Raw genomic sequence first — 57,489 nt, 5'->3', positions numbered from 1 at the left:
CAAATGATGGCTGGTCTAATGACCTTCACAAGTCAATGGTCATTAAATCCAACACAGCAACCAACCACTCAGGATGACCAGGAGGGAGCCACCTGGTGCAGACCAAGTGTACCAGCCTGGTGGAGAGGATCAACTGATCCACCTCAGGATAAGAGCTGCTCAAGTTCTGTAGTGAGGGACACTCCAAGTGGCATGTGAAACTACCAGTCTTAGTTATAAACTACCGCCCGGCTGGCCGGTGGGTGGCTGTGGCCAACATGAACCCAGGGGCTACACACACACACACACACACACACACCGCCCACTGACCTGACCACCGGCCGGTGGGTGGCTGTGGCCAACATGAACCCAGGGGCTACACACACACACACACACACACACACCGCCCACTGACCTGACCACCGGCCGGTGGGTGGCTGTGGCCAACATGAACCCAGGGGCTACACACACACACACACACACACACACACACACCGCCCACTGACCTGACCACCGGCCGGTGGGTGGCTGTGGCCAACATGAACCCAGGGGCTACACACACACACACACACACACACACACAGAGCGGCGCCAGGCTGGAGGCGGGGCATCGTGACGTCACAGGCAAGTCCCTCCCCCCGCCAGATCCAAACATGTGTTGTGTCTGGTGATGGCGGTTCAAGATTTCCCACATTAATATTGATCTTTATATTATCATCCACTCCCAAAGTCACCTGGCATTCTTGTGTTTCAACAACAGACGTGATATATGCAACACCAGGCAAACATTGTACCATTATCTGATAGGTTAATTGGTGCACAATCAAGAACCAGTGAATTTCATCGCCGCCATAAGTAAGTAAGGAAGGTGACTTTAATGATGATAAATACGACCTGGTATGGCTGTGTCTACACACTACCGCCATCTGGTCAACATTGTACATACCAACATTTAAACTGTGACATTCAACCACAAGGTTTAAAGTCGCTCATGAAAACGCGAACTTAAAATCTATCCATTTAAATCTACCATTCATCAATAAACATTTAAACACCATCATTTGAACGTAAACCTTCCAGCTGCGTTATTTTACCAGAGTCCTTTAAGATACGTTATATAAACACGAAACTTAAATGTTCGTTAAGCTTGTGCAAACCATCATTGAAACTCAAACTTTTGAATTAGAATTGTAATGAAAATGCGAACTTTTAACTCTGTCAAATTACAGCTATTGTACAAAATGCTTAACTTAACTGACAAATTTTAATGTCAGTTAATTTAACGATATCCTTTGTGGCTCATCTCTGAAACACAAACCTTTAAAATTTTGTCTCTAGAACTAACCACAACCATCAAGTTCTATATGTGGAAAGGAAATTTGTATAATCTGTCAAAATTCGTCGTATAACGCGAACTTTTTAACCCTTCTATTTACCTGGGACACTCTTCCCTGGCTGCGATTCATATTTTGTCCTTTTAAACTGTGACTTTATTACACTTTCATTCATTCATCATGACTTTATTACACTTTCATTCATTCATCACGACTTTATTACACTTTCATTCATTCATCATGACTTTATTACACTTTCATTCATTCATCATGACTTTATTACACTTTCATTCATTCATCATGACTTTATTACACTTTCATTCATTCATCATGACTTTATTACACTTTCATTCATTCATCATGACTTTATTACACTTTCATTCATTCATCATGACTTTATTACACTTTCATTCATTCATCATGACTTTATTACACTTTCATTCATTCATCATGACTTTATTACACTTTCATTCATCATTCATCAACTAGTTCGTCTCACTGATATTCCATTCATAAACTTCATTCTTGCAGCTTATCATTTCACCGCCATGTTGCTTTTTTAAGGTTTGTAATTCTTTGTACATTTAATGATAGAAGATTCAATGATATTTCTCGTAGTACTGGAGTTAGAGTTGATAATGCCATCTCAGTTATACATTTAATAATAGAAGATTCAATGATATTTCTCGTAGTACTGGAGTTAGAGTTGATAATGCCATCTCAGTTATACATTTAATGATAGAAGATTCAATGATATTTCTCGTAGTACTGGAGTTAGAGTTAATAATGCCATCTCAGTTATACATTTAATGATAGAAGATTCAATGATATTTCTCGTAGTACTGGAGTTAGAGTTGATAATGCCATCTCAGTTATACATTTAATGATAGAAGATTCAATGATATTTCTCGTGGTACTGGAGTTAGAGTTGATAATGCCATCTCAGTTATTAACTCTATATCCAGTACCACGAGAAATATCATTGAATCTTCTATTACTGAATACACAAAGAATTATAATCTTAATATTAGTGATGGTCTATACAAATTGGATAACTTTAATGTTGATAAAATTTGTAAACAATTCACCTTCTTGTCCACATAATAAGTTTATGATGCGCTTGTTGTCTGTCTTGGACAATTACATGTTTACCATATCGCGTCCTAGCTATGTCTCTTCGTTGTATATCAACTGACTGTTATATTTCTCTCTTGTGTCTCCCATGATGATGTGATTATTACACGAAAGTGCACTTGGGACTGATGGGAATATACTTGATCACGCCCAAAATTGTGTTCCTTTCCAATATATATATATATATATATATATATATATATATATATATATATATATATATATATATATATATATATATATATATATATCCTTCAGTATGTTTACTTTCGATAATGAGGAACAAAAGAATAAGCCAAGCAAGTAAATTTCGTCAAAGACATCTCTCTTTTCTAAACGCTGCCTCGCAAAGATTTTCATTAATTCAAATTGAAGAAACAGACGTATTTTTATATTGTCTGGTTAGCTCAGTGGTAGAGCGTGAGTCTCACACACTCAAGGTCGTGGGTTCGAGACCCACACCAGACATAGTTTTTGCCTTTTTCTTGTTTCATTTTGTCCGCATCACATGTGTGCAACATTCAGTATGTTCATCCAACGTTATAGTGAAGATCTTCACAGTAAATTGTAGTTTTCGACCTTATTTGAAAGGGTCAGGTCCACCAAGACGTCCTTGAAATCTTCCAGAAGCTTCTGGCGATCCTCCTCCAACTGCTGGGCACATCAGAGTTAACATGGGCCGGACATCGGTTGTGGAACGACTTAATCTGCTTCCGGTAGTTAGCAGGGATGATAATGAGGGCTCTGACCTCATACCAGGTTAGCTTAGTTCCAGTCTATTGTTTAGTTCCAGTCTATTGCTTAGTTCCAGTCTATTGCAACGACAATAAAAAAGTAAAACTCATTTCTTCGTGGAAAATTGAGAGGAAAACACGACAGCAACATGGAGATTTACCCTGTGGTTATTTTGCCGGCTAGTCGGCAACGGTCGGTCAAACACTATTTTGCCGTGGTAATCTCAGTGCTTCATATAATACTATGTCACAAAATATGTTCTTGGGGGCGTAGCTCAGTGGTAGAGCACTCGCTTGGCATGCGAGAGGTCCCGGGTTCAAACCCCGGCGCTTCCATTTTTTATTTGGGAAATTCATTGTTTTCAGTCTTGTATATATATATATATATATATATATATATATATATATATATATATATATATATATATATATCGTCCGATCAGGGAAGTTAAGCAACGTTGGGTCTGGTTAATACTTGGATGGGTGACCGTCTGGGAACACCAGATGCTGTTATCCCTGGGGATAGGGAAGAAAGTATACTTGCCTCGTATTCCCTGCGTGTCGTACAAGGCGACTTAAAGAGGAGGGAGCAGAAGGCCGGAAATCCTTTACTCTCATTTTCAATTTTCCAAAAGACGGAACAGAGAAGATATAAAGATATTGTAAAGATGTAACTAATATAAGATATAAGAATGAATGGAAGATACGGATGTAGCTGAAACAAGGAGTAATGAAGATTAAGATGCAATGAAAATTATTCTGTAGTGAAGATAAATATATATGTTGAGATTTTGTATTGAACATCAAGAAGTTATGATAATGATGAGAGTGTAGTGAAGATGAGGGTTTAGTTAGGTAATGGTGACAATTGCCTTTACATTGATAATAAGGAGGTAACACAATGAGGAACACAAACTTTACAAAGTTACGTTCAAGTCAGACTTTGAACTAAGTTCGGTAAGCAGAAGGATGATGTTAAGATGAGAGTGTAGTGAGGAAGAGTATAGTGATGATAAGGATATTGTCAAGATATGTTGTAATGAAGGAAAGAATGTAGTGAAGGTATGAATGTAGTAGAGGTAAGGGTTATCAAGGGGTATGGTTTAATCAAAATGATTATGAAGTAAAGATAAGAATTATTTTTAGTGAACATTAAAGAGCGCAATGATGATGGTATGGTAGAAATAACGGTGTAGTGAAGAAGAGAGTGTAGGGAAGATATGATTCAGTGAATATACGCTAGTAGTGAAGATACACGTTAGTGAATATGAGGTTGTAGTGAACTTAACCTTATTGACCTGATCCCCCAAATCCTCCAAACTACGTTCAAGGCCGGATCCAAAGCCGACCGAAAAGGTTATTTCTCTGTGTATTATTAGTGGTGGTGGTGGTGTGTAGGTGTGTGTAATCATCTATTTGCCCTCGTGGGGCCCCGTGTAAGTACGTTGTTTGTGTGAGCAGGTAAAATCTAAAGCCTTCCTTGAAAGCAGCTTAGTCAAGATAAGGTCATATGAAGATGAGGTTGTAGTGAAGATTATGATAATCCTTGCATAGTGAAGATAAAGGGATTAAGGAGAGGAGATGTAGTAAAGAAGAGTATAGTGAACACAAAAGGATTCAAGCTAGGTGCAGGGTCGGCCTAAGGGCTTGAACTTACATTTTAGGTCAAAGACATCACCAGTACACCCTAGCCATTCCTTAAAAATATCCGCACACACACACACACACACACATACATATATATATATATATATATATATATATATATATATATATATATATATATATATATATATATATATATATATATATATATATATATATATATATATTTATGTATGTATATATATATATATATATATATATATATATATATATATATATATATATATATATATATATATATATATATATATATATATATATATATATATATCACAAACTTCCAACAGCCAGGATCGAACCCGGGACCCCTGTGGAACAGGCGGAGAAAGACCGGTGTAGCCACCGTTGCTCACCAACGTGAGACGAAGGGTATTCGAGTACATAGTATTCGAATAGTTATTTCTCTATTAGGGGCGATCATAGCCTAGCGGTAGCGTTCCCGCCTGTTGCACAGGGGTTCCGGGTTCGATCCTGGCTGTTGGAGGTTTGTATGTTTCATGAAAGTGCGCCTTCGTATGCACTTAGTTTGTATATATATATTTGCATATATGTATATATTCCTATGAGTCCACGAGGAAAATGAAAGACGATAAGTTCCCAAGAGGACTTTCGTGTAATAATGGCATGCAAGTATGAAAGATAGAGTATGAAAGACAAAGACAGTGGCCAAGTGTTATGTGTTCTGTGTCCTTGATAACCATTTGATGTGACTCATTCAGATAAGGTGCAAAACGCCAGTAGTGAAGATGTACAAAGCATAATAGAACAGTGTACGTACGTACGTAGTGTAAGTATCTTGACTGATAGAAAGTATTGAAAGCGGAAGGAAGTAGTGAGATATTGTATTGTGCTTCGTACAAGACTGGCGGGCGACTCCGTCCTTCGTGCTGTGCCACACACAGTCTGGTGATTGTCGGGATGTGTAGCCATAATGTTTGATCTTATGACCATTAGTGATACATCATGTGATGTTTACTATCACAACATCGGCTTCTTCCTCCTCCTCCAGGAGAGTGGCGATCAGGTGGCGGTTATTGTGGTAGCCCGGCATGTGCAATTGTAAGATTTCAAGCAACATTGTGAAAATGGGACACATTATAAAGAGTTCCATAATTTCTCTAATTCTTCCCCAAATTCATGTGGACCTGCAACGCTGAAAATGTTTAAATACCGCTGGTGTAGAGGGAGGGAGAGGGAGGCCTGGGATGAGAGTGAGGCTTTGTAGGAGAGAAAGGCTCGGGATGAGAGAGGCTGAACACAAGATGTTTGGCCGGAGAGTGAGGCTTTGAAGGAGAGAGAGGCCTAGGATGAGAGAGGCTGGGCATGAAAGAGGCTTGGCAGGAGAGTGAGGTTTCGAAGTTGAGAGAAGCTCGGGATGAGAGAAAGCTAAACATGAGAGAGACTTGTGGTGGGAGATGCTGGACACGAGAGACCTTTGATAGAGAGTAAGGCTGTGGAAGAGGAATAAACTTTGTATAAGAGAGGATGAAAAGGAAAGGAAGGCTTGGGATGAAGGTTAGGTTGAACACGAGAGAGAGGCCTGGGATGAGAGAGGCGGGAAAAGAGAGAACCTTCAAGGGAGAGGGAGGCAGTGAACGAGAGAGAGGCTTGGAATGGGAGATGCTGGAAACGAGATGGGTTGAGAGAGAGAGAGAGAGAGAGAGAGAGAGAGAGAGAGAGAGAGAGAGAGAGAGAGAGAGAGAGAGAGAGAAGGGAGACTGTGTGAGAGAGGCTGGACACGAGAGAGAGAGGCTTGGGACGAGAGTCAGGCAGGACAGGAGAGAGAGGTTTGGGACGAGAGTCAGGCTGGACAGGAGAGAGAGACTTGAGATGAGAATTAGTGTGGACACGGGAGAGAGGCGTGGGATGAGGGAGAGGATGTGAAAGAGGCTGGAGACGGGAGCAAGATTTGGGCTGAAAGTGAAAGTTTACAAGAATGAAAGAGGCTGGTGATGAGAGCGAGGATGGACGTGAGAAAAGCTTGGAATGAGAGCGATATTGTTAAGATGAGAGAGAGGCTGGTCTTGAGAAAGAAGCTTGGGTTGAGGGTTAAGTTGGATACGAGAGAGAGAGAGAGAGAGAGAGAGAGAGAGAGAGAGAGAGAGAGAGAGAGAGAGAGAGAGAGAGAGAGAGAGAGAGAGAGAGAGAGAGAGAGTGGGTGGGTCATGGGTGAGAGTTAGGCTGGACACGAGAGAAAGGCTTGGGATAAGCTTAGCTGGTGAAGCTTAGATGTGAATCCAGTAATGAGTCACTTGACCACATTGTGTTGACCTTGCCATAATGGACCATTGGATTGACCTGGACATTACAAGCACAACTCACTCCTAGTTTTCTGCAGGTATTATCAACATAAGCTCACTCAAATGATTGAAAACCTGCAATCCACCATGAATGGTCTTAAGTTGAAGATGTCATTAAACTCTAAAATGAAACATGTATCATTTTCTTGTCCCATTAGACGAGGGAACATTTTCCTATCACAGTAAGAATCTACGGGATTTATGAAACTTGTTTCGTGTCTCACAAAAAATAGGAAATGCAAATCATTCTTCATAACTCCAGTTGTTTAATGTTGTTGTTGACACGTAAGGTCAACATACAGATATATCAGGCCAATGATGGTGAGCTGCAGCCTTATATGATGATGATGATGATGATGATGATATTGTGATGTGTAACGGGCGGCTGTACCAGCCTGGTCTATAAGACACTAGACTCGGTTTATTGAGGTGTGTCGTTAACAATAAACCACAACTGATATCTCGCACTGCCATGTGTCCGAACTCCGCTCTGGCAACACAATGCACAAATCATGCACAAACTACATGATTGATCACGTCTGATATTCAGTTATAAAACTAAAAATGTCTAATTGTGAAAATAACGAAGAAAATATAATACTAAGAAAAATAAAACATGATTATGAACATTAAACTGTTAAGTAATGCCATCGTAATATTTTCGGACGGTACGCTGCGTCCCGCTGCCGGGCCCCATACTGAGCGTAGCCATCAACTGTCACCTCTCGGTCATATGTCACTTGACATCACCAGATAACTTTTCCCGTAAGTAAACATCTGTTTTCGCTTACCTTTGCTTTGTGGCTATGGCCTTGATTTCACAAATAACTGTTCAACATTTACAAACATATACGTTCACTATTTCTTTGAAAAATAATGAAAAACAAGTGAATTGTGAATGTACAAGTGTGGTATATTTTGTGACGCTGTTCCCTTACACGATACGCTATTTTCTCACGCTTAATAAGCATGTTTACTGTGTAATGTCTACATTTGTTTTCTTGTCAGTGATAATGATTTTGGCTCATGAGGATTACCCCCCCCCCGGCCCCTCCTTCCCAATAAATCATAACAATAATAGAGAGTTGACACCAGTTCATGAGCAGTGGGCGCCATGCCCAGTGCCCCGTATTGAGCGTAGAGCAAACAAGGAGTAAACGATATTGGTTGTCGATATTTAACGGTCGGCCCGAATTAGCAGAGTGTACATAGTGTGCGTGTGAACGATGGTGTGATCAGCAGGCAGGTTGGAGTTTCCCAGCACAAGGTAGCGCCATGATACAGTGGCCCAGGACACCTGGCATCAGTGTGGGCGGCACAAGGTAGCACCATGATACAGTGGCCCAGGACACCTGGCATCAGTGTGGGGTGGGCGGCACAAGGTAGCACCATGATACAGTGGCCCAGGACACCTGGCATCAGTGTGGGGTGGGCCTGCCTGCGCGGGACACAGCCATCATCATCCACAATAACCCCTTGACCAGTGCCGCCAGCAGCCGTCCGTCCACGACTTGTGCACATCATGATGATGACACACGATCAACACCACCACACCAGTGGTCTGTATGGCCCTACACCAGCAGTGGTCTGTATGGCCCTACACCAGCAGTGGTCTGTATGGCCCTACACCAGCAGAGATGTCACAGCTCACGGAGGCCAACATGGAGAGCAGTAATGGAGTATGTATCACAGTATACAGACAAGCCTGCTACATACATGTTGGGAAAACCTGGTCTACTGTGAGAGTTTGACGCCGAACCAACCATCTCTCTCTCTCTCTCTCTCTCTCTCTCTCTCTCTCTCTCTCTCTCTCTCTCTCTGTATTAGACATTTCCACCGCACTGGTGTAGGCGTAGGTGATCAATTAAAGATATGATAAATTCTTTCTCACTACCAGATTCTTGCCCCTGTATCTTAGGTCAGGTTGGTGTAGTCATTATGTAGACAATTGATGGTAATGTAAGACATCTTGTGCCACACATCCCGGGATAACTCATCCCATCATACCAGGATGATAACGCTTATCTAAGGTATTTCATCAATCATCATCATGTATTATCCCAGATATGAAGCCGCACGTACGTGTGGCTGGAACCCAGGCAGGTGGCACAGTTGGTGTCGGGTTATAAGGATGGCTTGAGGCAGGTGGTGTTGCTGGCAGGTGTTGGTCCAGGACAGTTCACGGGGAGTATTAAGTATATAGAGGTGTTGGAGGAGGTCCTGCTTACTGCTGAGGAAGGCTCATTCTCCCATGACAACACCACATACCTCCTCGTGCAAGACAACTCGTACATACACACGAGCAACGTTGTATACAGTTGGTTCCAGACTCGTCCACACATTATGTTGGTGCCACATCCTGGCATATCATGGCTGGAGCTACAGTGAGGGTGTGGACTGCTCTTGTCAGGGAAGGTGGGCGCCAGGAGCCGTAGCCGGGCACGGGTACTGCTCACGTGAGCCAAGATGGCCAGATATGAGGGGCCACCTTGGACACGCTGGAGTCCGGAATGTGTGATCGTCCATGACTGACAGGTTAGGTGGTGTCATAACAACAACGGCGGCTGCTTACACCAAGTACTGATGGTAATACAAGTCAGTTCCTGGCTGGCTAAACGTGTTCACCTTCTCTAACATACAATGAACCATTACACATGAACCCATACTATATAATGACAACCTTGTAATATGGATCTAAGAATCAGTGATTGCAAGTCGTGTGTTTACTTCAATACTGTTAACATATCTCCTCCTCCATCTATCATGAAGGTCAACCTTGTATTGTACTCCAACACTTGCTGACCATATCATACCACCATAACAGCCACTACCCTGCTATCACACATTATCTTTTTTAACACGTGACTTGGTGCTGACGTCAGCTACACTGCTATAATGATACACATTATCTTGTTGTAAACACCGCTGGGCTATGTCTGATGCTTCATTTCTTATGTTCATGTAATCCTATGGTTTATACTGCTTTAATTGTGTCGTTAAGTGCATTGTGCACATTACAGATACACTGAAATATGTTCCAGTCATCACAAGTGACAGTGTATGTGGCAGGTCAGGAGGCCAGGCTCGGCTGTGTCTGTATAACATGGTCAAGATTCACAATGATCTTTTAGTAACTGTACATATCTTGTGGTATCCATTAGTATGTGGTCCAGACGGATGGCTTAATAAACTTTAGATTCAGAGAAATAATTAAAAACATGTACATATACACTTGTAGATATATCTATATGCATGTAAATGAGGCAGATGAACGTGTTATGTACTTAAAATGTTACTGAAATCTTAAAGGCTCCGGTAAGAAATAGAACTACTGTTGTGATAAATGATATTTTTTTTTTTGTAAAAATGTGTATTTTGCTGCATTTTGTGGTTGTTACAAAGCCAAGATCTTTAAGCCAAAATCCGTCAAGGTCTGGAAGAAGTGATGAAAGGCGTTGAGAATATATATATTTATGATTACAAAACACACTAAGTTCTCTTAGTTCTAAAAGATGGCCCAACACAAGACGACTACTTTAAGATCAAAATTTTTAGACATTTAACAAATTATTCACTATTACGTCCCTTTTATCTCAGCATCATTTTTCTGGTTTACTTCTAACAAATGCGACATACATAATATGATCATTCAGTATAGATATTTCATGAATGATCTTCAACAACGTGTTGTATAACTCTGTTGTTGACATTCATTTCGAGAAATGGATCAAACATTACAAAGTTGTGTCCATCCTCACAGGTGTTACATGTCCTAAGCAGAGATGTTTCCTACATATGTTATCTATAAATATTTGTACAAAGCTCTCCTGCTGGATGATACCTAAGACTTACGTTTTAAAGTTGATCACTTGTGAGTGATCAAGCATTACAAAGGTGTGTCCATTGCCACAGGTGCTACTGATCCCGGGTCAAGGTATTTCAACATCTTTGTTTCCTTAAACATCATAGTTATGTATGTTTCATCCCTGATTCCAGCCTTACAATCGAAATTTATGTTTCTTTTATCCTCCTTATCCTTATCATATGATTAGTCAGTTGAAGTGCAGAACACGCTTTTGAGCCCAGCCACTTTACTGTGTTTGTCAAATGATACCATTGAAATGGTGTTACCGGACTCCAACTGTAAGTGACCTAGAGTGACAAGTCACCCTCGGCAAGGCAAGTAATCCATGAGTAACTGAATTTGTCTTGGCTGTGACTTGCCCTTCCATTATTTACATATATTAAAATGTGACAGTAAGAATCAAAAGCCAGAGGAGGAGGAGCAGTACACATTGTTCATGATGTTTATGTATTGGCTTTACATCTTGACTAATAATTACACCTACGTCTTTCTCCTTCCTTGATAGTTCTATTTCTAAATCTTATGATGATCCTCTAATTTGCCTGCTATGTGCACACAGTATATCATTTTGTGTATGCCTACAGTAACTATCACTGACCATTGTACACTGTACAACGATACACAGTTAACCTTCCTGCAGTTTTCTTGGGTCATCATACCAGTTTATAATGCCTCCTGATTTTGCCATCGTGAAATTGTTTAAGTCACCATTAACTCTTATAGATATCAAGTATTAGGAAAATCTATCAAACTCGTAGACACAATTTGACTTCACGTGCGAAAAATTGGATATGTTTCAAAGATTTCCCCAAAGAGAAGCACAGAACAAGACAGATTACATTTATCATATCACATATCAGTTCACCAGCTAGATATACCATTATAACATATTGTGAAACTAATATATAGCATGATTCATGTACAAGGACCATCTTCTACACATGACCAATATTTCACAACCATCACAAAATGATTCACTGATAAAGCCAGTGTATGTAATGTCCTTCCTTTTCCTCAGCTCATTAGACATTTTCCGTGACCCAACCTATATGTTATTTGTCCCCTCATTTGTGACCTTGTAGTTGTTGTACGGTGGAGTAATGCTTGACTTGCTATACCGAGGTACAGACACACTGACACAAGCCATGTTGTAGTTGTTGTACGGTGGAGTAATTCTTGACTTGCTATACTGAGGGACAGACACACTGACACAAGCCATGTTGTAGTTGTTGTACGGTGGAGTAATGCTTGACTTGCTATACTGAGGGACAGACACACTGACACAAGCCACTGTTGGCTAAATTAAGAAAAAATGAAGAGAATTGTTTCTTGAAAGATTTATCAAATCTAAGTCATTCATCCTTTTCTTTTTTTAGGAGTCAATTACAAATTAAGACAACTAGTTTTCCATTACAAGAATTATAGAGCTCACAAAATCAATTCAAAATTTACATAGTAGGTATACATTCTATCAAAATGTGTTTAGATGAAATTCTGATTCTTTAATGTTCTTATCAGTTCAGACTATGAAAAAACTTTATAAGACAAATGAACCCAGATAACAGTGTGTCATAAGACAAGACCCCCTGCCAAGCTGGGACTTGGCCAAACATAAACAACCACTTTCTTATAGACGATTAGTCAAGGTTCTGGGTCGAGCACCAGGATCTATTGACTTCCGTCCGACATAATATATTTTCTCTGATCCTTCATCATCATCACCACACTCCCGGCACCCATCAATAAACCCTTCCCAAATTCCTCACTTCCTTATAAACTCGTCCCTGTAGTCAACAATTAAGAAACCTAAACCGACCAAAAAGCATTACGTTGTTCAACAATGTAAACCCCAGCTAGGGTGAGCCTTAGACACTCTTACGGTATATTGTGATGGACGAAGGATTTACTCACCGAGAAATGAATTACACATTTACTTGTTCTAAGAACCTATCACTGATAACCATAGAATACAGATGGTAAAAGTGTATTTTCCTTGAGGATTTCTATTGAAAATATACGAAATATTTTATTTAAACTAATTATCTCATACGATAATGAATAAACTCATAACTTTTCTGGAGCACAGGGTACAGTAATGTATGTAAGGTGAAACCGGTAGAATTAACATATCTAACATAAATATTTCTATTTTGCAGATAACATAAATGTTTTACATGTAGAAATCATTAATATCTTCAACAACGTAAACATAATACCATCAAATTTTGTATTACAAGTTTTTTATCCGGGTTTTACGCATCAAAACGATTTTCCCTACAGAAAAGTAATGTAGTTATTATCAGCACAAGGTTTAGAAGGTCTTAAACAAGTTATGAGTTTATATTCTTCTAAACTTTAGTACGATCCAATAATTATACTTTGAAAAGTATTTTGCTGTGATGAACATTAATGAAAAAATGTTCGACGTTTTCCTTAAAAATTTTCAATATGAATTGATATAAATACGTTTTAGAGGAAATGTATATCAATGTCAACAAGACACAAATAATCAAAATTGACGAACTTAATTCAATCAAGTGACAAGTAAAGAGTATAATATGTGAATTTTAACAACCTTATTAATATCACAAAACCAAATATGTTGCCCAAATTTTTCAAAGCATCAAAAGTAATAAAAGAAGCTGTCCAGAGGTGACTTGTTACTCCCGGCGTAAATACTTAAAGGCAGAATCCGGTAACACCTCTTGAATAGCATGTGGAAGACAGAGTAGAGTGGGTGGGCTCAGAAGCATGTTCTTCACTTCATCTGACTAATGGTATGTTAAGACAACACAAACCACATACATCCATTGTGAGGATGGAATCAGGGATGAAACATCTATAACTAGAAAGGTTAAAGATACAAAGATGGTGAAATACCTTTACCCAGGATGAGTAATGGACACACCTTTGTAATGCTTGATCACTTACAAATGATCAACTTTATTACCAAAGTCTTTAGGTATTGTCCCTCAGGAGACCATTTTATAAATATCTATAAAACACATATATATGTTAGATATACACTATCTCTAGAATATATCTTTACCTGGGACGTGTAACACTTGTGTGGATAGACACAACTTTGTAATGCATGATCCATTACACGAAATGAACTTCACTAACGAAGAGTTATACAACGCATCGTTGGAGAACATTAATCAAATACCTATACAGAATTTTTATGTTAGATAAGAGGCATTTATTAGAAGTGAATATAAAGAAATTATGATGAAAGAAAAGGGACATAGATGTAAATATTTTGTTAAAAGATGAAATACTAGCTCCTTGTTCTTTTTTTCAGATACCCAGAAGAAAATATATTCTGTAGTTTACTTATGTATATGTTTATGTTTTCCACAACTATCCTACTCTTTAATGTTTTAGGATTCTGGCTTAAAGAACTTGGTCCTGATCATCTATCATAATGCAACACAATACGCATTTATCATAAACAAATTATTTATCACAGTAACTATTATGTTTGTACTTGATTCTTTACGTCCTCATGTAAGACTCACGCACACTACCATTAATTTTTCATTAGCTATTTGTCATTATCATTTTACTGTGAGTTACATAGATTTAGATGCATGTTGCCACGGGCTCACTGTTCCCACGGGCTACTGTTAATCAGGATGTTTGAACACGTAAGAGCTGATCTGTTATTTGAACACGTTGTTGAATGGGTGTTGACGGACTCCCATATAACCCCTGCCAGTGTGACCTGAGGGGACACACACTGGCCAGCATCGTCACACTGTTCACTAGAGTGTGTCGTAGTGTGTCATAAGACTATAGCCCAGAGTACTACAGATGGACGTACACGTTTTGTTGTAATAAATCTACAAAGGCCGCCTGATCTTCATTGAGTACCACAGACGAAGAAGACCTGATTTCCTTCCTCTCAACTCAACCTTACAAATGGTGGCAGTGACGTAAGAACCCACGTGACCACACACGACCGTCACATCTACTTCATATTTCTACGTCTGGTGTTGCCAGCAGTCATACAAGCCTACCTGACACAGTCCTGGTGCTCCCTCCTGTGGACGTTAAGGGCGGAACCCACGGCCGGATACGTGCTCCATCACCCGTACCTCAATGCATTGAATATACGCCTTTATTGCATTGCTGACACTGTGTCGCTTGCAAGGGCATCAAGACAGCGCCACCGCCGTGGAGTGTTGTCATCACATCCAGACGTGTGAAGCAAGGTCAGCCATCCTGCCAACACCAACGTGGTCATCTTGTCAACCGCTCCAGAGACGCGTCATCATCAGCCGTGGCGACATCCCAGACGTCAGCATCGCGTGGTCCAGCCCTTGTCGCTCACTCAACTTTCCTGCTAGCGAGTCGCTACTCTGCACACGTCTTCACCTCGCTACGCCTAGCGAGCCGCTACTCTGCACACATCTTCACCTCGCTACACCCAGCGAGCCGCTACTCTGCACACGTCTCCACCTCGCTACACCCAAGACGCCTTCGTAAGCGAATCTCCCATTCAGATAAGAACTGTGTCAAAATGATTCACTCTGTGAGGTATGATCCTTTTGTGTGTTACTAGTTCCTAATCTATAAATATAGACATATATATACTTTTGGGTAATATGATTATTCATCTATGTAGTTTAGCAAATTAATCTAAGTTTTCAGTTATTCTTGCATATATTCTTTCTTATGTTTTCATACATTGGTACTATTGTTTTTAGTGATGGTTACTTTCATATATAGAGTCCATTACTGATATGTTATACTATTATGTGCACCTCTCATATACAGAGTCTTGTATTGATATGTTATACTGTTATGCCAGCATTTTTATTGCCTTTATTTCATTACAATATTTTTAAATAATATTCATGTTATGCATTTTGGATTAGGACAATAGTGTTAATTGTATTTTAAATTTTTGTGGGGATTATTACTTAAACACTTTAAGTAAGATTGTATTACATTTCCAAAGATATTCCAAGCGGTAATCGTAAAGGTTCATATGTACTCAGGAATTTACCTAGAATCCCTTATTATAAACGGAACCAGCCTTCTAAAATGGCGACGTCACACAAAGTTGTTTTGACAGATTCTGGTGACACAGATGACCCACAGAAACCTTCTCACACGTTGCCACACCCACACCCACCTCCCCCTCCACATCACAAAAACTCGGGACAATCAATTCCTTCACAAAAACTGTTTTCACACTAAAACAAGCTAGGGAACCACACGAGTTATTTGATGGTAAACTGTCAAATTTTAATCGTTGGATTAGAAATGCAGAGGACATTGTTGAACATAATGGTGATTCAGGAGACAGACCGCTTATATCGGCTGCTAAAAATCTCATTGATGTCCACCAGCCTAACAATTAAGCTAGGGTTGTCTATGACTCAGATGACATTGGAAACTGTACATCTTGGGAGGAATTTAAAACGTTGTTTACATCAGGTTGTGAGGAATCATTCTCAGATAGTTTACTACACGTCCTTTTACGTGCTCTTAACACAACATACTTGGATGATACGTCAGTCCCTGATCACTGGAGTACCTTACATGGAAGAATGAGATTAGTTAGGCAGGCTTATGAATCCTTACCCTGGATATCGGCCATGATGAATCCTGAAACTCATGTACAAACATTCATGCGTTTATTACACATAACCTTCATTCTCAAGGACCTGACCTCCAGACGTAAGACGACGGTTACTTAATGAGAACATCGACCCATCATTGTGGGTCGGTAACAAAAGTGTTGAATTACACTCAAAAGAAAGGTGGATATTCCAACACCAAGACACTGGGGAGAGTGTCGGCTTCCCAAAGTGTGACGTAACATTCTAGTGGTCAACACAATCATTCTTCTCATGGTCAAATACAGCGATTCAGTGATGACAAACACTCACATAAAGTGACGTGCTTCCGGTGTGGCCAACCAGGACATAAAGCGAATGTGTGTCCTTACACATGGGACTCATTCTCACGTGAGCCTCGACCAGAACAACAAACGCAGTCAACGACCCATGTCATCACAGCCTCGGTCGTCACAATTCTGCCGACCTAGTCATGATTTCCTCCAGTCAGACATCAGGCTGACCTTCACCCGCTCGCGCCCAACACCACCAAGCAGGTGTTCATATCATAGCAACGCTAGACACACTTCAGCGGAATGTCGAGCATTAGCTAGACAGACGTCACCTAACACAGGTTCATCATGTCATTATCAACAATGACAATCTCTCGCTCATGACAAGACTCCATCACATAAGGAACTCTTAAGACGTTTTCGTTCTTCGCCATTTTCTCACATTACAAGTTTCGATTTAGTGGGTTCTTTCCAGGATAAGCCAATCACAATATTTCTAGACAGCGGCGCGGAAGCAGATGTCATTCATTATGATTTTATTCAACCATTAATGGGGCGCACTCAACTTGTTCAATGCTCGGACTTTTACCCATCCCTTCAAAGTATCTCAAATGAAAATCTCGACGTAAGGGGCACTATTAAAATGAACATTCGCATATGCGACTTGGTCATGACTGTCACCCCTTACATTGTTCGTGGTGTAACCTTTCCTGCTAACTTGTTACTAGGACGCCACTCTATGTGTGGCACAACATAAGATCTGTCCTATTTATCATGTGGTTTGTGTTGATAATACGTTCCTGCCATTGTCAAAGAAGAGTTCTCACTCAGTCAGAGTCATTAATACATCGGCTCCCACGTCCTGCTTCACGGTAGACAATACGCATCCTTTTTACTTTTCTACTCATCATTGTCCTGGTAAACTGAGAACCAACATGACTCTGCATAGTGACACATTAACGAAGGTTCCACTCTCACTTTCTCGAACATGGATGAATGATCATGGACTTAGACATAGTCAGGGTGATCTCGCACTAAGAGTAGTTGCTGAACCTTCCTCACTAACTGTCACACGACTATCCATGATGGACGCCTCTATTCATGAGACCGCAGATGGAGAGGTCACCATATACATTGCCAATACGGGACCCACAACTGTACGCCTCCGTAGAGGGGCCAATCTTGAGCAATTCTCCGTTTTGAAGTCGGGAATTCAAGACGAGGAGTTGCATGAGTTTAATATCCGTCTAGTCTCACATTCCATTAACCCACCACCACCTACTCCTCCTACCCCAGACTCAGCAGTGCACGGCTTGAGTCAGCTCCCCACCATCACCCCTGACATGATATCCAAGGTAGGATTAACCAAACATGTTGACCAGTTAACAGACTTACTTAACCAGTCTAGGTCTACTATTGCCTTATCAGGAGAACCACTCGGTAGAACTCATTTGGATGTTCACATTATTAACTTAGAGAAAAACACACGTCCTGTTGACGTCCCAGCCTATCGATTGCCACACACACGCGCACAGAGACATAGCAAACAAACTTGTTTAGGACATGTTGAAAGATAAGGTTATAGAGGAATCACGATCACCATGGAATTTACCACTTCTGATCGTTCCGAAAAAGGACGGAACTTTTAGACCAGTCATAGATTTTAGAAAACTCAACAAGGTCACTTTGAAAGATGGTTTCCCATTACCAGTGGTATCAGAGCTTCTTCATAGCCTTGGTAACAATAAGGTATTTTCAACTTTGGATTTATTGAGTGGATTTTGGCAGATTTCCTTGTCAGAGGAAAGCCGCCCCCTGACTGTGTTCAGTACGCCAGATGGTCATTGGCAGTTCATATGCATCATGACCTTCGGTCTTCATTCCTCACCGGTGATCACCTTCTCAAGGTTAATGACTAACATTTGTCGTCACATGTTGGGCCAAGATGTATTGGTTTATCTTGATGATATAATTGTCATGTCTCCATATATTGCTTCTCATCTCAAAAGATATGTACATGTGTATATATGTTTATGTGTCTGTGTGTATATGTATATGTACATTGAGATGCATCCGTATGTATATTTGCGTGTGTGGACGTGTATGCATATACATGTGTATGTGCGTAGGTTGGGCCATTCTTTCGTGTGTTTCCTTGCGCTACCTCGCTAACGCGAGAGACAGCGACAAAGCAAAATGATAATAATGATAATAATATATATATATATATATATATATATATATATATATATATATATATATATATATATATATATATATATATATTATCCCTGGGGATAGGGGAGAAAGAATACTTCCCACGCATTCCCTGCGTGTCATAGAAGGCGACTAAAAGGGGAGGGAGCGTGGGGCTGGAAATCCTCCCCTCTCATTATCTTTTTTTGTTTTTCCAAAAGAAGGAACAGAGAAGGGGGCCAGGTGAGGATATTCCCTAAAAGGCCCAGTTCTCTGTTCTTAACGCTACCTCGCTAACGCGGGAAATGGCGAATAGTTTGAAAGAAAGAATATATATATATGGAAGTAAGGGGAGTGGGGGAGGACTGGGATGTATTTAGGGAATCAGTGATGGATTGCGCAAAAGATGCTTGTGGCATGAGAAGAGTGGGAGGTGGGTTGATTAGAAAGGGTAGTGAGTGGTGGGATGAAGAAGTAAGAGTATTAGTGAAAGAGAAGAGAGAGGCATTTGGACGATTTTTGCAGGGAAAAAATGCAATTGAGTGGGAGATGTATAAAAGAAAGAGACAGGAGGGCAAGAGAAAGGTGCAAGAGGTGAAAAAAAGGGCAAATGAGAGTTGGGGTGAGAGAGTATCATTAAATTTTAGGGAGAATAAAAAGATGTTCTGGAAGGAGGTAAATAAAGTGCGTAAGACAAGGGAGCAAATGGGAACTTCAGTGAAGGGCGCAAATGGGGAGGTGATAACAAGTAGTGGTGATGTGAGAAGGAGATGGAGTGAGTATTTTGAAGGTTTGTTGAATGTGTTTGATGATAGAGTGGCAGATATAGGGTGTTTTGGTCGAGGTGGTGTGCAAAGTGAGAGGGTTAGGGAAAATGATTTGGTAAACAGAGAAGAGGTAGTGAAAGCTTTGCGGAAGATGAAAGCCGGCAAGGCAGCAGGTTTGGATGGTATTGCAGTGGAATTTATTAAAAAAGGGGGTGACTGTATTGTTGACTGGTTGGTAAGGTTATTTAATGTATGTATGACTCATGGTGAGGTGCCTGAGGATTGGCGGAATGCGTGCATAGTGCCATTGTACAAAGGCAAAGGGGATAAGAGTGAGTGCTCAAATTACAGAGGTATAAGTTTGTTGAGTATTCCTGGTAAATTATATGGGAGGGTATTGATTGAGAGGGTGAAGGCATGTACAGAGCATCAGATTGGGGAAGAGCAGTGTGGTTTCAGAAGTGGTAGAGGATGTGTGGATCAGGTGTTTGCTTTGAAGAATGTATGTGAGAAATACTTAGAAAAGCAAATGGATTTGTATGTAGCATTTATGGATCTGGAGAAGGCATATGATAGAGTTGATAGAGATGCTCTGTGGAAGGTATTAAGAATATATGGTGTGGGAGGAAAGTTGTTAGAAGCAGTGAAAAGTTTTTATCGAGGATGTAAGGCATGTGTACGTGTAGGAAGAGAGGAAAGTGATTGGTTCTCAGTGAATGTAGGTTTGCGGCAGGGGTGTGTGATGTCTCCATGGTTGTTTAATTTATTTATGGATGGGGTTGTTAGGGAGGTAAATGCAAGAGTTTTGGAAAGAGGGGCAAGTATGAAGTCTGTTGGGGATGAGAGAGCTTGGGAAGTGAGTCAGTTGTTGTTCGCTGATGATACAGTGCTGGTGGCTGATTCATGTGAGAAACTGCAGAAGCTGGTGACTGAGTTTGGAAAAGTGTGTGGAAGAAGAAAGTTAAGAGTAAATGTGAATAAGAGCAAGGTTATTAGGTACAGTAGGGTTGAGGGTCAAGTCAATTGGGAGGTGAGTTTGAATGGAGAAAAACTGGAGGAAGTGAAGTGTTTTAGATATCTGGGAGTGGATCTGGCAGCGGATGGAACCATGGAAGCGGAAGTGGATCATAGGGTGGGGGAGGGGGCGAAAATCCTGGGGGCCTTGAAGAATGTGTGGAAGTCGAGAACATTATCTCGGAAAGCAAAAATGGGTATGTTTGAAGGAATAGTGGTTCCAACAATGTTGTATGGTTGCGAGGCGTGGGCTATGGATAGAGTTGTTCGCAGGAGGATGGATGTGCTGGAAATGAGATGTTTGAGGACAATGTGTGGTGTGAGGTGGTTTGATCGAGTGAGTAACGTAAGGGTAAGAGAGATGTGTGGAAATAAAAAGAGCGTGGTTGAGAGAGCAGAAGAGGGTGTTTTGAAGTGGTTTGGGCACATGGAGAGGATGAGTGAGGAAAGATTGACCAAGAGGATATATGTGTCGGAGGTGGAGGGAACAAGGAGAAGAGGGAGACCAAATTGGAGGTGGAAAGATGGAGTGAAAAAGATTTTGTGTGATCGGGGCCTGAACATGCAGGAGGGTGAAAGGAGGGCAAGGAATAGAGTGAATTGGAGCGATGTGGTATACCGGGGTTGACGTGCTGTCAGTGGATTGAAGCAAGGCATGTGAAGCGTCTGGGGTAAACCATGGAAAGCTGTGTAGGTATGTATATTTGCGTGTGTGGACGTATGTATATACATGTGTATGGGGGGGGTTGGGCCATTTCTTTCGTCTGTTTCCTTGCGCTACCTCGCAAACGCGGGAGACAGCGACAAAGTATAATAAAAAAAAAAAAAAAATATATATATATATATATATATATATATATATATATATATATATATATATATATATATATATATATGTTTGTGTGTGTGTGTGTGTGTGTGTGTGTGTGCAGATATCAATAAAATGGCAGGAGTGGATTATACGTACAAAAGGTGCTTATCAAATAAATATAAAATGCTGAATAGTGGTGAAAACTTTTGTATTTATTCCATTGAGAAATTAGTAAATTGAATCATATCTAGAGGGCAATAAGTTTTCAAGTAATAATGAGATTTGTTCTTCATCAAAATCAAACAGAAAACAAAAAAAAAATCATAAAAGCCTAATACGTTTGTGTTGCTAATCCAGGCCCATTTTTACCAAGTAATGTTGGGACGGCTCCACCCACTTTAATCACTTGAGTACATAGAATATATTATCGTCGATGTTAAAGAGTTTTCCCTTTTGATGTTATCCTTAAAATAAAGGTTAAGGAAAGTGAGATAGAGCTTAACGTTAAAGTTAGGATAGCTAAGGCATCCTTGATCATATAATCACTAGTCAGGTGTTAATATAGGTTAGGTTAGGTTCAGTATCCTTCATCAGGTCACCATTACCAAGGTGTTGTTATGTTGGGTCAGGCAACTTTAAACCAACTTTCAGTATTATTTACTCATAAAGCTCTAAGTTCTAATAACCCAAAATTTTTAGAGTAGATAGGGTAGAAACTGATGGAAGCCGTTTCTAACATTCTTGCATAACCTGACCTCTCGCCTTCCCAAAACATAGCCATCCCAGCTTGGATATTGTACTGCTGTGGTCGTCAACTAATTTGAAAAGGAAGACATTGAATGGAGAAATTAGTGAGGTAATCTCCAAAGATGATTACTGGTCTGAGAAACAAATTCAGAGAGCAGATTAAACGACTTAAATCCATTCAGCTTTAGGGAAAAGAAGTTTAAGAGATCCTATACAGGTTTATGAAGTTATTATAATGGCATCCCTTTAACCTTGATATTTTTACTTCCTGTAACTAGTTCCAACAATTAAAATGATATTCAACATTGTGAGTTAAGTGACTGACCTTAGGATGCATTTGCATCTGTCAAAAACTGTATTTAGCAAATACTTCAACTTTCAACTGACCCATTCTATATTTTTATTCATTTCATCTCAGTTTTATCACCTTTCTGTTACTGTTTAATATCAACAGTAGCCCGTCTACGTAGTTGGGGCTCTGAAGCAAAGGAAACTTTTTCTAGTCTAGGTTAGGGTAGCATCTAAACCAAACCTAAATGACCTTACCTTAGAAATATGTTCAGACAGTACCTTCTGAAAATATTTCTTAAGGTAAGGTCGTGGGGATTAGTTTAGGTGCTAACTAAACCTTGGCTAGAAAAAGTTTGCTTTAAAGTCATAACTAGTTGAAAGACCTACTTTAAGTGGTGATATTGAAATTCATATTCTCCAGTGTGCCCCTCCGTCAGTTTGTTTTATGTCCATCTAAAGATGAATACGTTCAATTTTTGATGTAGATTGATTTTCTATCTTAGTTTCTTCTACGGAATTCTACATCTTCAGTTCAGCATACCATTGTGGTAATGAAGGGAAAGTCACCACATTTACAAGCCGAGTGGACGTAGCTTATCCCACCTCGTTAGAGAGAAAACTTACCTGTATTTGAATTAATGGACGGGAACAGAGAAGACAAAATTTTGATACACATTTATTATACAACTATACAATTTATATAATATACATTACCACATTTCCTGCACTTTCCATCACAAATTTGCTGAGGTCAACCTTGTACTTACCATTACCTTACAACCTTAAGGATGGTGCTCTACAACACCTCTAGATTGATGGAGAAAACGAAAAGTTTCGTTTTACTATTAAGACCACAGAAATACGGTAATTCCACTTCACTACCACTAACTACTAGTTATTTTACTTATTGATTTTCACGGCTAAGATTTTCATCCTCTGAGCGAAGCCATACAATAATCGTCCTTATCTAGTCTGAGCATTGGATAGCCTCCTGATGATCAAGGTTGCTATTTTGGTTGTCCGTTTCCCTTGTTACTGGTGCGTCTCACTGCACACCTTACATGAGTGCCTTCCACAGTATTAGGGACAGCTGCTGGGCCTCACTGTAGCTACTTCTGGGACGGTTGCCAATCTTCCTCGTATTCCCTCATGACCACAGCGCCAAACCGACTCCCGCCATCAGGCCGAAACGCACAAACATTTCTGACAAAATTGAGACAACCGCTTTCGCGTCAGTTTTGACACCAAGTGAATTTAAACGACAATTTCGCTCAAGATGCTTGGTTTTTCGTTCATGGATTGAACAGAAGCAACCAACGATGGTTGCTACTGCCCAATCCATGAAGTCCCCCCCACCACGGAAAGGTAACCAAGCTTCGGGGGGGATGGGTGTTTACCCTGACGCCAACGGAGAAACTCAATATTAGTGCAGGGATCTTTTCCTCGGTAAAGAAAGTGTAGCCGGACTCCGCCCTCATGAGGTTACTGCACGACAGCAAAGATCACCCTTTGGTAGGCTGTGCTATAGGCAGCACAGCTCCGTCAAAGATCTCACTCCATAAGTGAACTTATATAGATTCCTTTTTTTAACATGTTCTATCAATAAGGAACTCATCAGTTCTTCTCCAGTGAAAGCAAAAAATCATCGAGAAATTCATTTGCTTCCTCAATATCAGGATCTTGTGGCTCTGTGTGGGGGACGGGGCTGGTGGGCTGTGTGACTGGCTGTGTCTGGGGAGCGGGGCTGGTGGTCTCTGTGACTGGCTGTGTCTGGGGAGAAGGGATGGTGGTCTCTGTGACTGGCTGTGTCTGGGGAGCGGGGCTGGTGCTCTCTGTGACTTGCTGTGTCTGGGAAGCGGGGCTGGTGGTCTCTGTGACTTGCTGTGTCTGGGAAGCGGGGCTGGTGGTCTCTGTGACTTGCTGTGTCTGGGAAGCGGGGCTGGTGGTCTCTGTGACTTGCTGTGTCTGGAGATCAGGGGAAGTCTTGGGTATAAATTTCAATATACTGTGAGCGATATCGTATCTCAACCGATTCCTCTCGATCTTCTCTTGCACGGCCTTCATGATACGTTTGGGCGGCTTTCTCCATTTTCTTTGCATTTCAGTTGGTGATCCTGCGCCATCGAGCCACATGATACCAGAATAGTATCGTTCCTGTTTCCCAACGGGTCCAATCTTGGTGTCACACATGATGCCGAGTGAACCCAAATGGCGGCCGATGTTTACGTTGGAAGCCACGGGCTCGTTATGTATCTTGCAGTAACTTTCATACCGTTGCTGCAGCTCTTTCCTGCTGATAAGGTACCGCTTCATAGTAATAGTCTTTCCCTTCATTTGAATGAAGGTATTCATGAAACTAACAAAGGAAGCCTTTCCTTTGTAATCCCGTTTGTAGTAACAGAAAGCCATTGAAGACGTGGACTGGGTCAAGCGAAGTTACACAGACTAACAAGATAGTTCTATATTCAATGGTCCTGTATCAGCACTGAACTCGAAACACGTCAGAACGACAATTTCAACCCAGGGCTGGAGGCCCATTTGATGATATTCTCACGTCTTGCTCAACCAAGTAACCTCGGTTAGACCTTGTTTATATTTAAATATAGTAAAGTTAATATAGTGAAGCTTGATGTTTCTATTTATATGTAAGGTGCAATGTAGTTGATATAAGGTTCACCTTCCAGATGGGTTCCTGACATACCAACTTACAGCGACAAAGTATAATAAAAAAAAAAAATAATATATATATATATATATATATATATATATATATATATATATATATATATATATATATATATATTATCCCTGGGGATAGGGGAGAAAGAATACTTCCCACGTATTCCCTGCGTGTCGTAGAAGACGACTAAAAGGGAAGGGAGCGGGAGGCTGGAAATCCTCCCCTCTCGTTTTTTTTTTTTTTCTTTTTTCAAAAAAAGAAGGAACAGAGAAGGGGGCCAGGTGAGGATATTCCCTCTAAGGCCCAGTCCTCTGTTCTTAACGCTACCTCGCTAACGCGGGAAATGGCGAATAGTTTGAAAAAAAAAAAATAGATAAAGGCCACTGATATTGAAAACCAGATAACCATGAGGATATAGTGAAGATAAATTTTCATTAAGATAGAGTTCAGTGCTGTTGAAAGTGGGTTGACTACAAGGATGTAGTGAAGATGGTCTTTGACCAAAAATACGTTTGTGATATTGAAAGTAAGATGATTATGAGGATGTAGTGAAGATGGCTTTTAACAAGATAGAGGTCAATGATATTAAAAATGAGATAATACTGATGTAGTCAAGATAGTCTTTGTCTAAGATAAACGTCATTGATGATGAAAACAAGATGACTGTGAAGATGTAGTGAAGATAACCTAAAACCACATAAAAGCCATTGATAGTCAAAATGATTGTGAGGATGTAGTGATGATGGCGTTTGACCCATGATAAACGCCTGTATTGTTGAAAATAACATGATAGTCCAAAATAAAAACTAACAGTCTAATGAGATAATCAATTCAAAAGCAACGGTAAGCAACTAGAAATAAAAGGACCTAGAAAGTCCAACAAGTAACACCTAAACGATAAAAAATAAACAACCAAAAAATTAGATGGAATATTTCATATTTATGTCCATAATTTTGTTTATATATAAATACATATATATATGTGTATATATATATATATATATATATATATATATATATATATATATATATATATATATATATATCTTTCTTTCTTTTCTTTCGTTCATATTATTTGCCATTTCCCGCGTCAGCGAAGTAGGGTTAAGAACAGAGGACTGGGCCTTTGAGGGAATATCCTCACCTGGCCCTCTTCTCTGTTCCTTCTTTTTGAAAATTAAAAAAAAAAAAGAAGAGGGGAGGATTTCCAGCCACCCGCTCCCTCCCCTTTTAGTCGCCTTCTACGACACGCAGGGAATACGTGGAAAGAATTCTTTCTCCCCTATCCCCAGGGATAAGTAATCATCTATTCACCCATATATCCATAGCACCTCATAAAACACATTTCTGCACAAGTAATTAAATAATAAGTAATCAATCCATCATATAACCTCTTTGTCGTATACCCTCCCTATTATCTATAATAAAATAATAAAATCCTAAATACCTGTAAATAAAAGGGAACACTTGAGCTTTCACCTTGACTTTCTATTGCTCTGGTAATTTTCGTCCCACAAAGGGGCCCCTGAAACCAAAATATGCCTATCTACATAAGAAAAAGGTACAACATTCTTTTTTTTTTACAAAATCCAGGAGCATTACTTTTTTACATTACTTTGTAATTAGCTTCAAAATACTTCCTCCCAGTAAAGACAAAATGTAAATGACCAACAGCTTATATGCTGCCAAGAGGCACAAAAAATATTTTGCTCAGGGATAAAATACTATCACTTTAAACTCATTTCCTAAATTCCACTGATCAAACCAAAGGAAGAGCTGCTTGAGGATAAAAAAAACACTTCGCTTAGGGATAAAACACGATCACTTTAAACTTATTTCCAAACTTTCATTGATTAAACCAAAGCAAGAGACTGCTTGAAGATGGTAAACACATTGTGGACAGTAGTTTGATTTACCATTTTTTGGTAGTCTAACTGTCTTGTTTGGGCCTGGTTGAAAAGCATGTCTTTGAAGAAGCTTTAGCGAGTTAAGCATAAAGCTGAAGTATAGTTCACAGACATATATTTCTTAAAAGGAGTACAGCTTAGATATTCCCATGTAATTCTGTGTCGGCTTTCAAAAATGTATCAGAGAAAAGGTATGTGTTGCTTTGTAAACAATTCAGAACATACATCACCTATGTACATGACCACAACGGCAACTTGGCACAGATATATTCTCACTCACACAGATGCATAGAGCATGATGGTTGTCTCAACCTCTTCCCTCCTCCTCCCCCAAAATCTCTTCTCTCCAAGCAGGGGTGGGGGGTGGGGTGGGTTGGGGGGTGGCTGGAGGATAGAAACATCAGTGCAAGTCATGCCTCATGGGAGGGCCAGGTTTCCGCAGTAGGCTGGACGAGGAGTGGGTGTGCTTGAGAGAATCATTATGAGTTTTATATTCCATAACTGTATTGGGAGGAAGGTTAAGAACTCGCTTCAAAGTGTCACGGATTCGTCCTGTTGTTACTGTGTCCTGTGCACTTCGATTCCAGATAGAGATAATGTCCTCCTGAAATCTCACTGATATGACAGCACCACAGATCTCATCTCCAACCATGAACTGTTCACCTAGCATTGCCAATATCATGTTCTCTCAACACCGTGAAGCCAGTCCTTGGCGTAAACGAACAATCCATTTCCCCCCATTCTTATTCCCAACATCTTCTCACATGGGCTTTATTCCATCTTTAAAACTATGTATATCCGAGTGTGAAGTTAGGTCAACAGGAAGGACTAAACGACTATCGTAACCCCAAAACTGTTCCACTGATGCAAATCTTCCAAGTAACCTGAGGTTCTGGTCATAATTTTGTGTTGTAGTCTGCTTTCCTGGTGCTCGACGACTGAACCATATACAATAAGTATACTGCACTCTATGCTCCCCACACTTAACTTCAACTGATGGCAATGGTTTTTCTGTTTCCTTTGAGTCGCGATTTCCACCCTCTTCTTCACCCGAGTCATCATTAGATTTACGAGCATCGTATTTGTTCACCATGGTGGACATGATATAAGAGTTGTCAACTACACAGTACGCTGTCTCCCGCGTTAGCGAGGTGGCGCAAAGAAACAGACGAAAGAAATGGCCTAAACCAATCCACATACACATGTATATACATACGCGTCCACACACGCACATATACATGCCTACACATCTCAACGTATACATATATATACACAAACAGACATATACATATATACACAAGTACATAATTCATACTGTCTGCCCTTATTCATTCCTGTCGCCACCCCGCCACATATGAATATGACAACCCCCTCCCCCCGCATGTGTGCTAGGTAGCACTGGGAAAAGACAACAAAGGCCACATTCGTTAACACTCAGTCTTTAGCTGTCAGATATAATGCAACGAAACCACAGCTCCCTTTCCACATCAAGGCCCCACAGAACTTTCCATGGTTTACCCCAGACGCTTCACACACCCTGGTTCAATCCATTGACTGTAAGTCGACCCCGGTATACCATATCGTTCCAATTCACTCAATTCCTTGTACACCTTTCACCCTTCTGTATGTTCAGGCCCCGATCACTCAAAATCTTTTCACTCCGTCTTTCCACCTCCAATTTGGTCTCCCACTTCTAGTCGTTCCCTCCACCTCTGACACATATATCCTCTTTGCCAATCTTTCCTCACTCATTCTCTCCACGTGACCAAACCATTTCAAAACACCCTCTTCTGCTCTCTCAACCACACTCTTTTTACTATCACACATCTCTCTTACCCTTTCATTACTTACTCGATCAAACCACCTAACACACATATTGTCCTGAAACATCTTATTTCCAACAAATCCACCCTCCTGCGCACAGCTCTATCTATAGCCCACGCTTCGCAACCATATAACATTGTTGGAACCACTATTCCTTCAAACATACCCATTTTTGCTTTCCGAGATAACGTTCTCACCATCCACACATTTCTAACGCTCCCAGAACTTTAACCCCCTCCCCCACCCTATGACTCACTTCCGCTTCCAAGGTTCCATCCGCTGCCGAATCAACTCCCAGATATCTAAAACACTTCACTTCCTCCAGTTTTTCTCCATTCAAATGTACCTCCCAACTGACTTGTCCCTCACCCCTACTGTACCTAATAACCTTGCTCTTATTCACATTTACTCCCAGCTTTCTTCTTTCACACATTTTACCAAACTCATTCACCAGTTTCTGCAGTTTCTCACCCGAATCAGCCACCAGCGCTGTATCATCAGCGAACAACAACTAACTCACTTCCCAAGCTCTCTCATCCACAACAGACTTCATACTTGCCTCTCTCTCTCCAAAACTCTTGCATTCACCTCCCTAACAACCCCGCAGACCGACATTCATTGACAACCAATCACTTTCCTCTTTTCCTACTCGAAGACATGCCTTACATCCTCAATGAAAACTTTTGCTGCTTCTAACAACTTGCCTCCCACACCATATATTCTTAATACCTTCCACAGACCATCACTATCAGCTCTATCATATGCCGTCTCCTGATCCATAAATGCCACATACAAATCCATTTGCTTTTCTGAGTATTTCTCACATACATTTTTCAAAGCATACATCTGATCCACACATCCTCTACCACTTCTGAAACCACACTGCTCTTTCCCAATCTGATGCTCTGTGCATATCTTCACCCTCTCAATCAATACTCTCCCATATAATCTCCATGAATACTCAACAAACTTATACCTCTGTGATTTGAGCACTCACCTTTATCCCCTTTGCCTTTGAACAATGGCACTATACAAGCATTTCGCCAATCCTCAGGCACCTCACCATGAATCATACATACATTAAATAATCTTACCAACCAGTCAGGCAGGACAGGAGAGAGAAGCTTGGTACAAGAGTCAGGCAGGAGAGGAGATAGAGGCTTGGGACATGAGTCAAGCAGGACAAGAGAGAGGGTTTTGTGACGGGATTCAGGCTGGACAGGAGAGAGAGGCTTGGGACGAGAGTCAGGCAGGACAGGAGAGAGGGGTTTGGGACGAGAGTCAGGCAGGAGAGGAGACGTACCACGTCAGTCCCTCGTCCCCTTACACAAGTCATCAAGTCCAGTCTCTCCTTTGCCACTCCAAACCTCCAGCCTGACCCAACAACACTGTGGTCTGCATGATGGAAGCACACATGAAATATTCACAAGAATTTCCTTTTCTACACTTGCCTCCAGAACTTTCTATCATGCTTGTAGGTCCAAAAGTTGACTCCAGGCCTTATCACAGACACCATTGAGGTCACCAGCCAGTCAAATGTATTCTGCAAACGCATAATGACAAAGGAAAACATACTTACGGTTACGTACATACATGCACGTATAACCTTAATGGTCAGGTCAAAGGTCAGACCATCATAATACCTGAAGGTCGCACCGTCGTGTTCAGCCACACAGATCTTTCAGAGCTTCATGCCTGAGTACGATACCACATTACCAGCTTCCAATATTATACTACCTTTCCCGCCACACCACACAACAGCCTCACCTTAATGTCATGCAACATCAACATTTATATTTGGTCTCTGACGACAACCCGCCACCACCAGCAGACCCATGCAGGCCCCCATGTCACTTACGTCACTACAGTTTCCAGGCACCACGTGGCATTTTAGTGGCTGTTAATTACCACTCCTCTGACTCAGGCAGCTTTCTTACCTTCCTGTCTCACCCAGACGTTGTCTGCTGGCTCTCACTCCACAAACATACAACCTCTCCTTCCCAGACATAACACATCACAACACCTTACTCCCACCACTTTGATCTTTTTCTTCGTGACAATATATTTCTCTGCGGAGAGCGTTACGCGCTTGCCCTGCCTTTGGCAAAATCTCGTTAGATGAACTCTTAAGCCAGAACTCCTCTCTCTCTCTCTCTCTCTCTCTCTCTCTCTCTCTCTCTCTCTCTCTCTCTCTCTCTCTCTCTCTCTCTCTCTCTCTCTCCCAGCCAGCCACTATGAATGTAGATTGCGTGACTGAGTGAGAGCGATGAAGTTCTTGCCATATGACGGCGAGCCACTCTGCACCCCACACACCCACACACCCACCCAGCAAATATCAACTTGCCTGTCGAGAGAGAGAGAGAGAGAGAGACTACCTACGAGTATTTACGATCACAAATAATACTGAAAACAAAGGCCCCGCTGGGAATCGAACCCGGACCAACTGTTTATGAGGCAGATGTGCTAACCACTACACCACGGAGCCACTTGTCAGTGGACTCAAAGAATCTGGTACAAACATAATGGTAATGGTTTCTGATAGATATGTATTGTGTTGCATTATAATGGTTGTTCATAACCAAGATATTTAAGCCTGAATCCTTAAGATTATATAAGAAATAATAAAAACGTGTTAGAAACATAAGCATTTATGATTATAAAGAACAGAATGCATTATCACGTGGGTATCTAAGAAATAAATCCAATACAAGAAGTTAGTTTAAGGCAGAAGTATTTCATAATTTAACAAAATGTTTACCTCTACGTGCCTTTTCTTTCGTCATCATTTCTTATGTTTACTATCAAGAAATATCTTTTATCTAACATAAAAATTCTGTATAGGTATTTGATTAATGTTCTCCAACGACGCGTTGTATAACTCTTCGTTAGTGAAGTTCATTTCGTGTAATGGATCATGCATTACAAAGTTGTGTCCATCCACACAAGTGTTACACGTCCCGGGTGAAGATATTTCCTAGAAATGGCGTCTATCTAACATAGATACGTCTTCTGTAGATATTTGTAAAACATTCTTCTGAGGGACAATACCTAAGGCTTTCGTAATAAAGTTGATCAGTTGTAAGTGATCAAGCATTACAAAGGTGTGTCCATTGCCACAGGTGCTAGTGATCCCGGGCGGGTCAAGGTATTTCACCATCTTTGTTTCCTCAACACTTCTAGTTATATATGTTTCATCCTTGATGTGATCCTTACAATGAGTATTCATGGTTTGTAATTCTCTTCATCCTTATCATAGCATTAATCAGTTGAAGTGCAGAATACTTATATGAAACTGACTACTGTATTCTGTTTGAGACATAATGCTATGAAAGGTGTTACCGGACTCCACTCCGTAAGTGGTTATGGTTCACATTCTGGGTTCATGACCTTTAGGTGATAGCCCTTAAATCCAACAACATATATACATCCTGTTATACAACTGATGTTACTGTCTGACGTATGTATGGTGCGGCTTGATGACCTTACCTGCTGATGGTCAAACATGTCATCATGTTGCAAATATCGTGATTTGTATGTTTTACCGAATGGTAGCAGATTCTGGTTGAATGACATTTCTTGCTAATAGCAAGTAAATTCAACAACAGATGTACATACTTACGTGTTACAGAGGCCATATGATAAGGGCCCGAGCCAGGCAAGGACCTGACGAATATCTAAACAAGAAATTCCCTGTTAGGCAAGTTGAAAACGGCTGTGTAGAAGCGAGGACCCGTAATAGAAAGAATAACTACAACAACAACAACAACAACAACAACAACAACAACAACAACAACAAAACTGTTACGTGAAGACCTAGCTAATGTGACACAAATCATAACTGCTAAGAGAAGACTTGTTGAACATAACAATAACATAACTGTACAGAAAATGATAGTTTCTGAGAAAATGTCAAGTGCAGACCTGGTGACTCTCACAATAGATAATCATTATTCAGCAACGGATAACAATTGTATACAGTAACTTACAAACATTGTTTCTCATGACAGAAGATGATCCAGCCTTTACACACGACCAACTACAGACAGCACTGAGCTCCGGCACGTTGAACTCTCCACTAACTACCAGGAACCCTCCTCCTCCTTCTGACGATCCCGAGAACATTGTGTGTTGACCACCCGACCTCCACCCACCCCACACCTCCTGTATACGTAAGGCTGGTCAACAGTAGACGGTCTCCTCCCAACACCGGTCACGAGCACTCTTACCTGAGTGACCAAGGCTGCCACCGTAGCCAGTGAGGTGGTACAGGGTGTGTGTCTTCACCTGTTGCTTATGTTTCCCAGGTGTGGTCGGGCAGGCAGGCAGGGGAGGTGGCCTGGGTAAACAGCCTTAGTTAGGTATTTGTTCTTGACTCCAGCCAAATCTTGCCACCACCGGCCGGACCAGCGGTGTACCAGGTGACACCTCCCCAGGTGTGGGGTCCTGGTTATAGCTCTCCTGGCTTGGCTGGATAGGCAGTGACGTCTTCCATGTGTGGGTGATGAGGAGTTTGTATGTGCTTGATCTAACGTATCATATTGAGAATGGAGTAATGATGATACACAGAGACAGCCAGCCGGTTACAACTATTATTGATCACCAGGGAATATATGTATTTTCTCAGTAGATATCTATAATTCAATATTAAACATCTAATCATTCCATAACTATAATAAGCGTATCCACTAATGCTTCTGAAGACCCAGGGTGCAGATTTGTATGAAAGTTAGTCAGTTAGGACAAGCATAGCGTACCTAAGAATTTGTTTTGATGTAACATTTACTTCTTAACATGTCATTTCTTTTTTCTTATATATGGAGGGTGTAAATAATTAACCCAGTGTGCAGGTCCAGGACGTCTTCCTATCTTTAAGCAACAGAAGACGATAAAGACTTGCATGTAAACAGACCAGTTCTCACCTGACTCCAGGTAGACTTCAAAGTCAACCCCTGGTCGACCTCCCAGTTAATCTTCTGGTCAACTAAAAGATATGTTATGGTAGATACATGGCTGGATATAGACTCTATCACACCAATCATTGATCACCATGGAATGTATCACATAATTTAGCATTTTATTATGGGATTTATACTGAAAATGAAATGATATATACAGGCTGATCCTTCGATACCGCTAATATGCGTATACCATAACTTTTCTGGAGGCCAGGGTGGGTGGGTGCAGATATGTGTGACAAGTCAAACTACTTGTACAGCCACGTAAGAATTGGTTGTGTTAATCACGTCTACTTCTCAACATGTGTTGATGAATACATCGCTGAAGACGGTCAAAAACAAACCCACCCAAAGTATAACTGCAGACGTTATACTTGGTTGTGAATACTGACAAGAGAAGAATAGATACGGGTTGTACATAAACACTTGGTGTCATCATAGGTATAGCCATTATCCTTCAGAAATATTAAATTACTTTCAAGATTTACTTCGTAAAAGGTTTTATGGTACGAGGGAAACCTACAGGTCTTAAATCATTATGGTACGAGCCAAACCTACTGGTCTTAAATCATTATGGTACAAGGGAAACCTACTGGTCTTAAATCATTATGGTACGAGGGAAACCTACTGGTCTTAAATCATTATGGTACGAGGGAAACCTACTGGTCTTAAATCATTATGGTACGAGGGAAACCTACTGGTCTTAAATCATTATGGTACGAGCCAAACCTACTGGTCTTAAATCATTATGGTACGAGGGAAACCTACTGGTCTTAAATCATACTGTTACTAATTTCTTGAACTGAAGACTTACAGAACTGTATTTATAATGTCGTTATGATCAATCTTTCAGATTCATTTTGTATTACTTTTATCAGTAACTGATAAACTATATTGATTCTTATGATATTTATGCTTTTGATAAAAACCATTGAATGAATTCTACAGATTAGTTGATATGAACCAAAATATCCATATTATAGATAAAATCAAATGTTATTCGTGTTTTTCTACGTCAACAGTTCCGTGATATAATCAATGATGTACCCATGTAAGGGTCTAGGGCCAGGTATATATAGTGTATGTGGTATTAGAATTATCATTAACACCTGAAGGAGTTAAAAACTATTGACATGGTAGTTGTAAATTGAAGTTCACGTGTCTATTGACCTTGGCAGTTGATGGGCCTAAACCACCACTAACCGGTCAACCAACCAACCGTTATCTTGCATATGTTACTTGATCAACACATCAGGCTTGGCCCCACCACCTACTACCCTTCTCCAGACACACTTGCTGCCTCCTAACCATTAGTGTCTCACTCTCACAACATCAGACAGAGAGGAGAGTGTCTCCAGACACACTTGCTGCCTCCTAACCATTAGTGTCTTACTCTCACAACATCAGACAGAGAGGAGAGTGTCTCCAGACACACTTGCTGCCTCCTAACCATTAGTGTCTCACTCTCACAACATCAGACAGAGAGGAGAGTGTCTCCAGACACACTTGCTGCCTCCTAACCATTAGTGTCTTACTCTCACAACATCAGACAGAGAGGAGAGTGTCTCCAGACACACTTGCTGCCTCCTAACCATTAGTGTCTTACTCTCACAACATCAGACAGAGAGGAGAGTGTCTCCAGACACACTTGCTGCCTCCTAACCATTAGTGTCTTACTCTCACAACATCAGACAGAGAGGAGAGTGTCTCCAGACACACTTGCTGCCTCCTAACCATTAGTGTCTTACTCTCACAACATCAGACAGAGAGGATGTTATGCCTCTTATCTAACCTGACACATCAGCCGGGGTCTCAGGACGTTGATAAGGTCATGGTCGGATCCCCTTATGTATCTATCATGTGACCTCAGGTCAGTTATTGAACGTTATCGCTGATAATACAGCGTTGTTAGGCGGTTAATGATGGTGGTTATTAACCTCGCTTAGACACACACATACACTCGAACAAGGTTGTGTATAAGCCCGGCTGGCTCAGTCGGTAGAGCACGAGACTCTTAATCTCGGGGTCGTGGGTTCGAGCCCCACGTTGGGCGGTAACAGTTTTCTATGATGTAACATGAAACAGCTTCTGAACATACCACCCACCGCTCGTCTAGATCTACCAATCTGCTAAACACAAGACATCTGAAGAGTTATTAAGTACTGAAAGACAAACAACAATTCTGTTTGAAACAGTCAGTGATGATGCACGGGAGACTGAAGGAAATGTGTCACTGTTCACTGCTGAACATTGTACATTACGTGTTGTTCATCATCTCAGTAAGCTTTGCAAAGCAGGATTTGCAAACAGTAAAGAATGCAAGAATTTCAGGTTAAAAAGGTGGAAGTGTAGTGCAGTTGTGAGCAATGTGTTTGCCCCGCATTTTAACAGCAACTTGAAAAGTGATATGGGCAGTCAGAAGTGTAGCTTCTTAACTGATGAGAGTAATGACATTACTGTAACGAAATTATTGGGTATTGTTGTCCAGTTCTATTCTGAAAGTAAGAATAAGATTGTAATGACTTTCTTGGACCTTGTTGAGCTGACTGACTGTAATGCTAATGGGATATGTGATCCCATCAAGAAGTCTTTTAAAAATAATGGGTTGGAGTTACAAAACCTTATTGCAATTAGCCCCGACAATGCTTCTGTGATGACAGGTGTTAACAGTGGAGTGTATGATACACTCAAGTTAGAAGTTCCTCATGTGATCTTGATCAAGTGTGTGTGTGTGTCATTCTCTACTGCTAGTTGTCTCGTGCTGCAGCAGAGTATCTCCCTAGGAACCTGGATTTTATCATCAGAGAAACCTATAATTGATTCTCCTACTCTGCCAGTGATGGTCAACCTCCAATGAAATCTATACAGCTAAGCCAGACTCGATGGCTGTCAACTGAATCAGCAGTTGTCATAATACTGCAGCAGTGGGTTGAACTGATGACTCACATTGAAATAGCAAGAAATGATGAAAGGTGTTACACATATCAGAATCTCTATCAGATGTTTTGTGACAAGAAAAACTATGCCTTCCTGATATTCCTGAAGTATATTCTTGGAGAAGTCCAGTGCGTAAATGAGAAATTTAAATCTGAGGCACTGGATCCAAGCCAACTGCTAAGTGACCTTATTCAACTTATTGGTTCCATAAGTTCTAAGGTTCTCATCCCAGGCAGAAATTAAATGAAGGAGATTCAATAGAGAACTACTTAGACCCACGTGCGTCCTTGAGGAACGAGTTTGAAAAGGAGATGGCACAATGTAAGCTTCCTGATGAAAAGGATATCCGAGGAAGATACATACAGATTGTAGTGGAGTTGGTGAAACAGCTTCGTCAACGTTTGCCAGATAATGTCCAAGTGTTACAGTCAATGTCATCACTGAGTACAAGTGAATGTCTGCAACCCATAAAGCCTGGAATACTGGAATTAGCAAAGATGTTTACTGATAACGAAGAAATTCTTACACGCATTGAGTTCCAGTTGAGGAAGCTTCATCATGTATTGTGGAAGCAGAACACTGTGACCCTGGCACTCTGGACTGAAACAGCCTCGTACAAGGATGCAACTGGAGGAAAGCTTTAGTTATATGAACATCGTGAAGTGAAAGCTTCGAAATTGATTATCAAAAGCTTAAATGCAATACTAACTATCAAGTATGGACTAAGATGAAATGGAAACTGTTGTTATGATTATGAACTGCCTGAGGAAGAACTGAAAAATACTGGATTATTGAAAAGATACGAGTTATCACAACCACAACCTGGACCCTCACATAGACCACCACAACCCCAGGTCACCGAGGACGAAGAGACTGCGAATTGGTAATTAGCAGATCTGGAATAATGGTGAGTATTTTAGTGTTAAAGCAGTCAGTTGTACCTGTCATTAATCATTTGGCACGTCAAAGAGCAGAAATAATTCGAAGAGCATTTTTTCGCTGTCATTTTAGCAAGTTTAACGCTTTTCTAGCGCTTTTCGGGAGAGAATCTAGCGCCATATAAAATTTGGGTCATCAACTTTGGTGGTCAAAAGGTTTCAGTAGGTCGTTGGTGGTCAGTCAGGAGGGGTGTTCGCGTTGTTCTGGTTATCCGATGTGTTTTATCTTTATCACGGAGTGGGACAGAGAGAAATGATAACCTAACTTGATGAATATGAGAAGTTTCCTGGGCTCTGGCATCCCCAAAATGGATCGTACCACAATAAAACCGTCAAGTATGGTCGCTGGGTTAGCACTGCACGGGGTATCTGGCAATTATTTCACATGATCGTAAGAAAAATGAAAGAATTAATAAACATCACTTTTCTTTTGTCTTATTTTTCTTGAAATTTGAAATATTTCATTCATTGATTTCAATCAGATTCGGTAAAAGTTGTGATGATTCAACATTGTGTTTGTAAAACGTCCACTGTGGATCTTCCTCCGTTCCTGAAATACTAAGATAACGACCTTGTGGACGCCGACCACAACACATCAACACCCCAGTCACAACCCCACGTGGTCACGCTGGCCTCAACCAGTCACAACCCCACGTGGTCACGCTGGCCTCAACCAGTCACAACCCCACGTGGTCACGCTGGCCTCAACCAGTCACAACTCCACGTGGTCACGCTGGCCTCAACCAGTCACAACCCCACGTGGTCACGCTGGCCTCAACCAGTCACAACCCTACGTGGTCACGCTGGCCTCAACCAGTCACAACCCTACGTGGTCACGGCTGGCCTCAACCAGTCACAACCCCACGTGGTCACGCTGGCCTCAACCAGTCACAACTCCACGTGGTCACGCTGGCCTCAACCAGTCACAACCCCACGTGGTCACGCTGGCCTCAACCAGTCACAACTCCACGTGGTCACGCTGGCCTCAACCAGTCACAACCCCACGTGGTCACGCTGGCCTCAACCAGTCACAACCCTACGTGGTCACGCTGGCCTCAACCAGTCACAACCCTACGTGGTCACGGCTGGCCTCAACCAGTCACAACCCCACGTGGTCACGCTGGCCTCAACCAGTCACAACCCTACGTAGTCACGCTGTCCTCAACCAGTCACAACCCCACGTGGTCACGCTGGCCTCAACCAGTCACAACCCCACGTGGTCACGCTGGCCTCAACCAGTCACAACCCTACGGGGTCACGCTAGCCTCAACCAATCATAACTCCACGTGGTCACCCTGGCTTCAACTAGTCAAAACCCCACGTGCTCATGCTGTCCTCAACCAGTCACAAGCCCCACGTGGTCACGCTGGCCTGAATCAGTCACAACCCCACGTGGTCACGCTAGCCTCTACCGGTCACAAACCCCACGTGGTCACGTTGGCCTCAACCAGTCACAACCCTACGTGGTCACCCTGGCCTCAACCAGTCACAGCCCCAAGTGGTCACGCTGGCTTCAACCAGTCACAACCCCACGTGGTCTCGCTGGCCTCAACCAGTCACAGCCCCAAGTGGTCACGCTACCCTCAACCAGTCACAACCCCAAGTGGTCACGCTGCCCTCAACCAGTCACAATCCCCACGTGGTCATGCTGCCCACAACCAGTCACAAGCCCCACGTGGTCACGCTGGCCTCAATCAGTCGCAAGCCCCCCCGTGGTCACGCTAGCCTCAACCAGTCACAACCCCACGTGGTCACCCTGGCCTCAACCAGTCACAACCCCACGTGGTCTCGCTGGCCTTAACCAGTCACAACCCTACGAGGTCACGCTAGCCTCAGCCAGTCACAACCCCACGTGGTCACGCTGGCTTCAACCAGTCACAACCCCACGTGGTCACGCTGGCTTCAACCAGTCACAACCCCACGTGGTCTCGCTGGCCTCAACCAGTCACAACCCCACGTGGTCACGCTGGCCTCAACCAGTCACAACCCCATGTGGTCACCCTGGCTTCAACTAGTCAAAACCCCACGCGGTCACCCTGGCCTCAACCAGTCACAACCCCACGTGGTGACGCTGCCCTCAACCAGTCACAACCCCAAATGGTCACGCTGGCCTCAACGAGGTACAACCCAACGTGTCACGCTGCCCTCAACCAGTCACAAGCCCCACGTGGTCATGCTGCCCACAACCAGTCACAACCCCACGTTGTCACGCTGGCCTCAACCAGTCACAAGCCCCACGTGGTCACGCTAGCCTCAACCAGTCACAACCCCACGTGGTCACACTAGGCCTCAACCTGTCAGAAGCCCCACGTGATCACGCATGCCCACAACCAGTCACAAACCCACGTGGTCACGCTAGCCTCAACCAGTCACAACCCCACGTGGTCACCCTGGCCTCAACCAGTCACAACCCCACGTGGTCTCGCTGGCCTTAACCAGTCACAACCCTACGTGGTCACGCTGGCCTCAACCAGTCACAACCCCACCTGGTCACACTGGCCTCAACCAGTCACAAGCCCCACGTGGTCACGCTGGCCTCAACCAGTCACAACCCCACGTGGTCACGCTGGCCTCAACCAGTCACAAGCCCCACGTGGTCACGCTGGCCTCAACCAGTCACGACCCAACTTGGTCACGCTGGCCTCAACCAGTCACAACCCCACGTGGTCACGCTGGCCTCAACCAGTCACGACCCAACTTGGTCACGCTGGCCTCAACCAGTCACAACCCCACGTGGTCACGCTGGCCTCAACCAGTCACAAGCCCACGTGGTCACGCTGGCCTCAACCAGTTACAAACCCCACGTGGTCACACTGGCCACAACCAGTTACAAACCCCACGTGGTCACGCTGACCTCAACCAGTCACAACCCCACGTGGTCACGCTGACCTCAACCAGTCACGACCCCACGTGGTCACACTGGCCACAACCAGTTACAAACCCCACGTGGTCACGCTGGCCTCAACCAGTTACAAACCCCACGTGGTCACACTAGCCACAACCGTTCTATATCAACTGTCACCTGCCACCAATTATTGTATCAGATGGGCAATGCCTGGAAGACGACAGCGATGTGCTTTCAGAGTATATTTTCACAGAAACTACATAGTAAAAATAATTTTGTAGTTATAGCTTTAGAATAATCTAAAAAAGACAAAGTTACATGAAGCATAAAAACGGCCTTAAAAAAGGAGAGTTGCAAGTGTAGCAGCAGCAGCAGGTGGAGAAGATCTTGGTCAAGATGTTATAACCGGCAGGTCATGATGCGGCCCATCATCTACAAGTGGTACACACACCATCCCTAGACCACACTTACACTACACTTGACCCAGCCTTGTGGCACCCGCGCCAGCCAGGTACTCACTGGCAGTCAACATTATATCATGACAACAAACTTGGACCTACAACTAAACACAACTTATAAATAATAACCCAGCTGGCTAGATTGACAACCATCATGGCGGTCCGCCAGTCATCTGTATATCTCAATCTTTCCTTCATTTATTCTCCAACTTTTTCATGTCATATCCCAACTCCTCTGTTCATCAACATCTTTACGTCATCTCATAGAAAGGGATATTTACACAGTAAGAGTGTATGTGGCACTCAATCTCTCTTGGTATTTCTTCACACAAGTCTCTTTTCCAAGTTCACTTCCTCTCGCCACCTCTTCTCCCCGACATTGTTTCCTCATTCGAAAACCTCTTCAGATCTTCACTGTCGTCTCCACTGTCGCCTCCAGCAGCCCCTTTCAGCACATTTACACCCAAAAGTCTTTCTTTTACACGTCTTTCAATTAACATGTAATCCAGTCATGCCCGCTGGCCATCTCTCCTACTCACATACGTATATTTATGTATATCACATTTTACAAACCAGGTATTCCCAATCACCAGTCCTTTACACACACACAACACAAGTTGTTCACCATTTCCATGCACCTCAGTTATACCTTCCACTGCCACATTACTTACCTTCACATTTAAATCACCATCACTAATACCTGGTCTCTTACATCATAACTGCTGACACACTCACTCACTTGCTCCCAAAATACTTCCTCTGTTCTTGACTCTAACTCGCTACCTCGCTAAGTGCCATTTGACCTGACCTAATGGGGCAGGACAAGGGTCATTATCTTCACTACTCTCTGGACACCACTGGTTCTTGGCCTCAGCCACTACACTCTCCACTTCAATACTATCTCACTAAACTCTTAAAATCACTGATCTTTGACCCAACGCTTTCAGATAATGTCAAAATCCTAATTCATCGTCAAGATCTTCACTATAACGTTGGATGAACATACTGAATGTTGGAGATTCGAACCCATGACCTTGATCTTTGAGACTCAGGCTCGGTGATAATGTGTACCACACCTGCCAGTGAATTCCAATACTTAGTCACCTAAATCTTAAGACCACACACACATGTACATACTGAACTGTAGACAAAAATATGGTCAACGAAAGATATTTCATATATCTGGTTTTAAAACTGATAAGATCAGGAAATAAGATTTAATCATTATCATTATCGGACGATTATAATGCTTAACAACACACGTTAGGTACACAATATATTTCCTACTAACCTACATGTGAAGTGACAATCCATACCATATCTAACTTCCCACTTGATAACCAGCATATTGTATCCTTCAGTACCAGATATACTATACTTAATGATAATAATAATCATAATGATCATAATAATGATAATAATGATGATAATGATAATGATAATGATGATAATAGTGATAATGGTAATAATAATGATAATGATGATGTTAATAATAATGATACATAATAGTAATGATGATGCTAATAATGATGATGATGATGATAATACTAATAATGATAATAATGATAATAATAATAATAATAATAATAATAATAATAATAATAATAATAATAATAATAATAATAATAATATTAATTATAATCATAATGATTACAATAATGATAATAATGATGATAATGATAATAATAATGATAATAATAGTGATAATGGTAATAATAATGATAATGATGATGATAATAATAGTGATACATAACAGTAATGATGATGCTAATAATGATGATGATGATAATAATAATGATAATGATGATAATAATAATAATAATAATAATAATAATAATAATAATAATAATAATAATAATAATAATAATAATAATGATAATTATGATGATTATAATAATGATAATAATGACAAATAATGATAGTAATAATGATAATAATGATAATAATGAAATAATGATAAATAGTACTGTACTATAATGATTATAAAATTGTTGATAATAATAATAGTAATAATAATGATGTAATTATGATAAATAGTACTGTACTATAATGATAATAAAATTGTTGATAATAATGATAATAGTAATAATAATGATGTAATTATGATAAATAGTACTGTACTATAATGATAATAAAATTGTTGATGATAATGATAATAGTAATAATAATGATGTAATTATGATAAATAGTACTGTACTATAATGATAATAAAATTGTTGATAATAATAATAATAGTAATAATAATGATGTAATTATGATAAATAGTACTGTACTATAATGATAATAAAATTGTTGATAATAATAATAGTAATAATAATGATGTAATTATGATAAATAGTACTGTACTATAATGATAATAAAATTGTTGATAATAATAATAATAGTAATAATAATGATGTAATTATGATAAATACTATAATGATAATAACGGTAAAACATTCAATACAGTTTCGTCTTCCTAATATAACAAGACAATATGGTCTAAATATACCACATACCCGTGTTACACTGAGTTAAAAGAATTAAACTCCACAAACCATGATTTTGTCTTGATCTGTCCTTGTAACAGTATTTTGAACCTGTAGTCATCTTGGTGTATATTGTTTAGTTTTCGTAACCATTAAATGAATATAAGTCAACATGTTTTCAGGAAAAAATAAGTTTTTCCAATTGTATGTTTTTCATTTTCCATTGGATGGAAGCATCCCAGGGATTAGTGTATATCTTGTGTGCCAACCAACTGTTGGTTCCTGCTGTCTCTGGGTTAGTCATGTTTTATGGAAAAAAGAAAGATAAATGTTTATCAGGAGCGGGACTCGAACCCAGGCCCGGAAGACCAGACAATGATTTGAAAGCAGCGCCTTAAACCACCCGGCCATCTTGCCAGGAGAAAATAAATTTGGAAGTTCTCTCTAACTTACTAAACTGAACCAATTCCAGGAGCAAATGTATAGTATATACTTATAAGGTTAAGAGACGGGACAACACGAGTGTATAACTCTCTCCCATAATGCACACACACACACACACACACACACACACACACACAGAGCGGCGCCAGGCTGGAGGCGGGGCATCGTGACGTCACAGGCAAGTCCCTCCCCCCGCCAGATCCAAACATGTGTTGTGTCTGGTGATGGCGGTTCAAGATTTCCCACATTAATATTGATCTTTATATTATCATCCACTCCCAAAGTCACCTGGCATTCTTGTGTTTCAACAACAGACGTGATATATGCAACACCAGGCAAACATTGTACCATTATCTGATAGGTTAATTGGTGCACAATCAAGAACCAGTGAATTTCATCGCCGCCATAAGTAAGTAAGGAAGGTGACTTTAATGATGATAAATACGACCTGGTATGGCTGTGTCTACACACTACCGCCATCTGGTCAACATTGTACATACCAACATTTAAACTGTGACATTCAACCACAAGGTTTAAAGTCGCTCATGAAAACGCGAACTTAAAATCTATCCATTTAAATCTACCATTCATCAATAAACATTTAAACACCGTCATTTGAACGTAAACCTTCCAGCTGCGTTATTTTACCAGAGTCCTTTAAGATACGTCATATAAACACAAAACTTAAATGTACGTTAAGCTTGTGCAAACCATCATTGAAACTCAAACTTTTGAATTAGAATTGTAATGAAAATGCGAACTTTTAACTCTGTCAAATTACAGCTATTGTACAAAATGATTCACTTAATTGACAAATTTTAATGTCACTTAATTTAACGATATCCTTTGTGGTTCATCTCTGAAACACAAACCTTTAAACTTTGTCTCTAGAACTGAACACAACCATTAAGTTTCATAACTGGAATGGAAATTTGGATAATCTATCAAAATTCGTCATATAACGCGAACTTTTAAATCCTTCCATTCAGTTGGGCCGTTACTTGCCTGGTTGCCATTCATAATATGTCCTTTTATATTGTATGTTGACTACGCTCTCATTCATTCGTCATTTGGATCGTCTCACTGATATTCCATTCATAAACTTCATTCCTAAAGCTTATTTTTGACCGCCATGTTGCTTCCTTAAGGTATATAATTCTTTGTGTATTTAATAATAGAAGATTCAATGGTATTTCTCGTGGTACTGGAATTAGAGTTAATAATGCCATCTCAGTTTTTAACTCTAACTCAAGCACCACGAGAAATATCATTGAATCTTCTATTTCTGAATACACAAAGAATTATAATCTTAATATTAGTGATGGTCTATACAAATTGGATAACTTTAATGTTGATAAAATGTGTAAACAATTCACCTTCTTGTCCACATAATAAGTTTATGATGCGCTTGTTGTCTGTCTTGGACAATCACATGTTTACCATATGGCGTCCTAGCTACGTCTCTTCGTTGTATATCAACTGACTGTTATATTTCTCTCTTGTGTCTCCCCTGATGATGTGAGTTTTACACGAAAGTGCACTTGGGAAATTATCGTGTTTATTTTCCCCGTGGACTCATAAGAATATACTTGATCACGTGCAAAATTGTGATCCTTTCCAATATATATATATATATATATATATATATATATATATATATATATATATATATATATATATATATATATATATATATATATATATATCCTTCAGTATGTTTACTTTCGATAATGAAGAACAGAAGAAGGAGCCAAGCAAGTAAATTTCGTCAAAGACATCTCTCTTTTCTTAACGCTGCCTCGCAAAGATTTTCATTAATTCAAATTGAAGAAACAGACGTATTTTTATATTGTCTGGTTAGCTCAGTGGTAGAGCGTGAGTCTCACACACTCAAGGTCGTGGGTTCGAGACCCACACCAGACATAGTTTTTGCCTTTTTCTTGTTTCATTTTGTCCGCATCACATGTGTGCAACATTCAGTATGTTCATCCAACGTTATAGTGAAGATCTTCACAGTAAATTGTAGTTTTCGACCTTATTTGAAAGGGTCAGGTCCACCAAGACGTCCTTGAAATCTTCCAGAAGCTTCTGGCGATCCTCCTCCAACTGCTGGGCACATCAGAGTTAACATGGGCCGGACATCGGTTGTGGAACGACTTAATCTGCTTCCGGTAGTTAGCAGGGATGATAATGAGGGCTCTGACCTCATACCAGGTCAGCTTAGTTCCAGTCTATAGTTTTGTTCCAGTCTATTGCTTAGTTCCAGTCTATTGCTTAGTTCCAGTCTATTGCAACGACAATAAAAAAGTAAAACTCATTTCTTCGTGGAAAATTGAGAGGAAAACACGACAGGAACATGGAGATTTACCATGTGGTTATTTTGCCGGCTAGTCGGCAACGGTCGGTCAAACACTATTTTGCCGTGGTAATCTCATTGCTTCATATAACACTATGTCACAAAATATGTTCTTGGGGGCGTAGCTCAGTGGTAGAGCACTCGCTTGGCATGCGAGAGGACCCAGGTTCAAACCCCGGCGCTTCCATTTTTGTTATTTGGGAAATTAATTGTTTTCAGTCTTATATATATATGATATATGTATATATATATATATATATATATATATATATATATATATATATATATATATATATATATATATATATATATCGTCCGATCAGGGAAGTTAAGCAACGTTGGGTCTGGTTAGTACTTGGATGGGTGACCGTCTGGGAACACCAGATGCTGTTATCCCTGGGGATAGGGAAGAAAGTATACTTGCCTCGTATTCCCTGCGTGTCGTACAAGGCGACTTAAAGAGGAGGGAGCAGAAGGCCGGAAATCCTTTACTCTCATTTTCAATTTTCCAAAAGACGTAACAGAGAAGATATAAAGATATTGTAAAGATGTAATCAATTTAAGATATAAGAATGAATGGAAGATACGGATGTAGCTGAAACAAGGAGTAATGAAGATTAAGGGGCAATGAAAATTATTCTGTGGTGAAGATGAATGTATATGTTGAGATTTTGTATTGAACATCAAGAAGTAATGATAATGATGAGAGTGTAGTGAAGATGAGGGTTTAGTTAGGGAGTGGCGACAATTGCCTTTACAATGATGATAAGGAGGTAACACAATGAGGAACACAAACTTTCCAAAGCGACGTTCAAGTCAGACTTTGAACTAAGTTCGATAAACAGAAGGATGATGTTAAGATGAGAGTGTAGTGAAGAAGAGTATAGTGATGATAAGGATATTGTCAAGATAGGTTGTAGTGAAGATACGAATGTAGTGAAGATACGAATGCAGTAGAGATAAGGGTTATTAAAGAGTAAAGTTTATTCAAAATGATTATGTAGTGAAGATAAGAACTACTTTTAGTAAACATCAGGGAGTGCAATGATGATGGTATGGTAGAAATAACGGTGTAGTGAAGAAGAGGGTATAGCGAAGATATCATTAAGTGAAAATAAGCTAATAGTGAAGATACACGTTGGTGAATATGAGGTAGTAGTAAACTTAACCTTGTTGACCTGATCCCCCAAATCCTCCAAACTGCGTTCAAGGGCGGATCCAAGGGCATCCGAAGAGGCTATTTCTCTGTGTATTGTTAGTGGTGGTGGTGGTGTGTAGGTTTGTGTAATCATCTATTTGCACTGTATTAGGAGGGAGGTTTACACTCGTGGAGCCCCGTGTAAGTACGTTGTTTGTGTGAGCGGAAAAATCTAAAGCCTTCCTTGAAACCAGCTAAGTCAAGATAAGGTCATATGAAGATGAGGTTGTAATGAAGATTATAATAGGCCTTGCATAGTGAAGATAAAGGGATTAAGGAGAGGAGATATAGTAAAGAAGATTATAGTGAACACAAAAGGATTCAAGCTACGTGCAGGGTCCGCCTACGGGCTCAATTGAACTAACATTTTAGGTCAAAGGCATCACCAGTACACCCCGGCCAGCCTTAAAGCTTATCCGTACACACACACACACACACACGCACACACACACACACAAACATATATATATATATATATATATATATATATATATATATATATATATTTTTTTTTTTTTTTATACTATTCGGCATTTACCGCGATAGCGAGGTAGCGTTAAGAACAGAGGACTGGGCCTTTTTTGGAATATCCTCACCTGGCCCCCTCTGTTCCTTCTTTTGGAAAATTAAAAAAAAAAAAAATATATATATATATATATATATATATATATATATATATATATATATATATATATATATATATATATATATATATATATATATATATATATATATATATATATATATGTATATATATATTATCCCTGGGGATAGGGGAGAAAGAATATTTTCCACGTATTCCCTGCGTGTCGTAGAAGGCGACTAAAAGGGGAGGGAGCGGGTGGCTGGAAATCCTCCCCTCTCTTGTTTTTTTTTAATTTTCCAAAAGAAGGAACAGAGAAGAGGGCCAGGTGAGGATAATCCCTATAAGGCCCAGTTCTCTGTTCTTAACGCTACCTCGCTAACGCGGGAAGTGGCAAATAGTATGAAATATATATATATATATATATATATATATATATATATATATATATATATATATATACATTTTTTTTTTTTTCATACTATTCGTTATTTCCCGCGATAGCGAGGTATCGTTAAGAACAGAGGTCTTGGCCTTTGAGGGAATATCCTCACCTGGCCCTCTTCTCTGTTCCTTCTTTTGGAAAAAAAAAAGATATATATATATAAATATATATATATATATATATATATATATATATATATATTTTTTTTTTTTTTTTTTTTTTTTTTTTTTTGCTGTCTCCCGCGTTTGCGAGGTAGCGCAAGGAAACAGACGAAAGAAATGGCCCAACCCACCCCCATACACATGTATATACATACGTCCACACACGCAAAATATACATACCTACACAGCTTTCCATGGTTTACCCCAGACGCTTCACATGCCCCGATTCAATCCACTTGACAGCACGTCAACCCCGTTATACCACATCGCTCCAGTTCACTCTATTCCTTGCCCTCCTTTCACCCTCCTGCATGTTCAGGCCTCGATCACACAAAATCTTTTTCACTCCATCTTTCCACCTCCAATTTGGTCTCCCTCTTCTCCTCGTTCCCTCCACCTCCGACACATATATCCTCTTGGTCAATCCTTCCTCACTCATTCTCTCCATGTGCCCAAACAATTTCAAAACACCCTCTTCTGCTCTCTCAACCACGCTCTTTTTATTTCCACACATCTCTCTTACCCTTACGTTACTTACTCGATCAAACCACCTCACACATACATTGTCCTCACACATCTCATTTCCAGCACATCCATCCTCCTGCGCACAACTCTATCCATAGCCCACGCCTCGCAACCATACAATATTGTTGGAACCACTATTCCTTCAAACATACCCATTTTTGCTTTCCGAGATAATGTTCTCGACTTCCACACATTCTTCAAGGCTCCCAGAATTTTCGCCCCCTCCCCCATCCTATGATCCACTTCCGCTTCCATGGTTCCATCCGCTGCCAGATCCACTCCCAGATATCTAAAACACTTCACTTCCTCCAGTTTTTCTCCATTCAAACTCACCTCCCAATTGACTTGACCCTCAACCCTACTGTACCTAATAACCTTGCTCTTATTCACATTTACTCTTAACTTTCTTCTTTCACACACTTTACCAAACTCAGTCACCAGCTTCTGCAGTTTCTCACATGAATCAGCCACCAGCGCTGTATCATCAGCGAACAACAACTGACTCACTTCCCAAGCTCTCTCATCCACAACAGACTTCATACTTGCCCCTCTTTCCAAAACTCTTGCATTCACCTCCCTAACAACCCCATCCATAAACAAATTAAACAACCATGGAGACATCACACACCCCTGCCGCAAACCTACATTCACTGAGAACCAATCACTTTCCTCTCTTCCTACACGTACACATGCCTTACATCCTCGTTAAAAACTTTTCACTGCTTCTAACAACTTGCCTCCCACACCATATATTCTTAATACCTTCCACAGAGCATCTCTATCAACTCTATCATATGCCTTCTCCAGATCCATAAATGCTACATACAAATCCATTTGCTTTTCTAAGTATTTCTCACATACATTCTTCAAAGCAAACACCTGATCCACACATCCTCCACCACTTCTGAAACCACACTGCTCTTCCCCAATCTGATGCTCTGTACATGCCTTCACCCTCTCAATCAATACCCTCCCATATAATTTACCAGGAATACTCAACAAACTTATACCTCTGTAATTTGAGCACTCACTCTTATCCCCTTTGCCTTTGTACAATGGCACTATGCACGCATTCCGCCAATCCTCAGGCACCTCACCATGAGTCATACATACATTAAATAACCTTACCAACCAGTCAACAATACAGTCACCCCCTTTTTTAATAAATTCCACTGCAATACCATCCAAACCTGCTGCCTTGCCGGCTTTCATCTTCCGCAAAGCTTTTACTACCTCTTCTCTGTTTACCAAATCATTTTCCCTAACCCTCTCACTTTGCACACCACCTCGACCAAAACACCCTATATCTGCCACTCTATCATCAAACACATTCAACAAACCTTCAAAATACTCACTCCATCTCCTTCTCACATCACCACTACTTGTTATCACCTCCCCATTTGCGCCCTTTACTGAAGTTCCCATTTGCTCCCTTGTCTTACGCACTTTATTTACCTCCTTCCAGAACATTTTTTTACTCTCCCTAAAATTTAATGATACTCTCTCACCCCAACTCTCATTTGCCCTTTTTTTCACCTCTTGCACCTTTCTCTTGACCTCCTGTCTCTTTCTTTTATACGTCTCCCACTCAACTGCATATTTTCCCTGCAAAAATCGTCCAAATGCCTCTCTCTTCTCTTTCACTAATACTCTTACTTCTTCATCCCACCACTCACTACCCTTTCTAATCAACCCACCTCCCACTCTTCTCATGCCACAAGCAGATATATATATATATATATATATATATGTATATATATATATATATATATATATATATATATATATATATATATATATATATATATATATATATATATATATATATATATATATATATATATATATATGTATGTATATATATGTATATATTGGAGAGGAAATGCCTTGAATAAGTGATGCCAAGATGTGTCCTACCTCAACGATTGTTGCAGCTGTCTGGTCGACCATTTCACCAATTCCAAAACGTCATTTTAAAGAAACACATTGAATTAAAGAAACTTGCAATGGAGGAGACTTTTCGCATTACAAGAGAGAAGAAACTTGCCTTTCAAATGGCAATACCGACATATTGGAAGAACCGGATGTTGGACTATTGCTATGATAGATTAAGGAATGAAAGCAATAGGCTACAAAATGACACTAAATTGTAAGTTGGACCATCTTATTAATAACAGCGACTGGACTAAGAACACAAACACTTCTTTTGTGATAAACCTGTCTGATAAACAACTAGATAAAGATTCCTTGTGTGCATTAGGCTCTGGATTAAGTTTTGTGTGCTGTAACAGGGAAGCCATCTCTCTAGATGTCACATAGTCTTTTTGTAATTTAGAGAAATACAGTAATTTAAATAGTGATGAAATTAATATCTGTAAGATTTAGTGTATGCCAGTTTGTCAAAACCAGTGGAATCTAGTTGCCCTAAAAGATTTATAAGAGCTATTAACACCTTAAAAGAAGACAAGGATATAAATATTACTAAAGCAGATAAGGCTAACACTGTTGTGATTTTAGGCAAAGTAACTTTTTATCTAAATTGAATTTTCTTTTAAATGATGACACAACATATTCTGAACTCAGTAAAAATCCCTTAGAAGCAGTTAATTCCCATTTCAATAAAGAAATGAAGGTGCTGTTGAAAGGTAATGGTTCTCTCATCAAAAGTTTGTCATCTTTGTCCCCTTCATGCCCATATATGTATGGACTTATCAAAACACGTAAACAGAATTTTCCAGCAAGACCTATAGTGAGTTCAGTAGGCTCCATCACATATAGATTGTCAAAATGGTTAGTTTCTTTATCAAACCATTTAGTGGGTAAGGTGTCGAATTCTAATATCATGAACAATATACATTTAGTCAACAAGCTAAACAATATCAATGCTAATTTTGATTTCAAACTAGTCAGCTTCGATGTTTCCTCACTTTTCACAAAAGTTCCAGTTGATGACCTTTTAGAATACTTATTTGATGTCTTTGATGATATTCACTTACCTGTTTCAAAGATTGTTTTCATTGATCTGATAAAATTATGTATAAAAGATTGTTTATTTCAATTCAAAAGCGATTATTTTGCTCAAAAATTTGGTATGGCAATGGGTAACCCTCTTTCACCTGGACTAAGTAATCTTTATATGGAATTTTTTGAAAGAAAATTACTAAAGGATATCTTACCTTCTAATGCAATTTGGTTTAGGTTTGTAGATGATGTTCTTTGTGTTTGGCCAACAAATGAAAATTTACAAATATTTCTCCCCTTACTTAACAATTTAGTACCTTCCATCAAATCTACTGTAGAAAATGAAAATAATGGTTCTTTTTTTTTTTTTTGCTTTGTCGCTGTCTCCCGCGTTTGCGAGGTAGCGCAAGGAAACAGACGAAAGAAATGGCCCAACCCACCCCCATACACATGTATATACATACGTCCACACACGCAAATATACATACCTACACAGCTTTCCATGGTTTACCCCAGACGCTTCACATGCCCTGATTCAATCCACTGACAGCACGTCAACTCCGGCATACCACATCGCTCCAATTCACTCTATTCCTTGCCCTCCTTTCACCCTCCTGCATGTTCAGGCCCCGAACACACAAAATCTTTTTCACTCCATCTTTCCACCTCCAATTTGGTCTCCCTCTTCTCCTCGTTCCCTCCACCTCCGACACATATATCCTCTTGGTCAATCTTTCCTCACTCATTCTCTCCATGTGCCCAAACCATTTCAAAACACCCTCTTCTGCTCTCTCAACCACGCTCTTTTTATTTCCACACATCTCTCTTACCCTTACGTTACTTACTCGATCAAAACACCTCACACCACACATTGTCCTCAAACATCTCATTTCCAGCACATCCATCCTCCTGCGCACCACTCTATCCATAGCCCACGCCTCGCAACCATACAACATTGTTGGAACCACTATTCCTTCAAACATACCCATTTTGGCTTTCCGAGATAATGTTCTCGACTTCCACACATTCTTCAAGGCTCCCAGAATTTTCGCCCCCTCCCCCATCCTATGATCCACTTCCGCTTCCATGGTTCCATCCGCTGCCAGATCCACTCCCAGATATCTAAAACACTTTACTTCCTCCAGTTTTTCTCCATTCAAACTCACCTCCCAATTGACTTGACCCTCAACCCTACTGTACCTAATAACCTTGCTCTTATTCATATTTACTCTTAACTTTCTTTTTTCACACACTTTACCAAACTCAGTCACCAGCTTCTGCAGTTTCTCACATGAATCATCCACCAGCGCTGTATCATCAGCGAACAACAACTGACTCACTTCCCAAGCTCTCTCATCCACAACAGACTTCATACTTGCCCCTCTTTCCAAAACTCTTGCATTCACCTCCCTAACAACCCCATCCATAAACAAATTAAACAACCATGGAGACATCACACACCCCTGCCGCAAACCTACATTCACTGAGAACCAATCACTTTCCTCTCTTCCTACACGTACACATGCCTTACATCCTCGATAAAAACTTTTCACTGCTTCTAACAACTTGCCTCCCACACCATATATTCTTAATACCTTCCACAGAGCATCTCTATCAACTCTATCATATGCCTTCTCCAGATCCATAAATGCTACATACAAATCCATTTGCTTTTCTAAGTATTTCTCACATACATTCTTCAAAGCAAACACCTGATCCACACATCCTCTACCACTTCTGAAACCACACTGCTCTTCCCCAATCTGATGCTCTGTACATGCCTTCACCCTCTCAATCAATACCCTCCCATATAATTTACCAGGAATACTCAACAAACTTATACCTCTGTAATTTGAGCACTCACTCTTATCCCCTTTGCCTTTGTACAATGGCACTATGCACGCATTCCGCCAATCCTCAGGCACCTCACCATGAGTCATACATACATTAAATAACCTTACCAACCAGTCACAATACAGTCACCCCCTTTTTTAATAAATTCCACTGCAATACCATCCAAACCTGGTATGTTACCATTTTTAGATTCCATGATCCATAGGCAAGGAAACAAGTTTAAGTTTAGCATATACAGAAAACCTACCAATGTCTGCTCATATATCCATTATTACCCATCTCACCATGATAGTTAAATTATCATTTCAATATATATATATATATATATATATATATATATATATATATATATATATATATATATATATATATATATATATATATATATATATATATGTATGTATATATATATATATATATATATATATATATATATATATATATATATATATATATATATATATATATATATATATATATATACATTATTTATTATTATCATTATTGTTATACTTTGCCGCTGTCTCCCGCGTTAGCGAGGTAGCACAAGGAAACAGATGAAAGAATGACCCAACTCACCCACATACACATGTATATACACAAATGCCCACACACGCACATATATATATATATTTTTTTTTTTTCCTTTTTGCTTTGTCGCTGTCTCCCGCGTTTGCGAGGTAGCGCAAGGAAACAGACGAAAGAAATGGCCCAACCCACCCCCATACACATGTATATACATACACGTCCACACACGCAAATATACATACCTACACAGCTTTCCATGGTTTACCCCAGACGCTTCACATGCCCTGATTCAATCCACTGACAGCACGTCAACTCCGGTATACCACTTCGATCCAATTCACTCCATTCCTTGCCCTCCTTTCATATATATATATATATATATATATATATATATATATATATATATATATATATATATATATATGTTTACCAAATGGCGTCCTAGCTTCGTCTCTTTTATGTATATCAACTGACTGTTATATTCCTCCCTTGTGTCTCCCCTGATGATGTGATTATTACACGAAAGTGCACTTGGGAACTTTTCATGTTTTATTTTTCCCATGGATTCGTAGGAAAATATATATATATTTTTTTTTTTTTTTTTTTTATACTTTGTCGCTGTCTCCCGCGTTTGCGAGGTAGCGCAAGGAAACAGACGAAAGAAATGGCCCAACCCCCCCCCCCCATACACATGTACATACACACGTCCACACACGCAAATATACATACCTACACAGCTTTCCATGGTTTACCCCAGACGCTTCACATGCCTTGATTCACTCCACTGACAGCACGTCAACCCCTGTATACCACATCGCTCCAATTCACTCTATTCCTTGCCCTCCTTACACCCTCCTGCATGTTCAGGCCCCGATCACACAAAATCTTTTTCACTCCATCTTTCCACCTCCAATTTGGTCTCCCTCTTCTCCTCGTTCCCTCCACCTCCGACACATATATCCTCTTGGTCAATCTTTCCTCACTCATTCTCTCCATGTGACCAAACCATTTCAAAACACCCTCTTCTGCTCTCTCAACCACGCTCTTTTTATTTCCACACATCTCTCTTACCCTTACGTTACTTACTCGATCAAACCACCTCACACCACACATTGTCCTCAAACATCTCATTTCCAGCACATCCATCCTCCTGCGCACAACTCTATCCATAGCCCACGCCTCGCAACCATACAACATTGTTGGAACCACTATTCCTTCAAACATACCCATTTTTGCTTTCCGAGATACTGTTCTCGACTTCCACACATTTTTCAAGGCTCCCAAAATTTTCGCCCCCCTCCCCCACCCTATGATCCACTTCCGCTTCCATGGTTCCATCCGCTGACAGATCCACTCCCAGATATCTAAAACACTTCACTTCCTCCAGTTTTTCTCCATTCAAACTCACCTCCCAATTGACTTGACCCTCAACCCTACTGTACCTAATAACCTTGCTCTTATTCACATTTACTCTTAACTTTCTTCTTCCACAAACTTTACCAAACTCAGTCACCAGCTTCTGCAGTTTCTCACATGAATCAGCCACCAGCGCTGTATCATCAGCGAACAACAACTGACTCACTTCCCAAGCTCTCTCATCCACAACAGACTTCATACTTGCCCCTCTTTCCAGGACTCTTGCATTTACCTCCCTAACAACCCCATCCATAAACAAATTAAACAACCATGGAGACATCACACACCCCTGCCGCAAACCTACATTCACTGAGAACCAATCACTTTCCTCTCTTCCTACACGTACACATGCCTTACATCCTCGATAAAAACTTTTCACTGCTTCTAACAACTTGCCTCCCACACCATATATTCTTAATACCTTCCACAGAGCATCTCTATCAACTCTATCATATGCCTTCTCCAGATCCATAAATGCTACATACAAATCCATTTGCTTTTCTAAGTATTTCTCACATACATTCTTCAAAGCAAACACCTGATCCACACATCCTCTAACACTTCTGAAACCGCACTGCTCTTCCCCAATCTGATGCTCTGTACATGCCTTCACCCTCTCAATCAATACCCTCCCATATAATTTACCAGGAATACTCAACAAACTTATACCTCTGTAATTTGAGCACTCACTCTTATCCCCTTTGCCTTTGTACAATGGCACTATGCACGCATTCCGCCAATCCTCAGGCACCTCACCATGAGTCATACATACATTAAATAACCTTACCAACCAGTCAACAATACAGTCACCCCCTTTTTTAATGAATTCCACTGCAATACCATCTAAACCTGCTGCCTTGCCGGCTTTCATCTTCCGCAAAGCTTTTACTACCTCTTCTCTGTTTACCAAATCATTTTCCCTAACCCTCTCACTTTGCACACCACCTCGACCAAAACACCCTATATCTGCCACTCTGTCATCAGACACATTCAACAAACCTTCAAAATACTCATTCCATCTCCTTCTCACATCACCACTACTTGTTATCACCTCCCCATTTACGCCCTTCACTGAAGTTCCCATTTGCTCCCTTGTCTTACGCACCCTATTTACCTCCTTCCAGAACATCTTTTTATTCTCCCTAAAATTTACTGATAGTCTCTCACCCCAACTCTCATTTGCCCTTTTTTTCACCTCTTGGAAAGGATCACAATTTTGAGCGTGATCAAGATATTCCGATAAGTCCACGGGGAAAATGAAACACGATAAGTTCCCGAGTGCACTTTCGTTTAAAACTCACACCAT

The 57,489-nt window shown here is 40.5% G+C and overlaps 1 non-coding gene and 1 pseudogene across 1 annotated transcript; one reads left to right on the top strand and one right to left on the bottom strand.

The window, feature by feature from the left end:
- Positions 1-27,687: 27,687 nt before the first annotated feature.
- LOC139749700 (eukaryotic translation initiation factor 4E type 2 pseudogene) lies at positions 27,688-28,389 on the bottom strand (annotated as a pseudogene).
- Positions 28,390-36,046: 7,657 nt separating this feature from the next.
- Positions 36,047-36,119, top strand: TRNAK-CUU (transfer RNA lysine (anticodon CUU)). The gene has a single exon. It is a non-coding gene; the product is annotated as a tRNA-Lys (tRNA).
- Positions 36,120-57,489: the final 21,370 nt, after the last annotated feature.

This window comes from Panulirus ornatus, chromosome 8, assembly GCF_036320965.1.
Source record: "Panulirus ornatus isolate Po-2019 chromosome 8, ASM3632096v1, whole genome shotgun sequence".
In the NCBI taxonomy this organism is placed as follows: domain Eukaryota; kingdom Metazoa; phylum Arthropoda; class Malacostraca; order Decapoda; family Palinuridae; genus Panulirus; species Panulirus ornatus.
Note: the sequence above shows the minus strand (reverse complement) of the source record. Positions and strands in the feature narration are given on the sequence as shown.